Source organism: Convolutriloba macropyga, chromosome 6 (genome assembly GCF_964194025.1).
Source record: "Convolutriloba macropyga chromosome 6, txConMacr16.3, whole genome shotgun sequence".
Taxonomy (NCBI): Eukaryota; Metazoa; Xenacoelomorpha; order Acoela; family Convolutidae; genus Convolutriloba; species Convolutriloba macropyga.
In genome coordinates, this window is record NC_134473.1 from 70,158,754 (window position 1) to 70,213,160 (window position 54,407).

A 54,407-nucleotide genomic window follows, 5' to 3' on the forward strand; every position below is an offset into this window, starting at 1 on the left:
TTCAGTGCTTTGATTGGACACGGCTGTTAAGATTTTATATATAATTGTTCAAAATTTTTTTTTGATCATTAACAGATCATAAACTTATTTTTGTAAACTGTAAGTCATCCTCAGTACTGAAAGGATCCCCTTCCTTTCAACTGCAACCAAAACTAATCTGTTTAGCGGTTTTATCTTCTAACTATTGGTTTTATGACTTCGATGCCACAGGATTACAAAAACAGTTTTAAAACTTTTGGATACTTTAGCGTTTTTGAAACCTTTTGAAATTTTATTACATTATTCTAATTTGGATTGCTTCCGTTGGTTTAGGGAAGATGTTTAATGGATCTTATATAAAGTTTTCAGAGAAAATCTTATGCTTTAAATGGCTTAGACACTTTCTTCTCGCACTTTTCTACTGGTTTTTGCCTGTATTTGGTGTTGTTGTTTTCATAGTCATAAGACATTTTGTGATATCTTATTGATTACCCATGCATGACAAACATCATTGTCCTTCTATCGAGTCATGACTGAGCGTATTTATTGACTTCTGTTGAAAGCTATTGAACTTATTGTCTGTTAAGATTTAAAAAAAAATTCAAAACAATTTTTTGAACATTAACCAATTTTAAACTTATTTTCATTATTTGTAAGAAATCCTCAGTGATGATCCAAACCCCTTCTTTTCTTTCTACAGCAATCTTAATTAATTTGGTTACCGTTTTTATCTAACTCCTGGTTTTATGGCTTCGATGCCACAAGGTTCAAAAAAAAGTTTTAATTTTTGGATTTTTGGTTCCTGTTGTAATCTTAGCACATTATCCTAATATTGATAGCTCCCATTGGTTTTGAGAAGATGTTAAATGGAGCATAGATAAAATTTTCAGATGAAAGGATATGGTTTAAAAGGCTCCAATACTTTCTTCTTGCACTTTTCTAATGATTTATTGGTTTCTGTCTTTGTTTTTGTTCTCATAGTCATAAGACCTATTGTGATATCTTATTGATTAAACATGCATGGCAAACATCTTTGTACTTTTATCGAGTCATGATTGAGTGTATTTGTTGCCTTCTGTTGAAAGCTATGTAATTTATTGGCTGTTAAGTCTTCAAAAAAGAAATCCGAAAAAAGTTTTTGAACATTAACCAATTCAATGATTGATGTTACCCGAGGCAGTCATTTTATAGCAAATAGTCTCAAAGTTTATTTATTTTCAATGATTTTTTAAACATTTCAGTTTTTGTAGATTTTTTCGTCAACTTGTAGCTTAATTTCATCATTGAGAGGTCTCATTCAATTTCGTGTATTGAAAAAAGTTAAATGTCCATTGATATCATGTCTTAACTGATGTTTTGTTTGTGGACAGTATGCGTTTAAATAAAAGTTTTTGTGGTGTACTTGTGTTTCTTCTCTTCGTTTAGCACATTCGCGTAATCAGATCCCACTGATTTTCCATTGTGGCCCAAATGAACTGATTTAATCTTTCAGCATAATTTTAGTTGCATTAGTATGAATGAAAATGGAAGGAAGAATACAGTATTCAGATAATAGCTAATGATTTTAATTTCTTCAATAATTTGTGTTTTCGCGATGTTTAATTTTTTGAGTTTTTCTGCTTCTGTAGTCCGTTCCTATGGCTTAATCTAACCAACGTCAGGTCCTATTGGTTTCATAATGAACGTTTAGTAAATTTATTAAAAATTATTTTGTTAGTTATTCGGTTTAAAAGAAAGTTGATCGATTTTTCAATTTCGCCTTATTATTTCCATTTGTCGACTTTGTTACCTAGTCTCATTAAGGAAAAATGCCATCTGCTGTATAGTCTGGACAAAATAAATTTGTGCAGTCAAGGTTTTATACGATTGTTGTTTGGCGTTGTTACTAGGCTCAAATTTAGATATTGTTTTTGCAGTGAAATTTTTGTTTTGCTCTTTGTTTTTTTTTCTCGTAGTTTTTTCAATGACAGATCTCGTCAGCGCTGTAATGAGGCATGGCATTTTTTTGTAATTCAATAAGTAGTTAGGTTTTTAAACGTTTTTTAAACTCGGACATCTACTTTTATTATCTCTTCATTTGGTTGACAATTAGGTCAAAAATGTAGATGAGCTCGGGACGGAACATCATATGCGAACGCATATTAACGAGCATCCTTGTTAAAGTGTAAAACTATAATCAATTTTTGAACAGTGAGTGCATCAGATTCATTAGTTATCAAGACATAAAAAAATGCCTCACTTTTTATCTGTAAAAAATGCAGTTCGTAAATCTGTTTTTGATATTCAAGTATTCAAAGTTTCAGAAAATTTTAAATTTCAGTTGCGTTGATAAGCTGAGATAGCCTTGAGCAGCATTCTAGGCTAAAATTTAAGATAGTTAGCAAACAATGAACAATAATTTCTTTGCATGTCAAAATTGCATTCTTCGCCAAAATTTTCACATTAATTTACTATTTAATGGCGCGTTCGCTGTAACTGCGAGATCAACTACGTAATTGGGGTGAGGGGGATTAACGGGAAAGATACGATAACTGGTTAAACTTTGCAAGAGGGCAGTTTATTGCAGAAGTACAGGGTTCTTTTTCTTCTCATTCAGCGAGAGAATGCTTACTCTCAACCAAAAAAAGTACAAGTTAAACTCAATTCTATTCCGTAGGTCCCCGATCAATAAAGTCAAAAGTTACAATCTTTTCAACTTCAAATGAAAACCTTAATCAATTTAATTGAACACCTCATAAAACGAACCAAAAGGACTGTATAATAATATGGCTGGCACCGCAGTTACACATAGTACCATGTTAGACAGTGTTACAAAAATAGGAATCTTAAATTGCAAAATTTAGTTCAATTTATAACTAAAGCGGAATGGTTCTAGCTAAAATGCATAATATCTGTCACAAAAATAGCACTGTTAAGAGGGGGGATAGTAAACTAAAATAGCACTTCTACGAATGATAGAACTCTGTTTTTGCTAATGATAATTGTGAGGTTGAGATATGCAAAGAAAAAAAGGAAGTTCTGTTAAAACTAGCACAAAATGACAGAATTAGAGAAATTACAAATTCTATTTTAACTAAAAATTTAAGGGCTGAAAGTTCTATTAATATTCAAGAAATTCTAAATGTTCTCTAAGCCGAAAATATTCAGCGCTCTGTTTTTCATGATACTGATCATTATTTATTATTTACAAAGTGATCAATTTTTTGAATCGCGTGTTAGAGAAACATTTATTCGAATAGTTTAAGTTAATAACAGCAACTCAGGTAAAATTTGACATGATATGCCTCAGATATTGAGCTACTAAGAATGGTTCATGTATGATGAACAGTTTACTTGATAGTCACCAATACGTCTAGTCATAGTTCAATATGCTTTCTAAAAGGCATCCAAATATACACGAGTTACGCAATATCCTCTTCATAATCATTGGACTGATTCAGTATAAACAGCGACGCCTCCTCAAATTCAGAACGTTTAACTCAAAACCTTAAATCAATGATACGGCAACCGACATTCTTGACCGGGATTTATTTTACTACAACACCAAATATCCACATTTTCAAAAATTTCAAGCAGCAAGTCATGAAAATTTCCCCCTGAACTTAAAAAATACATAAATAAAATGTGGTTAATTCATCAGTGTTTATTAGTCGTAGATGTCTGGATTCAGCTCTGTTTAATCCAGACATTGTCCAATGACAACACGAAAAATTTAAAAGCCCAAGGGATGTCAACACGAGGTGGTTCCGGATCTTTAATGTTTGTCATCTTAATAGTCTGGTCTTTAACGGACCCAGCTGGGCTGTCGTGGTTGGTTCACAGTCCCGTTCTGGTACGGCTTCCTTGGACTGCCTGGAATTTTATCACCGTTTCCTGGATCGTCCAAGGGGGAGGGTGCCTCGAATCGTTTGACCATGTTGCGCACTGAAGGGCTCATATCATCCCGTGCAATAGCTGGCAAACTAAAAACAAACTAATTTTGTTTTATACAAAACTAAAATCTCGAGAGGTAGATAAAGGAAAAACTTGAAAAACGTTTAAATATGGAACGATCCCCTCGTTTAAATTTAGAAATTACGCGTTGACGTCTTCAAAGCCATAAAGTACGGAACCGGCTTTCATAATAAAAAATTCATTGCTCCATTTAATATTTTTCCAATAGCTACGAGAACTTACTGGATCTTGTCAGGAGGTAAAAGCATCTCATTCGAGTATTGATCACATATTTCTTCTTACAAAACTTTCTCCACTGATATATAAACCGTGGAAAGATGTGGCATCTCATACACTGCTCTCAATTAATGATCTCAGCGCCTCTCAGGGCACACTAAACAACAAAAAACACCAAGAACAAACAAAAGCAAAAACTAGTTAAAAAACACTTAAATACTTCATTAATTGAAATAAACAGAGTGGCCAATCAAATATTGTTCTGCTTTTGGTCTACAAAGTTTCTATTTTTAGTAACAAATTGCAAAAAAATGTGTCTAAATAAACAACAAACTTTACACAAAAACATTTCCGAAATGCACAACAACCAGTAAAAAACCGAAAAAAACTTCAAAAACGGACAAAGAAATTAGATTTAATTGAATAATTTTCCTGAAACAAAAGCAACATCAGAACAGATTCCGACAAATAAAAAGGTCAAGTAAATTTCTGGAGAACCTAACTGCTATCACGAAACTCTCCATAACCAAGAAGAAAACAATTAAAAAAAACAGTAAACCACAGGAAAAAACATCAAAAACGGACAAAAACTGTTCAAAATTAGACTCAACTTAATCCTTTTCATGAAACAAAAACAACTTACTGACTGCAGTCAAACGAAGGTCAATTAAACTTCCAGAGAGACTAACTGCTACCACGAAACTCTATAGACAGTAGGAATTTGATACAACAAAACTCCTAAATAGCGTCCAAAATCTAATTGAATAAACGCTTCAAATGATCAGAAATGGTAGTCCAGAGCGTACAACTACTTGCTGTTCTTATTAAGAAAACACATTTGAGATTAAAAGCAAGAGCTTCAAAAAATGCTTTGAAAATGCAGCACGCGATCAAAAAAAATCCCTCGCTTAGCAAAAACTTTTTCACACCTATTTTTCTTGCTTTTTCCAAAAACATTTTACGAACAATACCACTATTAAATTTCTCTCGGCTTTTGATTTTTGTGCAGCAGATTGACTTGAAAACTTTTTTTTTCACGCAGGGCATTTGAATTCCCCTCCAGTGCTTGGAGAAATTAACGATTAAAAAAGATATAATAGACTATCGTCGGGCGAATTGTTCTCAAACGACTGGCGAGCAGCTGGCTTCGACAAGAGCTAGCTACAGTTTAGAGCGGCTAGATTTCGACATGAAAGCGCGCGGGATGAATTGCTCTAAGCAAGTCGAGCGGTTGGCTTTTGTATTAGCAAGTTAGAGCTTTAGGGGGTCCAAATCACCTTTTTTCAGGACGAAAAGTTTAAGGCGTCTGACGAAGAATCGGTCAAGCAAAAAATTGCATTGGAAAGACCACAGGACTGAAATAATTGCAAAACATTTCATTTGAGAGCAATTAAAAAATACGTCACCATTACTCCTCTACAAGTCGTAAAAACAGCGCACCAATACAATTCAAATTCTTTGAATTGTTTAAAAAACCAAGAGAAGGCCAATAATAGGACTATTCAGCTATCGCAATCGTAGATATTAAACATAAACGGACTACTAAAGTCAGATGAATTGCTCTGGAACAACAGCAGGGGGAACTTTAAACTAGGGGCGTATCTTGGAATTTTTTAATGGGTCCAAAAACTCCGCCCTCATAGGGGTTCGAATCCGCGATTCAGGATAGCAGTCTGACATCTTAACCACTCAGCTGCAACGGCTTTGCTCATCGACCGCTCACAATCGCTTTTATATTAGCAACGAACAATGAGAGCTCAAAAAATGAAGTGAAGCGTAAGATAAGTCAAAGAATGCTAAAGAACAAAAGCGCAAAAACGGTCAGGCAAAAATCTTTAATCAAATGTATAAGAGATAAAGATTTTTCAAACAAAAAGTGGTCGATAAATATGCGGAAATAGCAAAGGTCAGAAAATTCCATCGCTTGACAATAAAACAAATTGCACTACAGGTTCTCCATATATCGATCGGCCAAATTGCCTGAAAAAACTCTGTAAAATCCCCCCCCCCTCACAAAATGTCTATGTATAATGGAGTGTCAAAAACACCATTGAAAAATGCGTCGTACGAAAGAGATTAGAATATGACCCAACTGAAAATAACTAACTTCGTTGTGCCATCTTTCTCATCGAAGCCATTCATCCGGCTCTCCACGTAAGATGGAGTATCCAAAACCATTGACATCACACGAGGATTACCACTGGGACCAGTTTTCTCTATAATTGTTACGTCATCGTAGTCTCTTTTGGGAATGCTTGGCTGATTCCTCGGTGGCTCTTTAATGTTGGGTTTAACATACGCTATCTGCTTGGCTAGTTTCGGCTGATAAGTTTCAGCTGCAGGTAGAATAAAGGTAGTCGGGGAATCGAACGATTGTTCCGAAGACTTCGCAACATTCTCTTCCACTGTAGGCCTGACCGAATTAACGTAACGCCCACTCAACAGCGGTGGGGCTTCGTTGTAATCGGGCTGCGGAATTGAAACTTTACCAGGTTTGGACAAGTCGAGTTTGTTGTGTTGTGGTTGCTTTTCTGTTGTATGTACCACTGCAGCTTGCTTATAACTTCCAACTAAATTCGTATTTGCGGTCGCAATTGATGAATTCCCATGATCAGAAGGGCGTGACTTCGCTGGTTTGACAGGCGTTTCATGATCTTGTGATTCGTTATCAGACATATCATAATCTGGATTTGAAAATATCTGGGGTGGATCAACTGGTATTGATTGTTGTGACACTCCGTGATTTGAGTAGTTAACTATTGCTTTGTCTTTTTCCTGAGTCGACAACGCTTGATTCGTATCGTCAAATATTTCGAGTTCTTCTATTAACACTTGATCTAAGTAGTCCAATGTTGCTTTCTCAGAACCCGTTAATGATTTCTTTGTACCTCGTAGGCTTGATTCGGTGTCAGTTTCAGAGTCCGAGTTCAGAGATGTCTAAATAAAAACCCTAATTAATAGTCAATAATTATTACAAGCAAGACCCCGTAAAAATAGTAACTTGTTCAAACATTTAACCAACTGCACCTTAAGTGAATTTTAGATCTTGGCAAAAAGAATTCTTAATTACAACACAATATTAAGCTACCGCTTTTTTGAAAGGAACCAGCTAATCACGGAACAACTAATTCAAATTGATCGTGCCAAAAATCTTTTCAAATTCTTTGGTCAACTTTTGAAACAACCTAATTTTTTGCAAAAACGAGGAGCCAGCAGGGTAAAAAATTTCGTCGAGCTACAAACGAATCGGATAGAAACAAAAGACAAAGTTGTACAACTACCCCCCCCCCCCCCCTCACATTTACAATGTGCCGCCAAATCATTAACCGTTTTACACTTTTACAGCAAAAATAGGGGACCGCAGCACCTGCATAGAAGAGGGTTAGAACAAATTTTAATATTCGCTATTATTTTACAGAAACCTAATAAAAACAAGCAGTTTTCCTATCTCCATAACTATAGGATCTGACATTCTCTGTTAAAAATGGAGGATTACCATTTCCCATATTTAAATAGCCGATTACCGTCAGAAGAACTGCTCTCGAATAGCTTTGTTTGTAGCTAGCTTACACACAGGGCAACTAGCCTCAGATCGCGAAGAAAAAATCGGGCTGGGATAAAAAGGGGGAGGGGGCGATCGAAGAAAAAGGAGGGAGGGGGTCCAGCTTTCAAAAATGTTCCGATTACGATTTTCTCAATTACCAATTGCTTCAATAATTTCTACGTAATTAAGGATATGCTCAATGTTCAACTATGGGCTTCCGCCGTTCTAGAGGGGTTCCTTTGATAGTTGCTAACCGAAGCTTAAGAAGGCAAGCGTAGATTCGTACCCGAAATTCAATCTCACATCGAAGTTTCGGTGATTCGCACGCTCAAAGACAATAGTAAAGCTACAAGATACCTGCTCTATAACTTAATGCCCCGAAAAAGACCACCGGTACACTATAATAATTCTTACAAAATACTTCCTTTAACAGCTATGGTAACTCTTTACAGAGCGATTCTAATAGGAGCTTTCCTACTGATATTTAGGTTCCGCGTACAGTTTTTATGTTTCCTTTTAGAATATATTTTCAAGTGTTTAGGTTCGCAAGCGTCCGGCATTCTGCTAAGATGAGAAAATTTCACAAATTCTGAGGATGGCAAATAGCACCAAGTTTCACAAGAATCAATTGAAGAATGAATGAATAATTCGTGTTATGCATTTCTTATTTATACTTTTTATTCACATTTTTGTCCAATCAGAATTGAGTTCATTCTATTAATAGATAGTGAATATTTTACAAGTTTTATTTGAGTCTGAGTCTTCATGCTCGATACTGCGGCTATCTAGAAAAGCGTTTAGCATGGGTTGGAAAACCCATTAACATGTGAGTTTCAGCTCTGGTTTTAGGTTCTGTCAAGTTTTTCAGTGGTGAAATGCTGAAGTTCGTTGCTTTGCTGTGCGTGCTCGTATCTGCAAGTTTTGCTTGTGAAAGAGTTCATAAGAACGAGTCTGTTGTCATTTGTTGCCAACGAAATACAACTTTTATCGTGGACGGCCGCAACGTCAGTTTAATGGCTCATCGTCACTCTCTTTGTGGTGTGTGGTTTGAGGCATCAGGTGCCCCAGGGATTAGATTCTCAATTATCCCCCTCGTATTTGCGTTGTAGTTGGAGTTCTATAGTGCAGGAAGAGAATACCCCGGCATAAGCGATAGCAGTAGTAGAAGTGAAGACTAAAAGCTGAGTTAATGGAACATTTCTTTGAGCCTTTTGAAATGTGATTCCGAAGTGTCTTTTTTGATTAGATTCTGTGGGATCAGGAGGAAATAGATTGACCAAAATTGGGAAAATTTTAATGGGAACGGTGATTGTGAATCAATGATTTGAATATTTAATAATTCGATTGACTGCTAGCGGTCACGAGTTTTGGTACAAATTTGTTGGGGGAAGGGGGGGGGTAGATTCTTTTAAATTGTGTTTGCTGGGTTTTAATTGCAAATGTCTTTTCTTGATTTTTTTATTTGTCGAGTTTAGATTTATTATTTCAGTGAAGTGTTATGGCTCGACAGTTAACTGGGTTAAAGGTGTCAAATAATCTATCGACACACCCAGAAAGGTTAGTTTTTTATAGTTTTAAGTTTTTGTTTTCATTTTATACAATCTTTTAACATGGCCTTAATTAGGCGTACCCGGCAAAGAAGTGATCTATTGGGGGATATAAGTAAGTTTAAAGAGGAGTATCTAAGGAGGGGTAAGTTAATAGAACTTGGGTGGAAGGAAGTTCTATGGGTTGACGAATCTGGGTTGAAGAGTTGGCATTAATTAAGGGCTAAGTTAGTTGAAGAGGGGAGGGGGGTCAATAGTAGGTGAAAACGGTTGGCCGAAGTTGCCGTAGATATTCGAAAAGAAGAAATAGTCGAGATAAAGGATGATTTTTGTAGAGAAGTGTAATCGCTTGCAGATTTAAATCAAGTTGAAGGTTTTATTGATAATATGCGGGCTTATCATGATGAATCACGCATATATGCTAAGGTATCAGCTTATGAAGGTTTGTATGGCTCAGTCAACTGGACATCTAATATTGAAGGAATTCTAAACGGAGAAGTTCCCTCCGACCTGGATTGTAATAGGAGAGATGCAATGATACAGTTTTGTCCTTGGTGGACACGATCACATATAGAAATATGTGGAAGTGATAGTATAACAAAAAAAATTGTAACAGAAAAACCGTTTCTCATTTGTGGGAGCTACACGACGTACATTGCATTTGATAATGTTGTAGGAACACCCCAGTATTTCATGGAATTAATTAGACGTGCTCCTAATGCCAGTGAGCTACCGAGTGATATTTGGTTCTATATTTCAAATAAGTCTATTGTTTTATGTCAACCAACACTCTGTGCTCATGCTGTTTTAACAATGTCATTGGGAGTCTCCCTAGTTACTGGCTGTGAAGCACATGACTTACGAAATTCAAGAGTTGCCCAAACGACATTTACTTCATTTGGGATAGGGGCTCGAAAAGGAGTTGAGAAAATTTTGAAAGACAAGGCAAGGAAGCCCTTTTAGAATGGGCATTAAAGAAAGATAAGGCGTCGGTGGCTCCTCAGATGTTACGGAGTATATACAATCTTTAGTAAAGAATGAATTCACTATGACTAAGAGACCAAATAAGAAAAGGGTTAAGTGATGGGGGGTGTGCGTAGGACTAAAAAAGTAAAACGAGAGACATGGGAGAGCAGACCCAATTGTGTACACTTTCCTGCCTCCAAAGGATCCTTCCAAGCTTTAACGTAAGTTTTAGTTTTAATAATTTGGGTTACGGCAGGTGTGAATATTGATGCAACGTAATTGCCCGACCTTTCAAAGATTGTAATTCCGAGTTAAGATTGTGATATATGTGTACAAATATGGATGGACATTAATAGTTTGATACAAATTCAGGTGCATAATAATTGTGTTTGAGAAGAAATCGATCTTTTTGTCGATTCGACCTACCCGGTTTGATGTAGGATATTCGTAAAAATAATTGCCCCGTGTTGGGAAGTACTGCTTCAGAGTTAAAAGTAAGTTTTTTGGAAGAAATAAGTGAAATTAATTAGAGTTTGATGTTAATTTACCCGCGTAACACTTTTTTCGGAGAAACGTACACTTTTTTAAGAGGTTTTCTCTCACCTAATATGTTGAGCTGAGTGTTTTGTAGTAGTTGCCCGCTCTCTCTCATGCGGTCTTCGATAATGAAAGAGGTCTAAATAACCAGTTAAGAATGAGTAGAAAGGGGTTTGAACCGTGAAAAGGGTTGAATGTGAGTAATCTATTTTTTTGTGATTTTCTAAATTTTTGTGAGAAACTTGTAAAAGGATTATAATGAAATCTTTCTCAATATATATATACACAAAGTTTACATCAAAATGCATTGTAGTGGGCGATGAGATTATAGTGAAGGGGTCTGATGAGGGGCGGGTCGAAGTGTCAGGAAATCATTAATTGTGTTGTTGGTATGTGGCTTCGAGGGTTTCATTGATGGGGTTTTCAAGACTGTTAAGAACTTAATGGCAGTCAAAACAGCTGGGGCTAAAAGTAACTGTCTTAAGGGTGTAGCCCGGGTCAACAAATTCTACGAAAAGGGAAATGTTACCGTCATTGCGGACAATGTAGTTGTCAAATGTCACTAGTATTGCTCGGCGACCTTGACGTAAGAAAAGGTACATAGGGAAAGGGAGAATTGTAGGGAGGTAGCCTTTGTCGTGGTCTTGTCGATAAATATCCCAATTCATAAAGGGCGAATTTACATTAAGGTTAAAATTACTCATTTTACTTTATATTGAGTAATTCAAATTACCCGTTCAAAAATTCCTCTGTGCTAAGTTCTAAAAATGAAATAACGTCAATGTAGCAGGGAAAATTTTTTCCAAAAATTACCTTGTGGGTGGTGTTTTCGCAAGTGGTTACCCAGAATACAATGGACTCGACAGGAAATTTAAGGTATTGATCAAAAAAACATAAGGAAATATTCAAATCTACATAAAAATACATAAATAGAGTAAACCGTGTGGATGTAAAGTGAAAATATGAGAGTCTCCTCAAAATGTTCGAGTGAAAGAAATTCAGGGGTGGAGGACCTGGACATTGCTGTGTTTGGGGATATTTAGTTTGGATTGTCTATGGTGCGGAAGGGGGTGAGCAAGGGGAACTTCCGATTGGGGAAGGGGTTAAAGGCTCATCTGAGATACTGTCGTAATCGGGGGATTCTGGGGTGTCGGGGATGGGGTCGGAATGCTGTGGGTGTTGAGGGAGACTGCTAATAATTAATGGATGATGAAAAATTAAATCAATGTTGGCGTTTTGGTTATTGTTATGTATGCAATTTTAGATTTCTGACCAAACGGGGGATGTGTAATCAATTGTTACAGGGTGTGTGCTCTGTTACTGTTTCATTTATAATGAATTCCTGGCGAATATGGAGTTGGACGAGTGGTTCCTGGTGTCAAAAAAGGAAACTCTAACTGTCGAGTGTGGCGTTGTAATGATTAAGGGATGTAAAAATTGGGTTCTGTATTTCTATGAGGAATTCAAAAATTGGTTGAGCCATTCAAAGTTTCTCTTTTTCATACAATTTGGTAAATGCTACCACTGGGTGTTTTCTGCAGTTAAGTAATTAACATTTAATTACTGCAGTTCCCCAAATATTTCCGCTTTTCTGAAATTAATTCCCTGTCTTGTGATTGGTTGGTAATTCAAGTTTTGCTTTTCGCTTTAGCTTTTTGTTAATTCGTCTATATTCTTCATTTTGGGTCTGAATTGTGTTGAATTTTACAAATTCGCTTTCCCGTTTTGTGTTAAGTTACTTTTATTTGATTCTGTTACGTGGCAGGTAAGTTGATTTATCATTTCTTCCGTTTGTTTCGCAGTGAGTCTTTGGTTGTTGTTTCGGTACTCGAGGCTGATGGTCCCCGCTTTCCTCTTTTTGAAATTTGAATTCGAAAATTGAAGAAACTGATAGATCCCCATTTCCTTGAACATTGAGAATGCTGTTGCTAATTTGTTTCGCTTGTTTTTCCATTGGTTTTTATATTAAAGCTGGACTGCGATTAGTTATGCGCAAACTTCTTTAGCACTTGAGCTGATAACTAAGCTGCGCTTTAGAGGCTAATAAGGTTGTCATTGAAATGTAAGGTCTTCTTTTTTGTTTTTTTTCTTGAGTTTTGTGTTTTTCAGAGTTTTTTTTCCAAATTTCGAAATAGTACCTTTGAGGAAAGACTTATAAAAAATTGAAGCCGGGTTCCACGAGGAGCCCTGGGAAACGTTATTCTTTTTTTTGAGTCCAAAATGTGGGCTGAAAGTTTGAGGGTCGTAGCTCTTCTAGTTTTCGAGATATCGATCGCACTTTAAAGTTGAAATTTTTTTCCGACACTTTTTTTTCAAAATTAGTCTTCCCAAGGGAAAATTTCTGGACTTAGGCGTTTTTTCTTCGATTTTTTTTGCGAAAATCTTTTTTTTTTTCATTTTTTATAAAGATAATTTTAATTTTTCTTTAAACACTTCCAGTGTTCATGGTTCTGAGTGGGTACGCGCCGTAATGGGTTGGTAGTTTTGGTTGTGCATGTTCTGGTATATGAGTGTAAATTGGCTGAGAAGTGACTGGTGGAGGTCTGTTAAAATGTTCAATCGTTAGTGTGGGCTCTTCCGATCTTCTCAGTCGTTTGATGTAGTCCCTCAAAAAGGTGTACGGTGTACGTACCCGTGTGCCATGGTTGTCCTGCTGGGTGTCAAATTCTTTTTTAATCTCCAAAGGCAGAACAAGTGAACATTTATGTAGTGGATGTTCAGGATGCTCTTGTAGATATTCATAGTCGTTGATTGCAACTACATGCACCGGCTTCGTTTTGATCTTTCTCCCTTCGCGTGTTATTCGGAAAGGAAACCTGCGGTGTAGTTTTGCCCATTTATGTAAAAAATGTGAGTAAGTGAGATGCAGAAAAACACTTATCAGGAATGAAAGGAATCCAAATAAGAGTGACATCTGCGTGGAATACATTCCTTCAGTCTGTTTTCAAGCTTGGGCTTCAGTGCTTGTATTTTCTCCAGAATTGGTCGCGCGATCTTTTCAATCGTTTGTGTGCTTGTTCTTCTTGAATCAATTTGTTGGAATTGTGGCTGTATATGATGTAGAATTTGAATTTGTGCTTCTGATCTAGATAAGACTTTGGCAATTCTTCAAGTGGCCGTAAGAGGTTAAAGATTGTGCTGATTGGGTCAGGTAATTGGAAGTCAAGTCGTATTGCCGGTACAGAATCACAAGCAGTAAGATCTGATCGTAAATGAATGTAGGTCCACGTAATTGCTTTCCACAACCTAATATGATGATGCAAACTCGGCATCCAGGATGCTCAATCCTCGCTAAAGGATTGCTGCCATTCCCTGCGCTCTCGATGAGTGTATAGTCGTCGCTTGCTGACGTAATTAACCAACAACCGAAGCCGAGATTGCGAGCTTTTTCAGTCAATGGCAATTCAATTACATCCAATTGACATCGTTGCAATGCAAGTAGCTCGTCGTCGTGGTATAAAAGTGTAACAATGCAGGACTGATAAGTCTGCTCGGTAGGTACAAATTGCGTATTTCTGGGACCCAATACAATTTTCGAGCTCTTTGTCATCGATGAACGCGAGTTCCTCTCCGTCGTCTGAGACGGCCCTGTATTTGGCTTCTAGGCGCTCAAACTAATGCTTTTGCCTGTATCCCCGTCCGGCATGGGGATGGGAATAGCAAGTAGCACGTTCATATCTGTGCTTTTTGATGCCATCGGTATGGCCAGTGTCAGTATGAGACCTGATTCAATTGCCTCTACTTGTGTGACAAATTATGTCTTGTAGTACGAAAGAATGTCTTGGACCGGTACGGCGATTGACAATCGGTCCTGTAGCCCATTTTGTTGTAAGTGTACCATTGTAAGAATTTCATGGAGTTGTTGACGGGGTACCAGTGATATCCGTAAAAGTTGGTTCATCAGTGGCGTGAGTGAGTTAAGGATGTTAATTCTCAAGGTGTACAAGGCTGCTCGGTAAGTTTTAATATTTGCCAAGATTGTTTGAAAGATGTTGCTTAAGACAAGACTGTGTTGGTTAATCTGCTCCCTAACATAAAGATACTCTACACAGTTTCTCATATGGTGTACATTTTGGCGAAACGCGGTAAACTGTCCCTCCGCTAGCTCCCAGTTTCTGTTCTGTGTTTTAATGATTTCATCCTGCGCCTCTTTTATGGCTTTGAGTTCTCCAGAGACTACAAAGAATTTTTCGTTTGGTTTAGTGGTGATTTGTTCGACAAGTTCGGTTAAGTATTGGAGATAAGCCATAGCTTGTCTGATGTTTTCTTGGTTTCGTTATTTCTTTTGTCACATCCACCAAGACTGATTTGATGAAGCAGAGTAATTTGTCTCCAGCTCCAATGCCTATTCCCAACACTGCAGCGGCTGCTGCATCAGCAGCTCCCGGTTGACGAGAAAAAGTTGTATCCGTCCCTGCGTGTGAGCGAAGGAGTTGTGACAGTTCTATTTTTAACGATTCGATATCTTTTTGTGCGAGTTCGTTTTCCATAAAAGCTTGTTTTGCAATCCATTGTAAGCCGGCTGTTGATGCAGTCGTGTTAGTATACTTGAGTGGGCAACCATAATTCTTTGAGGTTCACATGTTTTCCGGTTTTCGAGTGAGATTTGTAAGTTTTGACTCAACGGTTTTATTGTAGACTGGATAAGGGACTAGGATTTCTGTTTTTACAAATTTTTCTGTTAAGAGAACTTTTTGATGTAGGTTAAAACGTACACCATCCTTAGTTGCCACAGCCGGCTGGTTACTTGAGGTGGTTTGAATATTTGTCAGTAAGTGAAGTAGCAAGCAGGCTATGGCTTGTTCCGGAAGATACTTGAACATTGTTGATGAATGGAGTGATTTTTTTTCGAGTTTAGATTGCTGCTGGTTTCGAAGTGAGTGATATTGAAGAATGACTTCTCTAGTTATTTTGGTGGTATATATAGTGAATACAAACGATTGTCATTGGGCAAGATAATAGCCAATAAGAATGGAGCAGTAAAGTAATGACGTCATAGTAAAGAATCGTCTGTGTTCGTTGCGTAGTCCAGAGTTTGATGAAGATTGCCGTCGATTTGCTGCCTATGGAGAGTTAGCGGAATGACCCGCCTTCTGTTTGGTTGAATTGGAGCTAGGTCTAATAATTCTCTCGGAGGTACCCGATGCCTTAATGGCGATGAGTGCCTAGCACCTTGGAAGATAAAGTCTGAATCAGTTTCTGTTGTTTGGAATGCTGGATCGTCGTACGATACTCCCTCTATATATTCTTGGCAGTTGGTTACTACTGATTCGTTTGCTTGATTTCGTAGAGAAGCTGTCTCAGGCGAGTTATTTCCATTTTCAGTTTCTGATGTTTGTTCAGTTGCATCATTGTTTTGGGGCATCGAAATGCTGGTTTCCGCAGAATTGAAGGTATCATCGACGTTTCCCGAGGCTATTGAGAAATAAAACTCAAGCGAGGACTCGGGGTCACTGGTGCTAGTTTCTATATCGCTATTATCCGCATAACTGAAAGGAATGGAGAGGTCAGGGTCAGGGTATTGACTGAGTGGGAAGTAAGTGATCACTTTCACTTGTGGATCTTCTTCGGAGACTTGTAAGCTGTTATATACTGAGTGTTCTCTTGCCAGTGCAAGGTGATCGCCGCGTCTCGGGTTATAGGGCCCTTGTGAGCTAAATGGGGCATCTGTTTGAGGGAATTTACTGTTTGCAGAAAAGACGTAGTCTCCCGCATCTATTGTTTCTGGTGTTTCTCTTGCTTCAGACGGGACTGAGCCTTCCACAAAGAATGTATTTTCATCGTATATAGTTGTATTTGTTGATGGTTTGTTGGCAGTTCTTATGCTGAGAAGCTCGCAGTTTGTACATTTTGATTGAAACTGATTGATCTGGTTTCTGGAACTGTTCTGGGCAGAGTCACTGCTTCTTGGTTGATGTGGTCCTCGATCTGGTTATCAAAGAACTGAGGTTCTCGTTCCTCCACAGGGATTGCTGGATCGGCCTCAAAATTTTGAGGGTCGATTGATTCTAAGTCATTGAATTCATATTGTGTTTTTATTGGTCGCAATCCCATTCTGTGTACACATTGTGTATAGTTTGTATTCACTTTCCGCAAAATGTAGTTGGCATTTGTGAGTCCATTTTCCACTCGGGACATAGGAATCTATCTGCTCTGTTGTTTGTTCATAGTAGCGATCTGTGCTGTACATTTTGGGTCCAAAATGAGGCAATAAGTTTGTTCTTTCAGAGGAGATGCATTGGCTTTCCTGTCGTAATATTTCTTGTATTTGAGTTATGAATGGATAAAGTTTTCTTTCATGGAAGCGAATAGCTCGGTTGTTTTATCCTGGATTTCCTTTATGCGTTCCGCTTTTGGCCTATGTTGCTAAAGTTGTGTGTTTTGAAAGCGTAGGTCGAAGGGGTTGACTGGTGTGCGTCCGTGAAATACGTCTGATGGCGTACACCCTAGTGCTGGAGCGCAGGTAGTGTTGTGTATGAATACTGCGATATCAACATATCTATGCCAGTCTGAAGACGTTTGGTTTTCATTGATTCGCAAAATTTGTTTTGAGTGGGGCGTGTTTTCTTTCGAGTAATCCAATGGTTTGTGCGTTTTTCAATGTGCAGTGTTTTAGTTTGATTTCAAGAATTGTGGCGAGTTCGCTCATTAAATGTGACGTAAAGCGGTCCCTAGATCGCAGATTATCTGTGATGAAAAGTAGGAACGTTTCAGGAAGATAAAAGAGCTCGGGAGCAAATAAGCGCTCGGGCTACAATGTCACTACAGCGTCACCTTACAGGTATTGCGAATAGGTATTTCGAGAAGACATCCCGGATATTATGAAGGTGTACGGTGAAGGGTGCATTTTTCCAACAAGGTCGATGAGGAGTACATCTGCTGGAAAATTTTGTAAGGAAGACATTGGTTGGAGAGGTGGTCTCAAAGCTGCTGTAGGACTAGGTTTCGTTTGTAAACAGGTCACGCAGTTTCTGATGTAGTCAGTTAGTGCTTCCGTGAAATTGGGGAAATAAAACCGTTTTCGAAATTCGGCTATGGTACGCGACACTCCTTTATGTCCGCTCCAGACACTGTTGAGGATGCGGAAGAATACTTCTTTCCGCATGTGAATTGGAACACAGTATTGTTTGATGAAGCTGTTGCCTGTATGGTTGTAGAACGTTCTGTGTAGCACTCCGTCAAACATAGCGAGTCTAGGGTATTGCTTCAGGTACTTTTTCAAGTCTGTTGAGAGATACTGGCCAGTTGTCGGTGGGCCTCTTTCGAACGAAAGGATAACTATTTTTATGTCTGAGTCTTTTTGTTGTTCGGCTCTTAGATTCAATGGCGGGTGTCCGGTTGTGTCAAAGTCGTCCATTGGATTGTGTTCGTGTATTGCCTGGAGTTTGCGCCGGTTTTATTTGTTGAATATGAACCTCTTCAATGATTTCTGTTAGATCTGTTTCGTTGACGGTCTGAAAGAGATAGTGTTTCCTAGTATTTTCCTTGGATGTTTCGTGCAGGAGTGTATTAACTGAGTTGTCCGGGACTTCGGCGGTAGTGTCAATTTGGACTTCACTGATTGGTGTCTTCGAGTTGATGCGAAGTGTGAGCTTTTCTTTCGGGTTTATGCGTATCCTTGACAGGTAATCTGCCGCGAGGTTGGCTTTTCCAGGTACATGACTTAGTATTATGTCAAAACTCAAGACGCAATCTAATGCGTTCGACAGTGTTGGTGGAATGATCTTTGTCTGAAAAAATCTGGTGACAGCTGTTGTCTGTTAGGACTAGTACTGGTTTCTGACGTCCCCAAAGGATGTTTGCAAACATATCACGGGCAAAATGAACGGCAAGAAATTCTTTCGCGTGGATTAATATGTTGAGTTGATTCGGTTTGGAAATACGTGAAACGAAACTTACAGGTGCAAAAAATCTGTGTCCAGACGTTCCGTTTGGGTGTAATCCTCGGTCATTAAAACAAATCCGGCAGCATAGAATGATGCATCGGCCATAATGACATATTGTCTATTAGTCATCGGTAGCCTCAGTGATATTTCGCAGGCTGATTTCAGATCTTGTGTCAGTTTCTTTAACATTATGTTGTGTTCCTCGCTTGTTTCAAAGTCTGTTTCTTTCTTAGTAGTAATCTATAAAAGGAGAGCAGCTTTTCTCCGAGCTCTGATATAAAAGCTTTGTAAAAATTGTTGAAGAAACCGATCATTCTCTTTGTTTGCTTTACATTTTTCGGCATCTTGAATGTTCTGAGAAACGTCGCAATTTTCTGTTTGATGGGGTCAAACCTTCTGAAGTTATTGTGTTCTCCAAGAACTGAATTTCCTTCAAACCAAAGCCGCATTTATCAGAAGCTAGCTTTATTCCTTATTCTCTTATGCACGTAAAGACTGCTGATAATCTTTCCAGCATATCTGGGAGATCGTGAGCACCTACTCCAATGTCGTCTACGGATTGGAAACATTTGTACGCTGTTATAACGCGGTCAAGATTCTGTCGCATTAATGAGCTGAATGCGCTGACACCTCTGCTCAATCAATGTGCTAATCTCTTAAATGCGTATGTTTGTGATGCAAAATTGAAGGCGAGCAGTTGAATAGATTGCTCATCGGCCATTGCGGAAAAATACTTCTTCCGCAATGGCAGGATGCGGAAGAATACTTCTTTCCGCATGTGAATTGGAACACAGTATTGTTTGATGAAGCTGTTGCCTGTATGGTTGTAGAACGTTCTGTGTAGCACTCCGTCAAACATAGCGAGTCTAGGGTATTGCTTCAGGTACTTTTTCAAGTCTGTTGAGAGATACTGGCCAGTTGTCGGTGGGCCTCTTTCGAACGAAAGGATAACTATTTTTATGTCTGAGTCTTTTTGTTGTTCGGCTCTTAGATTCAATGGCGGGTGTCCGGTTGTGTCAAAGTCGTCCATTGGATTGTGTTCGTGTATTGCCTGGAGTTTGCGCCGGTTTTATTTGTTGAATATGAACCTCTTCAATGATTTCTGTTAGATCTGTTTCGTTGACGGTCTGAAAGAGATAGTGTTTCCTAGTATTTTCCTTGGATGTTTCGTGCAGGAGTGTATTAACTGAGTTGTCCGGGACTTCGGCGGTAGTGTCAATTTGGACTTCACTGATTGGTGTCTTCGAGTTGATGCGAAGTGTGAGCTTTTCTTTCGGGTTTATGCGTATCCTTGACAGGTAATCTGCCGCGAGGTTGGCTTTTCCAGGTACATGACTTAGTATTATGTCAAAACTCAAGACGCAATCTAATGCGTTCGACAGTGTTGGTGGAATGATCTTTGTCTGAAAAAATCTGGTGACAGCTGTTGTCTGTTAGGACTAGTACTGGTTTCTGACGTCCCCAAAGGATGTTTGCAAACATATCACGGGCAAAATGAACGGCAAGAAATTCTTTCGCGTGGATTAATATCTTGAGTTGATTCGGTTCGGAAATACGTGAAACGAAACTTACAGGTGCAAAAAATCTGTGTCCAGACGTTCCGTTTGGGTGTAATCCTCGGTCATTAAAACAAATCCGGCAGCATAGAATGATGCATCGGCCATAATGACATATTGTCTATTAGTCATCGGTAGCCTCAGTGATATTTCGCAGGCTGATTTCAGATCTTGTGTCAGTTTCTTTAACATTATGTTGTGTTCCTCGCTTGTTTCAAAGTCTGTTTCTTTCTTAAGAAATCTATAAAAGGAGAGCAGCTTTTCTCCGAGCTCTGATATAAAAGCTTTGTAAAAATTGTTGAAGAAACCGATCATTCTCTTTGTTTGCTTTACATTTTTCGGCATCTTGAATGTTCTGAGAAACGTCGCAATTTTCTGTTTGATGGGGTCAAACCTTCTGAAGTTATTGTGTTCTCCAAGAACTGAATTTCCTTCAAACCAAAGCCGCATTTATCAGAAGCTAGCTTTATTCCTTATTCTCTTATGCACGTAAAGACTGCTGATAATCTTTCCAGCATATCTGGGAGATCGTGAGCACCTACTCCAATGTCGTCTACGTATTGGAAACATTTGTAGGCTGTTATAACGCGGTCAAGATTCTGTCGCATTAATGAGCTGAATGCGCTGACACCTCTGCTCAATCAATGTGCTAATCTCTTAAATGCGTATGTTCGTGATGCAAAATTGAAGGCGAGCAGTTGAATAGATTGCTCATCGGCCATTGGCACGGTGAAGTATCCACGGCTTCTATCCATTTTGCACAAGAACTTCTTGCCTGCAAGATGGCTTCCTGCGTCAGCCAGGGTTGCTATTGTGAAACTGTTGTTATAGTCATTTCGAATCAGATGGTTGATTTTACGCAGATCTATTAGTATTCGTAGTTTTCCATTCGGCTTTCTTTTTGCGAAGATTGATGAATATCTACTGAATGGCAACTTTGTGATCACGCCGTAGTAATAAGGCAAGTTCTACTAGGAGATCGTCTTTGAGGTGGATGGAAACTCTTTGATTTTTTGAATATACTGAACTATCAGTATCAGGCGTGAGTTTTACTGAGAATTTTGAGGTGTAGCCAATGTCAAGGCGATGCCTTGTAAGTATGTCGTTGAATTCCAATAAGAAATTCTCTGTCTTTTTCTTTTCGTCGTCTGTTAGTACACTTCCATTCCAATTAAAGCAGTCCAAGAATGTTTTTCCATCCTCTACGTTATCCAGTGGTCGAATGGACTCTCTTCTTGAAGCGAATAAGTTCTTCATAAATTCGTTTTTCAAGTCCTGTCAGTTTGGATGGATCTTGAGTTGTATCTGGGGTTGGAAACCAGTATTTTGCGTTGTGGTTAATTGTGATGTGAATTAGCTGGCCCTTCGCTACTTTTTCAATCCTTTTCGATATGGTTTTTGTTGTCTTTGAGAAATTATGTTTCCAGCAACTTGGGCTCTAATGGGATAAGATAGCGATCTTGTGCTGGTGTGATTATCGTGTAGGTTGCAGGTAATGTGTCTCTTTCGATTGTGATCGGTACTTCCGTTGTGTTGATAAACATTAGTGTAATTTGTTTGTACTTTAGCATTTTTGTCCATCGCTCGTAAGGCAGACTCACATGTTTTCGAGTTTTGCTGTATGCTCTACTATTCCAATTTGGTGATCTGCTTCTGATGGTTTATAGGGCACGTGTTCAGTCATTTTCTGTTCGCCGGGGTTAATTATAACTCGAGTGGTGGTTTTTTGATAAATATTACGCTTATTATTGAATCGTTTTGATCTTTTTGAGCCTGCCGTTTGCATCAAATTCCGCTGAAATGTGAAATCAGGGAGATATAGATAGCGGTTGTGGGCGTCGATTGTTATTTAGTTTTTGTCGCAAAAAGGGAATCCAAAAGAAATTCTGGAGAGTTTCTCAAAAACCATAAAGTCCTCTGTGAGCTCTAAATGGCCATTTTTGAAGGTTCAATTTGTCGTAAATAAAATTTGAGACTGATGCATAAACGCTGTTGAGACAGACGGTAATTTCCGGTGGTGCCTTTTTTGTGGGTTTTTGCGTTAGATGATAGTGGATTTTATCAAAATGATTTTGTGACATAGCGCTACTATGTGGTCCAGTGTCAGCTATGGCTTTCATTGTAATTGAGCCTAATTGAATGGGAATCAGGAAAACGTTTTCTTTATAACTAGTAGTACAAAAGGAAGAATTCTGTAGAAAAGCATGCAGACTATTCAGTTTTTTGGCTGTTGGTTGAATGGCATTGTGGCGTCGGGATAAGGTGGTTGCCTCTGAGTGCAATCACGTGCGGTTTCACGGGATACAATTTTCTGCTCTGTAAGTCTAACTCAAAATTACGCCGTTGGTCTGGACCTGAGTAGCGGTTGCGTAACTGTTCTAATGCGTCATCAAGGGCGTTTCGTGTGTTTTCTGATAAGCGTAGATAATAGTTTAATGCGTTTCCGTCTACGTGTAAATGTAAGTATCGGGCTTGTTGGTTATGATCCGCTGGAATTCTGGCAACTGCTATGCTTGCTCTCAAAAGACTTCAAATTGGTCCCAGTTTTCGTTGGGTAGCCCGGCAAAACGTTTGAGCGATACACGTGGTGGGTGTTGCGCGGCCATATCTGTTGTAGAATTTTATGAGTGAAAAGAACAATTCTCCTGTGGATCTTCTCCGGTTTCTTTCAATCGACACAGTTGACAGGTCTGGAGTATTGATTTATGTGAGGTGATTAAGCTGTTTTTTTATTAGCTTCTATATAGCTTCTAAGTTCGTGCATTTCACTTTCGGGGAGTTTAAGTTTTTGTGAGTTTGAGTAAATTTTAATGATGGATATTCCGTACCTCTTGGAGATCGGTGGAACAATTTTGACGTCGGGGAGTTGTAACACGGCATCCAGAATTTGCTTGTTTTTGTGTAATAATTTTCCCAAAAGAATAAACAATAGTTTGAGATAAACATGAATTTTGAGACAATTGATTTTTTTTGAAGCTTAGCTGTGGTGATATTTCTCGGATTATGTTTCTTTAGTGTTGCAGAATAGTGCTCTTGATCTCTGTCGCCATATGGTAACTCTTTGCAGAGCGATTCCAATAGGAGCTTTCCTACTTATATTTAGGTTCCACGTACAGTTTTTGTTTCCTTTTAAAATATTTGTTCAAGTGTTTAGGTTCGCAAGCCTCCGGTATTCTGCTAAGATGAGAAAATTTCTGAAGATGGCAAATAGCACTAAGTTTCACAAGAATCAATTGAAGAATGAATGAATAATTCGTGTTATGCATTTCTTATTTATAGTTTTTATTTACATTTTTGTCCAATCAGATTGAGTTCATTCTATTAATAGATAGTAAATATTTTATAATTTTTATTTGAGTCTGTGTCTTCATGCTCGATAAGAGCTGTTATTCAAGGCACATGTGAACAGACCAATCAGACAGTTTACGAAGAGGTACGTACGATTATAAATAAAATGGAAGTTTACGAGAAAAACTCAACAACGGAAAAATAACTCATTTAACGTCAAATAGGGGAGGGGGATGGTTCATACAAACAATTCAGTAATGCTCAAAAGATTTTAATACCAAATTCGTCTTACTTACGGTCAGCGAAAATAGATTTTTCAAACAAGAATATGAGAATAGACCGAAGCTCCATTCCCTTTCGGCCAGCTGAAGCAAAAAAGTGAAAAAATACAGAGCCCAACTTTAAAAGCCCACTGACGGGTTTGTTATAACCACTGGAAAAGTACACGGGATAATATATAATGAATCCATTAAACAATCATAAACTACAAAAATTTTCTCACCTGTAACCTGGACTCGAAACACATGAAGCAAAAAATTTTTAGTAGAATATTAATTTGTCCCAATTTTAATCTCAGATTTCAAAACAGAGCATACTGCCATTCAAAGCCTTCCACATAAGCAGGTAGTTATCGTTATTAGTTATTAATAGTTCACAACAAGCCTATGTTTCTCGGCGCTTAACAACTAAACCTTTGCAAGACAAACTTTTTGGGAAAAGCCATCTAAAAAATCATCACAAAATTTGGGACGAAAATTACCTTAGTAACTTTGGTATGCAAATCCGTCTGCTTGGCAGAATCCACATTTCCATTTGTCAGTATTGTTTCCGCTTTTGGATGATTTGAATTTAAATTCTTGTTGTTCACAACAACGTAGTTATAACTAAAGCTTTGCTTCGTCGCCACCACTTCCGTCGACTCTAGTGATTTTTCGACAACTTTCTTTGATTCCGTGATTTTTGTTGTTGATTTAACCTCTGTCTTCACAGGCTGGGGTTTCTCAGATACGCTTGGTTTGTTGACCGAAGAACGCTTACTGCCGTTTTTCGTCGGACTGTTTTTGAGCGACGTCGTCAAATCAGTCAACCGCTGTGTAATAGCTTTCGGCCTTCTGATGGTCTCGAAACTTACTGAAACATGAAAAATTAATTGATGATGAAAATATCACGAAATCAAAAATTAGACAAGGAGGCTCTGCAATGTGCGTTCGCACATATTACAATCCTGTACACTGCAAACTTTGCCCAATTTTCCAAGCAATACAGTAAATCAAAATTTTCAAAATCTTTTGACAGTTTGGCACTTTCTAATATTTTTTGTTTCCCAAAGAACAAAATCAATTAAATTTACTGCGATTTTAATACAAAAGTAGACTTAAAACGAGATACATAACCGACTAACGTCGGGCGAATTGCTCTCAAACAACCGGCGAGCGGTTGACTTCGTCAGTAGCCAGCTACGGTATAGTGAGGCTAGCTTTAGCTTAATTGAAGGGACTTGAGGTGAGCGCAGCGCGGGGGGGGGGAGGGGGTGCACCGGGGGTGGGAGCAACAGTGGGGGGAGGGGGGGGGGGACGGTGGGAGGGCGGTTTTTGGCTGCGCGTGGCCCTTATGGCCTGAAGGATGTGCAGGGGTGGGAATGGGGGTGAAAAGAGAGGGGGGCTCATGTGTGTGTGGGGGGATGGGGTCAACCTCTAAGAATAGCCATTCACACCATAAGTATAAGTCTCCAAACAGTTTCCGTGAATCGCATACTTGGGAGACTAGTGAGCTGAAAGGCTCTAAGAGCAATTAATGCCCGCTGGGCGCTACCTGTTTATCCCGTTTTTGAGGACAAAAAGTGAACTGGGCCAGACGTAAAATCGCAATAAAAAAATTGGATCTATTCTATCCCCCAGTGTTTTTTAAGCTCCCCCCCCCCCCCCGTTACAAATTGTGTTGTTATATAGCACGTTACATATCAAATTAGCAGGTGCGCTTTGGGGCGTAAAAAAGATCAGCCCATTAAGCTAGGGGGGGGGGGGGGGGGGGGCAAAACAGAATAGATCCAAAACACCGACAGATCTAATATAATTGCTACAAATTTCGTTTGAGAGCAAGTAAACATAACCGACTAACATCGGGCGAATTGACCTCGACTGGTGAGATGTTGGCTTCTTCAGTAGCTAGCTATTGCTTAGAGAGGCTAGCTGCAGCTCAATTGATAGGAGAGGGGGTGAAAATGTGGCGGATTAAATGAATGTAGCCATAAAATTATCATTCTAGAACAATGCGAAACATACTGATTCATGTTGTAGCTACAAAAGTGTTAAAACATTGGCCATACCTAATTTTTTCAACTAAAATTAATTAACCTGCAGAATTCACTTTCATTCAATCCAAATAATTTCAATTCAAAAAACCAACAGGCTACATTTTTCAATGATAAAACCTCTCTATTTAAAAAATTTACGCCTCAAAGGCGTTCTAAACATACCCCTTAAAATCATATATCATGAAAATATTGATAGGCAAAAACTCACTGAACAAAAAAATTAGTTGAACATATAGCTCCTCCCTCCACAAGTGGAATCAAAATCAGTATAGAGAATCATTCCCATTCTTCTGTCTCCATAAACGTGGGCCCACACTAATTTTACTGAGAAAAATGGTGAAAACCATTGGCTTTGATGATTTTAAACAAATGAAGTTGACTTAAGGGCAAGATAGAAGCAGATAAATAGCTCAAAGGATGATGTTATCAATAAAATATATACAAATAACCTAACTTTTAAAAATTAGCTTTTAAAATTGAATCTTAATATCTCCATCGAATAAAATCCAGATAGTTTTGAGATTAAAATATTTTAGGGTTGACATGCTTTCTAATAAAGACCCAACTTTCCACGATAAAGATTGATTGGCAAAAATCGACCAAACGAAAAAAAACAAACATAGAGTTCCAACTTCCACAATTGAACAAAATTCATTCTCATGGAGTAGAAACTAAGAAATTATTCGATGGATATTTTTGTCCGTATGTAGTCTCAAATTATTGTCGCACAATGCGAAACACTGATTCAGTTTGTAGCTACGTCAGTGTTCAAAAAATAGTGACCTGTATTGTGTTGTTCAATTGAAACAGGAAAAGCTGGACAGTACTTGAATTCGAAAGAGTTCAACTAAAATCTATCAGAATACTTATAGAAATCAGGCAGTAAAAAATGGGAGCAAACAAACAATAAATTCATCGCGAGCTATCAATATCAACGTTCAGTAAAACAATAATTAAGATGAATCGTTCAGCGAAATAGATCACACAGCTGTGTTAACAGTATCCTAATTGTATAATTTCCCATTTTTAAGAATGAAAGCAGTCTCTAATTTCGTCGAAACTTCTTTGTGGCCAGTAGGCATGAGATGGCATTTTGATTACGAAAAAATTAAACACTTCAAATTTGGATTCAAAAATCTTTGATTATCGCAGTAGCGTATAATCATACGTTATTCTCTTGTCTGCATAAATGTGTGACCAGGTTATATTTCCCTTGAGAAAAATTGGTCACAGCTTTTGGTATTCATATATGTCAAGAAAAGAGTGTCGATTCACACGCAAATCAAAAAGTAGAGACATTTCCGAAACTGATACTGTAGTGGTATGAAGACTTGTGTCGTTGAATATATATATATATATATATATATATATATATATATATATATATATATATATATATAGAAACAGATAACGAGCTCAATTGGATGTAATTGCCGATGAAATCTGCATAAACTAATTAAAAATTTATTTTTAGGTTTAATTATTTTTGACATGACGTTAAAAAAGCTCAATTCTTACGGAAAGAAGGTTTGTCCCCGATAAACTTTGTTTGCGGCCTTGACCCGGGTAGACCGACTGCTTCTGGGTTGAAGGAATCTCTGACAACCACCAGACTCCACTCACTGGCAGAGGGGGCCCTGTTGAGAGAATAAGTTGAGAGGTATTTGTCATGCAGTGCCCCGGGGCCGCCAATAGTTAGCGAAGAGACGCCCTTGGACAACTTGGTTGAGCGGGCACCCATCACATTTCAATCTGAAATCAATTTCAAGACATCTTCAGCTGTTTTTCTTTTCATCTTTAAAAAATCTTTTACTTAAAAAACAAGAAATCGCGAGCTTGTTTTTCTTGGAGAGGCGGCAGATTTCCAGGGAAGAGCCACGATTGACCCTCCTAATTTCTGTTGCAATCGAAACATACAAAAGAAATATACAAATTGACAGCCTTTTTTCGAAGTGCCAAAAAAGTGTTAGTTTAGAAATTCAGTTAGACTACTCTTTTTTTTTTTTACCGAAATCAAGATCTAAAATGACGAGCATTCAGCTGAATTGTTCAGACCCACCTTAATCCGGTAAGATTATATACTCAACTGGGTTTTTGCTGTTCAGCCAATTTTGGCCAATCGATATATTCATCGAAGTGTTTTGAGTGGTATCATGGAAAGTCCGTTCAGCGTAGATTACATAAACTCAAAATTTTTTTGAATTGTTTTTTTTTCAATGGAAATACCGAGGATTCAATTTTGGTGGACGTTTGACTAATTTCCCTTGGTTTTGATCACAATTTAAGGTATTTTGGCTCAAGTTTTTGTGAATAATACAAGTTAAACTTTTAAACGATAATTTTATTGGTTTTAACTTAAAGACCAAGAACTGTTGAACTACTTGATACAATTTTTTAATTCAAAATTTGAGCTAATTTCAAAATTCTGCCTGTTATCAAAAATACTTCTTTGGCTCATTTCGTTTTAATGTGCCCGATTTACAAACCTACAAACTGCAAACAGAACCTTTGTTATATGAAACAACGCGTGCATAACCGTATCAATCGTTTAACGGTTTTCTCAAAAAGTGGTTTTAGCTTTTATGTTTTCTCTATGTTAATTTTCAGACCATAGCGATTTAAAATCGAGACTAAATTATTGAAATATCCCATTTAAATACAGATGAGGCCCACTGAACATATATTCTTTAGTCAAAACCTCATGGTATTTATGGCTTCAACACAGGGTTTGCGTAAAATTGATAGTGATAATTCGAGTTTTGCCAGAATTTTTTTATTTTGTAGTCTTACTCTCAGTAATGACAGTTCCCCTCGGCTTCCTGAAGAGGTACGAGTAATTCTATATAAAACTTTAGTTGAAGGTGTTTGGTTCTCATGATTTTAAAATATTTGTCTCCCTGTCTCAACAAAAAGAGACCGCAATCTCTTTTTAGTGAGTTAAATCTTCACTGCGGTTTTATTTTTTGAGCAATGGTTTTTCGGCTTTTACAAAAAATGTTTTCATGTTTTTTCATTTTGTGACATTTGTCCATTTTTGAAGTTGTTTTTGTTTTTTTTAAATCAAATTCTCACATTCGATTAATGTCACATATCACATTAATGGCTTTAAAAAAAGCGCAATTGAATATATCTAATATTTTTAGAAAAAGATAAATTTTTAATAGCTTTAACAGCCGACAAAGGACTTCAATTGAATTTTTGATGATTGTGTCTGTATTTGTCGTTCCTTTTGTGGCCGTATGATTTATTCTTTATAATGACAGGTCTCAGTTGCCTCGTAGGCCAATTGGCTTCCTAAGGAGTTAGAGTTACAAGTTAATCTACATAGTACTTTTTAGTTGAATGTTTATGGTTGTGCTGACTTTTAAAAGTATTCGTTTTTTTAATAAACTGATTTTTTTGAGCTCTGCCAATTTTTTTTATCCTTTTTCTGTTAACCTGTTGTTTAATCTGATCAAAAAAGGCTGTATTAAAAATAGTTAATGGTTATGAATTAAAAATAGTAATGCTTTTTTGGATGTCGTAAGAGTTTACAGAGAATTTTCTTCCGATTTTCGGAAACTTGCTCATTTTGAGGTAAAGTTTTGCTGTCTTGTCACATTATGGCGCTAACGGCTTCACAAAAATTAGAGCTTTTAATTATACCCGCATTTTTCGTTCAATTTATTGCCGTATGATATATTCTGGATATTGTCAGGTCTCATTGTCTTCCTATGGAGTTAAGATTGAACCAATCTGAAGGTTTCATCTGATAGCTAATGGTTTTCATGATTTTGAAATTAATTATTTTGAAAAAAAAAAACATTTTTTCACATTGCCCTTTTTGTTATCGTCTTGTTGATGTTTAATGTTACTTGGTTTTGTTGCTTGTGTTGCCTCTTAGTCTCGTTAACAGCAGGTCTTATCGGCCTTAAAATGCTGCATTTTTAAATTCGTTTAGTGTTTTGAGTCTAAAGTTTATTAGACTCTTTTTAGACGCTTTTAATTCATATACCAATTATTTGAAGTGGGAAAAACGCACATTACCAAGCCTCCTTTTACTAATACCAATCACCATTCGCTTTGATGTACTAAAACTTTCATGAGAACGATTTAACCTCATCTCATTTTACTTCACTCTTTTGACCTAGTATGTAATCAGTACAATACGTAACTTTGATCAAATTCTAAACTCCAGTTCAGTTGAAAAATGAGTAAGACACAATCGGGAAAACAAATCGTGTTAAAACGTCGTTTTTTCATTACTTTAAAATAAGAGTTAAAACTTTTCTATTCAGTTTTTCTCTACGCTTGCTATTTTGGCGTGACACAAGTAACCACTAGATATACCTTCGAAAATGCGTAGTGAACACATCTTAAAAAGACAACCGCAATGCAATTCAAATTCTTTGAATTGTGAAGAAATAGCAAAACAATTAATATCGAAGAATTCTCATTGGAAAAAAAAACAAAATTCGACGTTGAATTGTCCTAACTTTGGAGACCATTTGAAATTCCAGCCTTGACTGGAAAATGACCTTTGAAAACCTTTCTAATAGAAACCATTTATAAAAAAAGCGGTCCATAAATTCGAAAACATACATCCAATTCGTCGCGCTGAACAAAAATGATCTGAAAAATTGTTCATACATCGGGTTCGCACACCAAATTAAAAGCAGTTTGAAAAATTTTACCACTAAAAGCAATATTTTTCACTCACTCCTTTTAGGACGTCGGCGTGACTGCAATATTTACTCCAATCTGACTTCCCATTGACATTAAAGCACGAACAAGGCGGCTCGGTAATGTGCGTTTGCACATTAAGTTCCGACCCCGCTCATCTACATTTTTCACTTAATTGTCTACCAAATGAGGAAGAGATAAAAAAAATTAACATATCAACATATCATTCAACAAACTACTAAAAGAATGAAACAATCTACTCTAGAGGGCCTATGAGACCTGTAGCTACCATAATATGACTACCAGAAAAGCCGGTAATAAAAATCAAATAGTGACAATATTAATTACGACCAAAACTCCTTGTCCATTTTTTGAAAACCACTAATAACCAAATCAAAATGGCATCAGATCAAATTTATACTACGAGGATTAACCGGTACTTTTTTGGAACATAATATGGGACTTTTCCTCAATGCGACTTGGTAACAAGTCGACTAGAAATGAGCAAAAGGGGCAAAGTTTATTAAAACATCGATTTTTTTTAAAAAAAAGAATTAAATTCGAACTGATTAGAAACATTACGCATCAAATGAAATCAATGAGAGAGTATTTTATACGTCAATAGAGATCGACTGAGGCCTTTCATTATCCAGGATATGTCATACGACTACAAAAAGAACGACAAACACTGGCAAAAATTTGCACGAAAAATTATGCACGAAAACGATGTCCCCCTAGTCAATTAAAAGTTCAGCTGATCACTAAAAACAATCAAAATCTCCGTTTGCATTTTTTCAGGTGACAACGTTTGTAAATCAAATGACGCCCATTATTGTGATACTGTGAAAAGAAAACAAAAACCCACGAAAAATGGGCAAATATACAAAAATTACGAAAATGTGTTGTATGAAAACTGGTTGTTCCAAGAAAAAAGACCATTTTAGGAAAACAAAACCGTTAAGAAGAGCAAATTGTATTTCAATAGATAAATTATGTGAATTGTATATAGAGATGCTTAGCTACAATTTAACAGAAATAAAATTGGCAGATCTCAAAAATCTATCTCTTATTAAAAACAAATATTTTCAAAATTCAAAGCCAACAAAAGATTTCGACCAAAAGAATAGACACTTTGTCTTGAAACTACTCGGAAAACCATTTGCGACTGTTATTAATGAGACTAAATCATACGACTATAAAATAACATTAAATACAAGCTGAACTAATAAGTTTCACAAACAACTTTACGAAATCACAGTTTTGAAGCCATTAAATTTATAGGATATTAACCACAAGAATATAACATCTTCATTTCCGTCTCCTTTGATCATCATAACTTCTTTTTTAAAAACGACTATTACAAAATGAAAACAAAAAAACCACAAAAACTGAAAAGTATCCAAACATCACAAAATTCTTCTGAAACAAATTGTCTAAGCCCTGAAGACATCATTTAAAACGTTTAAACAACAGAAAAATTACTGTTCGATTCAACAAAACATTAAAAGAGCTCTAAATAATGAGGCTAATTTACAAAAATGATACAACATAGTAAAATACGAAAAAAAACGCAATACAGAACAAAAAATGATAAGTTGAAGAATACAATTCTTTTTTAGAAATTTAATTCGAAAGTCAAAACAACCATTAGCTATTTTGCGATATCAGTTATTAAGTTCATTTGTTTATCTATAGTTGGCCACTGACAAAAATTAACAACAAAAAGAGGGCAAAAATAAAAAACTCTACCAATTTCTGCATGAGAACGGTGTCGCAGCCCTTCAAACCATATGTTATGAAAACAAAAAATTTTCTCAGTTTTAATTGTTGTAAATCTTTTTTCAGTTAGATTGTTAAATAGTGTGACAATTTACAAAAGAAACAAACAACTGCAAAAAAGGGGGCAATTATGCACAAAAATCAGAAAATTTCGTATGAAAACTCGTAGTACCAAAAGCAAGAAAACCTTGTGTTAAAACAATCGGCCACAAAAAAATATATTCTATAAAGAGGAAATGTGGACCTGTACTTTCTGAAAATAAGCAAAATGTTGACCAAAATAACAGAAAAAATTGACAAGTTCAAAAAATCACAGAAATTTCATCAAAACAAATACATTCATTAACATAAGAGACATCAAGTAACAACCGAATGGAAAAGAAGAAATCACTTGCAGCTCTTGAGGAAGAAATTTAGATCTTTGAGTGGTTAAACTTAAAAATCAGAATGCCAAAAGAATAACAATTGAAGGCAAAAGACAAGAATTCAGTTAAATTTTACTAAAACTCTTAAAGCCATAAAAACCCTCTGGTTCTCTGAAAACAAACTGTATCTACATTCGGCCTCAAATTTACGTAAATTGGAGCTTTGATTAACGGAGCCGTGAATAAAAAATATCAGTAATTAACATTAAAAAAACAAGAGCAAAATATTTTGAAAAAAGGCAGCACCCAAATAAAAACCAAAAAGTGTCTGATTCTAAGAATGCATGATATTTTCGAACTTCTCCCTGACTTTGTCGCGCGCCCATGCAGCCGACCAAATCTTCCAAGTGTTTGCGAATTAGACCAACTGTTGAGTTGAATTCTTCAAATATTAAAAAGTCTATGCATTCTGTATAATTATCGAGTTCAATCTGCAAAAAACAGCCAAGTTTTAATTCCAGAAGACTTTCATAAGGCGCCTAATTGCAAATAGCGGTCATTTTGAGATTAGGCAATCTGTGTTAAGGTTTCTAGGTCACTAAGTCTGGCAAACTTTAACAAAGAGGACCAAAAAAGCATATTTTGTGCCATTTTTTATTAAAAAAGTTTGAATTTTGAAAATTTTATCAAATATTTTAGCCTAAAAAACTTCAATCAAACAATTCAGCAACGCGAATTCCTCTTTCTCTAATGGTAACAACAACACTCTGCCGTTTAAAATTTTAACTTATTTTGCATTATATTAGCGAAATTGTGCCAGATTTTAGCAAAAATTACTGAAAATGTGAACAAAAACAGTCGAATGTTCACAAAACTTTAAACCTCGATAACTCCCTGTAAAAATCAAAAATCGAATCAATCTTTTTAATTCCGTATTCTACGCTGGACGGGTTTTTTAATGATACCACTCACAATTCTCTACGATGAATATATCGATCGGCCAAAATTGACAGAACAAAAAAAAACCCAGTTGAGTATGTAGTTCCTCCCTCCCCACTAAGGTGGGGGTCGGAACAAAAATATGTCAACAGATCTTCAAATATGTCAAATTTGTCAACAAAAATTATCAATCTAATATGATACCAATTCCTCAAAGGCTTAAATTCCGAATGACATTATTTTAGACCAAGCAAAAATCAAGAAGTAAAGCGTGACAAATTCACTCGATAAGTCACATCACTCAAGCGAGCGAAGTATTCTAGAACAAAAACATACTCGGCAGATTGCCGGAAAATAGCCGCCGTTGATTCCAATAAGCATGATTGGGATTGAAAGAATAGAAGATATTGAAAAAAAAAGATTTTTGTAAAAAAAAAAAAGATTTTTTTAAGTCCGATTTATTTTGATGGCATTTCGTAGTTGAACATACTTCTGTTTCTTAGAGATAGGCTACAGGGGCTACTATCAATACCAATAAGCATAAGGGATGGTAACTAAGACTTATAGGAACGGGCATCTAAATTAGCGGGCATCTAAAATTGCGCTTTATGGGTTTATCCCGTTTCTATTTCTGACTTCAATTTTTTATACTGACTCTGTTCATTTTAAATTGCTTTGCTGAGCAACTGATGTTCAAATTCACTTTTAGCAGAATGAGAGAAGAGAGAAACTAGCCCAGAGAAGTAAAAAAGATTTCACGCAAAATGTCGAAAAAGCGGCAAAATGGTAAAGCGAAAAAAAATTTGACGAAGTAAAAAAAAAATAGGAGCGCTATAATAGCCGGCTGAGAAGATGAGGGCGGCTATTAACTGGTAACATTTTCATGAAGAAACACTTTTTGTAATAAATAACCAGCCTGAGAATAGCCTTGTATAGCCTACGTTACCGGCCTTGACCACTATTTTGATCGATTCAAGCGAAATGAATTAACAAAATCGACAATTAACAAAAGGCTAAAAACCGTTAGCTGTATATACAATTCTGTCGAAAAAACTTTCAAAGTCAAAAAGCCGTTCATTCAGTGCTACGCATGAACAAAAAACTTTTCTGTCTCAGCAAAAATCAGTGCACACGGCTATTTTACTCGCTTTTAGGTCAAAACGGCGCCTGAACACCGTACTTCCAGTAAAAAAAAAAGCTTCAAGAAAACCAATACACCTTTTCGATTCTTACAACATAAAGCGACTAACGTCCGAAAAAAGGCTCTCGAACGACAGGCGGGGCGTACATTTTCCTTTATAGGTGCAAAAACATCAGACAAAGGCAGGGTTCGCACCCCAGCCTCCTGACTCCGATTCCTTCACCTCAACAGAGGCATTAGCCACTCGGCTATCAGGGTCTTGTCATCCTATCTCTAGCAGTCGGTTTTGTTTGAACAACAAAATTTATTTCGGAGTGATAGCAATTGAAATCAATCAAAAATCAAGAAGAAAGGCGGGAAAAAGTCACTTGATAAGTCAAAGATTATTTTAGAAAGGCGCAAAAACGGTCAAGCAAAAAATCTGCATAAAGACACACGTTTACAATAATTCTTTCTCATTCAAAAAACCACGAACACCGCAATATAGCTGCAATGAGCTTACAACTTCGCAGCTATATTTATAGTAATCTGAGTTAAATAAAAATTACCGCTGCAGCTAAAATTTAATAAGCAATGCATCTATGTGCAAATGAGAACCTATCTCTTCTTTTAACTCCCAAAAAAGACACCTTTCAAATACTATCTCTAACTATACAACGTTGCGTTGATGTAATAATTGCTCTGTACAAACTTAGGATGAAATGGTTATTCGAATTAAGAAATGTTATCATTCCAATTTACTATTTGGCATCTAATAACTACTGCTAGTTTCAGCCTGAAATTCGGCCAGAATTTCCAGTAACCTCACACAGTGCACAAACAGTTCTGAACCCTGCTTTGCTTGGGCAAACACCCGTTGCAGAATTTTCAAGCCATTTTCAGCCAGAAGCATTGGTACGTATTTGTCCGGGTACACCGTACACAGGTTGAATAAAGCCCAAACAGCCCAAAATTGCGACTCGGGTTCCAAAGCCACAGACTTGCTAGGTTCCAAGAGTCGCAAAATAGGGAGAAAAGAGCGATAGTTAATGTTGCGTTCTCCTCTGAAATTCCATTTCAAAATGGCTTCCTCCATTTTGTTTTTGATTTCCTTTCTGGTGGGAGAAAACACACTCCAAACTTTTTCACCATCTGAGAGAATGTGAGCCAAGATCCCGCATGCATTGTAACTGATTTCTAGTCCTCCGTGACTTAACAGTTCAGACGATTCTTCCATTGCAGCTAAAATATTTCAGTGTTCAAAATGAACGATCTTTTTAATCTTCAAAATTGTAAATTTAAAGTTATAATCACAACAAAAACGTTTGGTTAAATATTTCCCTTTTCAAAATCGCCTCGTAAATATATGAATAGTTTGGTATTTATACTTCAGTAGAAGAAATTCCTAAAGCCTCTTACTTGTCTATCTATTGAAACACGTTCATGCAGTTTTACAAAATAAATTATAAGAACTGCAAGACTAAGCACGGCACCAAATTTTACAATAAATATCGTTCAATGATGTTGAAAATTCCAGCTTGCTATTTTGGAAAACAATATTTGGTACAGAACAAGATTTTGATATTCTATGAGCAATGAAAGTACAGTAGGCTAAGGAAACGAAAAACACCGTAAAGATTGCAAAGTCCTAAGGGGGCGTAAAATATCAATTATCGATGACCAAATTTCACCGGAGGGAGGCGGAGGTGGTTGGATTGGGCAGTATTGGGGGGGGGGGGGTGTCTATTTAGACAACCAACTACAATTCAAAGAACATATCAACAAAGTTAAGATCAAGTTGTCAAGCTTCAGCTGCTATGTATCAATTCGAAAAATATTTGACGACCAACTCTCGTTAAGTTATATAAATCCTACTACGGGCCTATTGTTCAATTCCGCATACTAAACAAAGAATTCAAAAATGCTTTTGGTAAAATTAGGCTTCAGAGACATTTCTAACTAATATTTGTACATAGAATACACAGTCAGTCTTTACACTTACTAGTTCATATTTTGATTCGGAGGCAGCATTTGACAGGCCAACGGCTTTTTGCTACTCATAATTTGTTAATTATTTGTTTGATACAGTGTCCGTAATTGCTCCAAAAAAATTTATTATAATTATTTGAAACTCATATTTTTAATATTCAAGTCTGACAAAATTGCACCGAAAATGACAAAGAGTGCAATTTGTCTCTTTTCACGATCAAACTTTCAGCATTATGCAACTGGGGTACAAGCACTTCCTTGCCAAAGTTGAGTTCTTGTGAAACCCTACCTGGTCGAAGGAGCTGAGAGAACACATTCAAGCATTCGGTGGTCAACAACTTCTGTCTCAATGCCTTCACTTCAGCTACATTTCCCAAACATCCTAACATATTGCGAATCATGTCCTGGTGGTCCCCGAACAGCTGATGACATTTGAGGAACATGTCCACTCCCCCAAGTTCAATAAAGCGTTCACAGTTTACCTCTGTCTCGTCTGTCAAGTTCCATAAGCTGCTCCAAGCATGATCAATCAGTTCATCGTGACGCTCTTGCTGAACACGTTTAGATATCGCTTGGACGAGCACTTGAATTACATTTAATCTCGGGGCGCGACATTTGTACTGCCTAAAACCAAGAAAATATGATTCCTTGCATTTAACTTCTAGCACATGATAATCAAGAACTCATACTACTCGCAAAACTACACAATTTATTATGTTTTTGAGCGCAAAGAGCAGAAAAAAAATAAAACAGGTGTAAACATAGCCGGCATATTGCCGAAAAATAGCCGCGATAAACGCTTGTGGCCTTTCATGAATTGAAACAACTAAAGAAATAAGATAGACAGATTGACCACCAGTCCTTTAATAGACCACTAGAGTTTTTGGGTTAGATTCGGACTGTCATTTGGATGCGGCACATACGCTCTATAAAAAAAAACCTAATAGACGTTTTTCAAAATTAACATTTGAAATCAAAAACTCAAGACTCTAAAACTCAAGAATTAGGACTTATTCGTTTGGCACTACTTAGATGAGCACTATTGATTTTTAACTACTAAATGTTCTTAAAATTTAAAGTTCATTAAGCGAGTTCAGAAGTTGAGCTAAGTCACGCAATTGACCTAAAAGCAGAACAAATGACGTCACAATTTTAACTGCAAAGCAGTAGAAATCACTGAAATTGAAAAAGACAATTCCAAGAAGCCAGGTCACAAGAATCATCGATGGAGACGACAAATGAAAACATAGCAGGACGAGTCCTGGCGTGCAATTCAAAAAAACTTGCATTCACTAAACAAAAAGCAGACCTAGAACGAACTATGAGTGAATTGGGAAAACCATTTCCAAAAAAATCAGATAAAAAATTTAAAAAAACAAGATCAATGTCAAAATGCCGCATGTGAACAAGAAACCACTAGCGAGAAGGAGAAATTTGGTTCAAACAAAAAAAAAACTAGGCCCAGAATAAACTATGAATGGATTGGGGAAACCATTTAGAAAAAACATCCGATCAAAATAAAAAAACAGTAAAAATCAAAGTGAAATTGCCGCATGTAAACAAAAAAACACGAACGAGAAAGCGAATTTATATTCAAACACCGTTTTCTCACTCTACTGTAAAATTAGAGCGAAAAATGTCACACCGCAAAACCACTCGTTTTTTCGCTCCACCTCATGTTTCGGCGTGACCAAAATCTTAACAGACAGCGCCCCAATCTTTGAATTGTAAAAAACCACGATGTCCCCAACAATAGCCGCTATCGCTTAGCGGCAATTAATAAAATCAATTTTAACATTCAGAAAATTGCAAACCCTACCAACCTTTCTGCGTGACCCATCATCGCATTGAGAAGGTGAATCGCAATCCTTGATACTTGCGTGCCCATGTGTTCTATTGTATGCAGTGTTTGCAGCACCAATTCGTCATACACAAACTCAAAGTTGTCAGGGATCTCGAAATTGAACATGACAAGACATCCGTTGCGCTGCATTCCATCGTGATTTTTATGTTTCTGCATTGATCTAAGACATTGTTGAATAATTGCCCGTTTGTGAATTAGATTTAGTTGATTTTTGTAAGAGTCGTCTGAGCTGATGTGAAATAACGAGGCACTCCCGGACACCTGGATCTCTATTGCGTCCAGATAAAGATCCATACAATCAATTACGTGCTGCAGAAACTCGATGGGCTTTTTTATTACCCGATCTCTCAGTAGCTGATAAACTGAATGAAATGTCTCTAAAATGAATGGTTTCCGCCTTCTATACCGACCAAAGTTCTCCAGTAATTGCTTTTCATTGCCGTTTCCAGTTATAAGTTTGGCGGGTAGCGGACTCCGCACAGCCATTGTTGAGTTCAGAAGGCCTAAAAACTCCAATGGTGCTTGCAAAATTTGAAGGGCTGGTATTACACTGTCAACAGTTTGTGGTCTTAACTGCCGATACACTTGCAAAACGTCACGATTGGTAGACTCCTCAGCTAACGTAGTACCCGAAATATCCAAACTTGTTAACTCGGGTAAACTTCCAACAATTTGAAGAAGTAAGTTCTCGATACCATAACTCACAGCCATTCCGTCAGAATTACTGTACGAGATATCCAGTACTTGCAATTTTTTCAGAAGATAAATGGTCGCAAATCTTTGTTCCACGAGCGGCCCGTTGCTTGGCTCCAAATTATAAAGGTGAAGTGACTTTAAGCTATTCTTCAATGTCCTCAGAACCGTTAAACCATCAGTTGCTACAAGCCCACTAATGTCAAGATGGGTTAAATTATTAAGATAGTTTATAACCTCTCGAGATAAATAGTCGTATGACAAATTTGTATTTGCAACAATTAGAGTTTCGAGTTTAGTAAAGCGGCCGAGCCAACAGTCTATGTCAAAATATGGGTGATTATCTGTTTCCATCGAATGGGGTATGTCTTCTTCGCCCTTCAAATAAGGATTATCCACCATAAGACTGTCTAAATTCAGATACACAAGAGTACTTCGAGATGAGCGAAAAGTCTCCAAAACATGATCAATTTTCAAGTTTGACGAATATTCGCAGTTTATAAATCGCGCTGGCTGTGACCAGAGAGAATCTATTTTACTGACTTCGGAGCACGACAAATCAATATAACCATTCAAAGGCGTCTGTTGACTGTTTGAGAAAAAGTAAAGCATTTCATCAACATGTTGGTTTTTCATGCATTTGAGGAAGATTTTCTGTGACAACAGTGGAGAGAGAGATATTGATGATAAAGGTCGTTCCTGCTCAGGGACCATCAAGCAGCGGAAGTTATCGTTCTTGAATAGAAAATCTACAGATAAGTCCACCAACGACAGAACCACCTCCTTAGAGTTCGTCATTTCCAACACACAAGCCCTTACATACTCCCTGAAAAATATAACATCACTGACTAGTTTGTCTCTTGCGCAACCCTAATTCATTGTAATTCATTGTTTATTATTTTTGCCATGCCAGAACACAAGATAAGTTCAGTTCGGGAATACTGGCTGGTTATACCCTTTTCCTGACATTTTAGGCAAAAGATTGCCTGAGATCCTACCTGAAGGTTCAAAGTCATGCTCTAATGCTGATTCAACAAAGAATCTGTTTGTAATTAACAGTCAATGATTTGTCCCCCGTTTTCTTAACTTTCGTTTCCATATTCTAATTCTGTGCTGTTGTTGGGGATTTACAGCTGTGCTTAAGGGTCTAAAGTCCCCGTCGTCAAATTAAAATAATGTCCAATAGTTTCTAGTTTTGACAATCGCAGAACAATTGCCAAGTGCAAATATTTCGCTCAGAAAAATTCTTCTCGAAAAAATTCCACATTGTACGTAATATTCGGTTTTTCAGTCCAGATGGTTCCCTTAAGTTTAAATTTTCTAGGCGGTTTGCAATTCGACAGGTTTTAGAGGTGAATTCGCTGCGCGCTTTCTCTGTTCGAGTTTTCGTCATTGAAAATTTCGTTGTTCCTTGTTTCTTTCGTATGTACTTCTGGTAGCTCGATGCCGCTATTCTCTTCATTCAAAGCTTTTGAAACCAGCAATAGATCGCTAAGCTGGATAAACCTTGATAATGGCAATATGTTTAATAGTCGAAGCTGGCTTTTGTATTCTGTATCTTTAATTCCCGTTATCCGTTTGACTACCTTTTTTTTTGAAATTTTTCCAGAATTTGAATTTCAGTATTTCCTGCAGTCAAGCACGTGAAACCATTGAGCAATATCGGCAAAATTCAGGACTTATATAATCCCAATTTCACAAACGTGTTTACTTTATTTGCAACATTCCGCTTAAGCATGTACAGAACTTTATTTGCTTTCTTCATTCTTTCTTCAATATGTTGTTTCCACGATACATCAGCCTCCATGTGAATACCAAGATCATTGACAGTCGTGGATTTTGCCAAATCTTTTCCCATCAATTTGTACTGTTGGTCTCTATCTCTCAAGTTCAGATACGCACACTTGTCTATTGCGAACTCCATTTTATTTTGGATTATCCAGTTCTCAATCCCATGTAGATCATCTTGGACTTCCCAGTAGCTACTTTGTACAGCCAAAATTTTGAGGTCATTAGCGAAGATAAAGGGCTCAGAAAACAGCAGGACATCTGGAAGATCGTTAATAAATATACAGAACAGTTTAGGGCCTATCTCCGAACTGGTATTGTCCACACGCACAAATTGTCGTCGATCACTCAAGTAGTCGATTAAAATTTCAAGCAAACATCCTTCCACTCCAATGTCAATCAATTTTTGAATTAATTCATAATGTGATTTTTTATCGAAAGCTTTTGACAAGTCAGTGTAGAAAGCAATTATATCTGATTGAGCGTCGTAATTAAGAGCTTCATATACTCTTTTGAGAAACAGCAGCATATTTGTTTGCATAGATCTTCTCCTTACAGAACCATGTTGACTTTTAGTTAGGAACTTTATAAAAATGATTTTACAAGGCAATGTATATGCATCTTTCCAGAATTTTGCTATCAATGTTCAATATTGAGACAGGCCGGTAGTTTTCAACTCTTCTTCGGTCTCCTTTTTTAAAAATTGGCGTTATGGCAGCAACTTTCCAGTTGTCGGGTATTTTCCGAAGCCTCTTTATATTCCGAAAGACAGAATGCACGATGTTGCAGAGATTCATTCTCGTCTTTACGTGAAAAACAGGCGGTATACCGTTCCACCCTCTGGATTTTGTGGCATCCATATCATCCGTTATATTTCTGATTGTATTCTTCGAGATGTCAAAATTTGTAAGATAAGGTTTCTGTACTTTGAAATCTTTCAAACTGAAATTATTTTTTGGGGAAAACACGGATTGAAAAAATTGATTTAACATATTTACTTGTTCGCATCGAAGCAAAGTTAGCTTCGTATCATTCATCAAAAATTTAGGCAGGCACGCAGATTTGTTTAGGCTTTTCAGATGTTTAAAAAGTCTGTCCTTATTTCTCGATCCCAGTAAATTTTTTGGTACACAACTGTCTTCTTCAGCTGAATCAGTGACTTGGTTTTCCAGTTTTAGAACCAACTTTTCTGTAAGATGTTGGTTTATTCTCCAATAAACGTTTCTGTGTCTTCAGCTTATTAATCAATTTTGAAGTACCACAGAAAATCAAATGTGGCAGTGATTGCCTATGCCTTGTTCTTTTTGAGTCATACAAATCAAAATTTCCGTCAAGATACTTTGTGAATTCTTTGCTCATTTTGTTGATGTTGGTGTAACAAATTGACTTGAACGGTTTTTCAAGAAGATGCTCGTTTATAGAGACATAGTCAGCCTTCCCAAAACTTTTAAAGTTCTGTATTAATGGTTTGGTTTCAGTAACTGGGTTTTCTAAGGATAGACGAATGGCTTCATGTCCAGTTAGATTATAGATAGATGGAAAAGATTTGTCTAATTCAGCGGATAGATGACAATTTTGAAAGAAGGCAGTATCTAAGATGTTGTTTCCACATGTCGGCAAGTCGATAATTTGCCGAAACAATTTTTCTTCAAACATTTTGATGACTTTTTCTTGAGTCTTGTTGGGACTATACAGTGTCTTCCAGTTTGCTTCTGGAAAATTAAGGTCTCCACAGATGACAATTGGTTTGTTTTTAGGAATGTTTTTCAGGAGCAATTGGAAGTCCTCTATCGTGTATCAACATGAGATTGATATGGGTGTATTGTAGAACGCATATAGAAATACTTGAGTGTCATTCAGAGTAATTTTACAAGCTACACATGAGTTGGGTAGAGTGGAAATTATTTTTTCCAATATCAGAGTATTTTTCACAGCAATGAGAGTTCCTCCATGCGCATTTGTATATCCAATCGTGGCCCGATCACTTCTATAAATATTGTAATCGTTAAGAAAAAGTTCGGAGTCATTCATGTTATCGTTCAACCAGGTTTCGCAAAGACATAGAACATTATAATCTGAGTTAATTACTGCATTTATCAATTTTGATCTTCTTTCGATATTTACTAAGCTTCTTGAGTTAGTTAGAGGATATGGAGAAATCCTCCTAGTCAGTGGGCATTCTGTACATCCAACTGCACTTTGAGCCCATCATTGTAAATTTCAAGATTTCGAATTTTCAATTTCTCCCTAGGTACACCACCGTCAAGCAGCTCCCTTCGCTTTTTTAACATTTTATTGTCTTTCAGTGCGTCATCCCTCGTCAACGCTGGCAGCATGTAAAGGTTTCTTTTGACCAAATTATTTCTGAATTCTCGACTTTTTGCAAGAGTGATTTTTGTTTCGTGTTCATTTGACAAGGTTACTAATGCCGCCCTTGGCTTTTTTCTATCATTTCGAAATTTTCCAAGTATTTGTATTTCCGTGACATCTGAATTCGCACCTATCGAATTGAGCAGGTCGTTAGCTTCATCGTTTGTTGAGACAAGATTTTCCCCTTTCTTTTTATTAGGATCCTCAGGTATCCCTTGTATTCTTATAAATTTTTTGATATTGTGACTTCTTGAGTTTTCATCAGTTATAAATCCTTTAGGTTTTCCTGAAGTAGTTTCAACAGCAGCAACAGCAGCGTAGTTTCAACTTGGTCACACGTTATATTTGTAGCATTCCAAATTTTCTCATCCACTAAGTCCGTTAATCGCCATTCCATATTCTTCAGTTCTTCCCCAACAACCAAGCTATCGATTTTTTCAGCAACTTTTGCCAGGGTTCGACAACGAATAAAGTTATCCCTTTTATTTTGTTGAACACAATTATTGCAGAGTAGTATGGCATTCATATCAAGCTGTTTAATGCCAGTAACTGCAACTGGAGAAAGAGCTGTACTTTCAGGAGTCAGATGCATGTTAGAATTACATGCCACACAAGAAAAACTCTTTTCGTTTGCGTTAGCGGCCTTCTTGCAAGTTTTAAAATTTTTCCCCATTTCATGTTATATTTTTTTCTGAGCAAAACGAAGGAACTTAATCGCTAGGAACTTCTCAATAAATAATTTTAACAACTGGGACTTTAGGTTAAAAGTTCTGATCCGGACCAAGGAACTTAATCGCTAAGAATTTCACAGAACTTAAACTAACCTCAAAGTTGACTATTTGTTGGAGGAGTTTTTCTTTTGTTGCTTTTGGGGTTTGCTATTCTTCTTTTTGCAAATTCGCTTCAAATCACCGTTGTTTCCTACGATTGAGAAGAGCGTTTTCAATTCGAGAAATGGCTCCAAGTGAAGCGTGCTGTACTTTTTCATCACTTTCTTATTCTTGTTCTTACGCTTTCTTATTCTTACGCTTTCGGCGAGTTAAAAGATTCTCGACAATATGCAACACTGGTATCTCAGTTTCTTTCAATTTGTTGTAGACGTCAGGAGCGCTTTCTCTGACACAATAAACAATTCCAACTATATCAACCTTTCGTTGTAGACGTTCGATTTCAACTTTTATTTGATCACCGTTGAGGGCTGTTCTATTATTGCTTTTAGGGCTTGTTACCGTTTTGTTGATAATATCGTGCCACAATATAATTTTGGTGTTATTTTCAACGTATCGCGATCGATTTCGAACTATCTTGTACTTATCTTTAACGTTTGGATGTATTTTTTACCCTGGTTTCGAGATGACTTTCCCTTTGATTCGTGTTCGAATGTTATCCCACTTCACCAGAGAATGATGTAATGAGTTAGCTCCGACAATCAACATTACAAAAGGGCAACCACGGCTACACTGATAATCAATTATATCTGAAACTTTTTAAAAACTATTTTTTTCTTGGCTTTTGCTAAACTATTTTTTAGGCTTTTGCTGATAACAGGAGCCGAATTTTTTCCGTTTGTGCCCCCAGCTTAGTGAGTGCATACTATTTGCAAACAGTTTTTCTTAACGTTAAAGACACGGTTGTTAAAATTGGAGAAAACTGGAGGCGGCAGATTATTAAAAACTGGAATGACTTGGGCAACAGGAGACACAGTTAAGAAAATGTTTTTTTTTAATTAAAAGTTTTTTTATTTGATGTTGTTTCATTCATATAGTAGAAATTCAATTTTTTGCAAATATTTCTTTCAGTTTCTTGTTTTCAGGAAAAATGCGACTGAAGTCAGTGTTTATTATTTCCTAATATGCAAACAGTTTTTTCTCAATTTTAAAGACAAGGTTGTTTAACTGGAGACAACAGACTAGTTTGCCTCTCGCGCAACCCTAATTCATTGTAATTCATTGCTTGTTATTTTTGCCACGTCAGAACACAAGATAAATTCAATTTAGCAAAACTGGCTGGTTATACCCTTTTTCTAACATTTTAGGCAAGAAGATTGCCTGAGATCCTACCTGAAGGTTCAAAGTCTTGCTCTAATGCTAATTCAGCAAAGAATCTCTTAGTACTTAACTGTCAAGGATCTGTCCCCCGTTTTCTTAATTTTCGTTTTTTTATTCTCATTTTGTTCTCATTAGTGAAACTTGTAGGCTTTTTGCAGATAACAGGAGTAGGATCCTTTCCGTCTGTGCCCCCAGTTTAATTGTAATATTCTGTCATTGGAGATGTGCAGATGAATAGATTGTAGTTCTTGTTCAAAGCTTTCATGGCTGAAACGAAAACGGGATCTTTTCCGTTTGTGCCCCCCCCCCCCAGCATAGTGGGCGCAAATTATTTGCATTCCCCAGCCGCACGTGTCATATTTTCACAGAATGATTTATTATGTAATGACAAGTGCTCTGTGGCCTGGGGGAGCATAACGTACTGGGGAGGGGCGCAAACGGAAAAGATCCCAGGAGCCTACAATCAGTTTAGAAAAAAATTGTATTACTATATTATACGTATTTACCAGGTATTCAAACACTAATGTATTAGAAGGCAGATTATAAACATTTTTGAACCCTTTAAAATTGTGCATTGCAAGAACATTTAATACTATTTATTGAAAGTAAATTGCACAGTGTTGCACTATTTTCCAATTGTTTAAATGGCTGTCAACAGAAAATTAATTTGCGTATAACTTTTAATAGTGATTGCATTTTTTGTACATCTTGAGATAAAATCAGAAAAATAGAATACAAAACAGCAATTGAGGAAACCCACGAGGATGAAGGAAGAAACTTTTGAATTATTGCTGTCTTCAAGTTAATCTAACCTGTATTTTAATAGAACGTTCCAAAACTGGTTTTTTCATTTTTAGGTGAAATAACAGCCTGTGCTGAAGGGCTTCCTCGTAAAGCCACCGCCCGTTCACAAAATATATTATATTTTAGTTAAGTGAGCCCAAAACTAGCGAAAATACAATCAAGAAATTGAATAAATAATTAGGTTAAGAAGAAATTGTTTAATTATGTAAGGTTCTGCAGAGTGATTAGCTCGTCTAGAGGAACTGATTTTTACTATCTGAATAAAATTTTTGTTTTGGTTAGCGCAAAATATCTGTTCTATCACTGTAGTAAGTTAGCCAAGTCAACAACTATATGCCAGTTTTGTTGATACTGATCGAAGCCCAAGCGTTGTCTAATCAAATGCCTATTTTGTTTTCTTAACACCTATCAGCCATGTTTCGGTCAAAAATCCGATAATATTTTGATTTTAATCTAATTCTATGACTTTGAAGCCCAAGATTTTTGGTACTTCTTTTTTTAGGTGTGAGCCTCACACCACCTACTCTTAGTGAGCATAAGGTGCACCAGTCAATCGAAAAATCAGACAATATTTTTATGAACATATTTTGTTACATTAAAGTCTTATTATTTAAAAAGATTACTTCTCATACAATAATTTCATGTCAGTTTTTGTTGTTCAGAAACTTTTTCCGACTTATCAAACCCAAAAATATTGTACGCTTCTCAAGCTGCATCATTAGAAAGTATTTGGAGTGTCCGATTAATGATATTGATGAACTCTTTATCCCCGCCAGCATCATGTTGCGTCAATACGCTCATCTTTTGATAATATTTCTTGATTTGTTCTTTAGAAGCAGATCTTTTCACTTTTTCACCAACAAGATCTCATACAACGTAGCAGGCCGATTCATTATATTTTTTATTCGAGTCTCGACAAGACATATCTCAGTTGCCTTTGTTTTTGGATTTTGTCAATGAGTTTTTTTGTCAATCAATGCCAGTATCTTTCTTCGACATTCGGCGGCCAAGTACTGGTTGTAATAATCAAGGTGCAAAAGTTCGGATTGAAACTGATCATTCTCTTCTCCAGTCTCTCGGCGACTTCGTTTTCCCTAGCAGCATTGAATTTAAAATCGGCCCAATCCTGATTCAATGAAATGATATATTTCTCTTACTTGGCATTTTTGACTGTCTCTGCCTCTAGATTATCCTTCAGTTCAGCACAATTGGCGCATATTTTGTCCATTGCTTCTATATTTTCACCAAAACTGTCTAACATTTGTCGAAGATTCTTGACGTCGGGATCTTTTCGACGTAAAGAAGTAGTACTCTACAACTTCTCTAATTGCAGGCACTGGAGTAAGATCCCGACTAAAAATTGGCATGTGCCAGAAAATCTAAAGTAGACACCTTCCAAGTCAGAGCTAGACAAGATTCCAATAATCATGCTCCAAGGGAACTGTTAGATATAGTTTTTACTCAAGTCGGACATATAGGATACGTGTTTACTGATATAAGATGTCTCGATGCCTGCGTATTGTGATGATTCTTTGACATCATCACAACGGTTGTCTAATTTTTAGTAGAAGATTTTTGACAACAATTTTTCAAAGATTTTTGACAACAAGGTCATTTTGACGTAGAGATTTAGTACTTTCCAACTTCTGTAGTTGCATGCACTGGTTTTGTAGCTCCGTTTCAGTTACGAAGGTCCGGACTAAATTTTGGCGTGTGCCAGAAAATCTAACGTAGGCACCTTCCAAGTCCGATCTAGACAAGATTCCAATAATTATACTCCCGGGGTACTTTTATAATTTTCCTCAAATCAGGCATAAAGGACACGAACCCGTTATAAAAGGGGTCTCGATGCCTGCGTATTTTGCTGGTTTTTTGGGCTTATCACAACGGTTGTGTAGTTTTTGTCGAAGCGTTCTGACGACAAGTTTTTTTGAAATAGGGATTTAATATTCTCCATCTTCTCTATTTCCACACAGTGGTTTTGCCCTTCCACATCATTCTCTGAAGCTCGGAATCAATTTTGACGGGTCACAGAAGCTCTAACGTAGACACCTTTTGAGTCCAAGATAGATAGGGTTCCAATCTGTATACTCTTGGGGAAATCTTGGATATATTTTTCCTCAAATCAGACATATAAAATACCTATACACTGATTTAAGGGATCCTGCTTCCTAATGAATGATCACCCTTATTGCTTATGTTTTTATCTATGTTTTTGGTCTTGACCTCAAGATTTTTATCTCCTTCTTTGGTTTTGGAAACAAAGACATTCATTCTTTTTTGTCTTGAACTCAAGATTTTTTTTGGTCTTGAACTCAAAACAATTCTTTCTTTCTCTCTCTCTCTCTCTCTTTCTTCCTCTCTCTCTGTTTTTTGTTTGGTCTTGAACTCAAGACGTATTCATATTCAGTCTTGACATCAGCATTTTTTCTTTTTTTCCCGTGGAACTAGTTGAAACATAAGTAGGTTATGAAGAAAAAGAAATTAATAATCTAAAGTAAGGTTTTGTAGAGTGGTTAGTCCAAGCTTTGTCTCATCAAATGTATATTTTGTTTTCTTGGCAGCTATCAAATTGTGTCAAACGTAAACTAGGTAATAATTTAATATTTAAACATAATTTTGACCTTAAATACCAAGGCTTTTTAGTACTCTTTTTATATACGTTTGACACTCAAACTTAGTTCCAGTCGTTATTTTTAAGATGACCCGCTACTTCTACATTTTTGCAATTACACAATAATTGACTCCTAGAGGACCATTCTGTTGAATAGATTTTTTTCAAATTGAGTCAAAGAACAAAAGTGACAATTCTAGATTTCATTCTAAACGTATCTCTGATTTTGTTAAAGAATTCCAGACGGTTTACTGTTCGACATATTTAAAACGTCATTAAGTTCCTCACTTTTCCTTTGTTTTCGCCAAATTCAAGATTTCATACATTCTCTTTTTTGTTGTAGGTTTGGCAGCTGCATACAAGTACCAACTTATTGCGGTTTAGGGAGAATTTTTTTGCAATTTTTAGCAAAGCATCAAGTTTTTCAAACGTAGGCAAAGGGGATGATTCAGTCAGAAGTCAATGTTGCGTTCGATTTTGAACAGAATCATCATCATTCTCTCATTTGCTGTATTGCATTTGAAAACTTCCATCGCCATCATTCTAGCCGTTGCGGCTCTTTCCATACATAAACTGAGTCAGAAAAAATGACTTATAAGTGCTGATTTGGTCAGTCTTGACTTCATGCGGCACAATATATTTCAGCAAATATAGAATACTGTTTTTAATTTCCTCGTGCGCTCCTCAATGTGAAAATTCTATGAAAAAACTCATCCATGATATGTGTTGCCGGATCCCTTGACAACATATGCATGCGAAAATTACACTCTTTTCTGCACTCTTTTTACACTCTTTGCAAAGAGTTTAATTTAGGGTGGACTGATAAAAAATACAGTCTTACACAATTCCCGGGCCGAGGTGTCAACGCTAAAAAACGCAAAATTATGTAAGATTGGCGTTGAATGCGTTGAATTTATGTAAGATCTACGCCTGAGCGTAGATCTTACATAAATTCAACGCATTCAACGCTAATCTTACATAATTTTGCGTTGAATTTTGGCGTAGATCTTACATATTTAGCGTTGAATTTTAGCGTAGATATTACATATTTAGCCTTGAATTTAGCGTTGATCTTACATAAATTCAACGCATTCAACGCTAATCTTACATAATTTTGCGTTGAATTTTGGCGTAGATCTTACATATTTAGCGTTAAATTTTAGCGTAGATCTTACATATTTAGCGTTGAATTTAGCGTTGATCTTACATAAATTCAACGCATTCAACGCTAATCTTACATAATTTGGCGTTGAATTTTGGCGTAGATCTTACATATTTAGCGTTGAATTTTAGCGTAGATCTTACATATTAGCGTTGAATTTAGCGTTGATCTTACATAAATTCAACGCATTCAACGCTAATCTTACATAATTTTGCGTTGAATTTTGGCGTACATCTTACATATTTAGCGTTCAATTTTAGCGTAGATCTTACATATTTAGCGTTGAATTTAGCGTTGATCTTACATAAATTCAACGCATTCACCGCTAATCTTACATAACTTTGCGTTGAATTTTGGCGTAGATCTTACATATTTAGCGTTGAATTTTAGCGTAGATCTTACATATTTAGCGTTGAATTTAGCGTTGATCGTACATAAATTCAACGCATTCAACGCTAATCTTACATAGTTTTGCGTTGAATTTTGGCGTAGATCTTACATATTTAGCGTTAAATTTTAGCGTAGATCTTACATATTTAGCGTTGAATTTAGCGTTGATCTTACATAAATTCAACGCATTCAACGCTAATCTTACATAATTTTGCGTTGAATTTTGGCGTAGATCTTACATATTTAGCGTTGAATTTTAGCGTAGATCTTAAATATTTAGCGTTGAATTTAGCGCTGATCTTACATAAATTCAACGCATTCAACGCTAATCTTACATAATTTTGCGTTGAATTTTGGCGTAGACCTTACATATTTAGCGTTGAATTTTAGCGTAGATCTTACATATTTAGCGTTGAATTTAGCGTTGATCTTACATAAATTCAACGCATTCAACGCTAATCTTACATAATTTGGCGTTGAATTTTGGCGTAGATCTTACATATTTAGCGTTGAATTTTAGCGTAGATCTTACATATTTAGCGTTGAATTTAGCGTTGATCTTACATAAATTCAACGCATTCAGCGCTAATCTTACATAATTTTGCGTTGAATTTTGGCGTACATCTTACATATTTAGCGTTCAATTTTAGCGTAGATCTTACATATTTAGCGTTGAATTTAGCGTTGATCTTACATAAATTCAACGCATTCACCGCTAATCTTACATAATTTTGCGTTGAATTTTGGCGTAGATCTTACGTATTTAGCGTTGAATTTTAGCGTAGATCTTACATATTTAGCGTTGAATTTAGCGTTGATCGTACATAAATTCAACGCATTCAACGCTAATCTTACATAGTTTTGCGTTGAATTTTGGCTTAGATCTTACATATTTAGCGTTAAATTTTAGCGTAGATCTTACATATTTAGCGTTGAATTTAGCGTTGATCTTACATAAATTCAACGCATTCAACGCTAATCTTACATAATTTTGCGTTGAATTTTGGCGTAGATCTTACATATTTAGCGTTGAATTTTAGCGTAGATCTTAAATATTTAGCGTTGAATTTAGCGCTGATCTTACATAAATTCAACGCATTCAACGCTAATCTTACATAATTTTGCGTTGAATTTTGGCGTAGACCTTACATATTTAGCGTTGAATTTTAGCGTAGATCTTACATATTTAGCGTTGAACTTAGCGTTGATCTGATATAAATTCAACGCATTCAACGCTAATCTTACATAGTTTTGCGTTGAATTTTGGCGTAGATCTTACATATTTAGCGTTGAATTTTAGCGTAGATATTACATATTTAGCGTTGAATTTAGCGTTGATCTTACATAAATTCAACGCATTCAACGCTAATCTTACATAATTTTGCGTTGAATTTTGGCGTAGATCTTACATATTTAGCGTTAAATTTTAGCGTAGATCTTACATATTTAGCGTTGAATTTAGCGTTGATCTTACATAAATTCAACGCATTCAACGCTAATCTTACATAATTTGGCGTTGAATTTTGGCGTAGATCTTACATATTTAGCGTTGAATTTTAGCGTAGATCTTACATATTTAGCGTTGAATTTAGCGTTGATCTTACATAAATTCAACGCATTCAACGCTAATCTTACATAATTTTGCGTTGAATTTTGGCGTAGATCTTACATATTTAGCGTTGAATTTTAGCGTAGATCTTACATATTTAGCGTTGAATTTAGCGTTGATCGTACATATATTCAACGCATTCAACGCTAATCTTACATAGTTTTGCGTTGAATTTTGGCTTAGATCTTACATATTTAGCGTTAAATTTTAGCGTAGATCTTACATATTTAGCGTTGAATTTAGCGTTGATCTTACATAAATTCAACGCATTCAACGCTAATCTTACATAATTTTGCGTTGAATTTTGGCGTAGATCTTACATATTTATCGTTGAATTTTAGCGTAGATCTTAAATATTTAGCGTTGAATTTAGCGCTGATCTTACATAAATTCAACGCATTCAACGCTAATCTTACATAATTTTGCGTTGAATTTTGGCGTAGACCTTAAATATTTAGCGTTGAATTTTAGCGTAGATCTTACATATTTAGCGTTGAACTTAGCGTTGATCTGACATAAATTCAACGCATTCAACGCTAATCTTACATAGTTTTGCGTTGAATTTTGGCGTAGATCTTCCATATTTAGCCTTGAATTTTAGCGTTGATCTTACATAAATTCAACGCATTCAACGCCAATCTTTCCATTCAATTTCAGACCACTTTACGATTTCAAAAGTTTTTCAAGTTTTTTTTTCAAAAAGTTAATTTTTTCACTATTTCGACCCCTATACTTCACAGGTGAAAAACTTGAGGTCAGAAAAAAATCATTTTTTAGTGCTCTTTTCCAGTGCAAAATCCATTTCAGACCACTTTACGTTTTCAAAAGTTTTTCAAGTTTTTTTTTTCAAAAAGTCAATTTTTTCACTATTTCGACCCCTATACTTCACAGGTGAGAAACATGAGGTCAGAAAAAAATCATTTTTTAGTGCTCTTTTCTAGTGCAAAATACAATTCGGACCATTTTACGATTTCAAATTTTTCATGTTTTTTTATTTAAAAAATTAATTTTTTTGACTGTTTCGACCCCTATACTGCACAAGTGAGAAAAGTGAAGTCAGCAAAAAATCACTTTTTAGTGCTATTTTATCGTGCAAAATCCAATTCAGACCATTTTAGGGATTCAAATTTTTTTCAAAACTTTTTTAAAAAATTAAATTTTTCCCAGTACGCCTCACATGGTAAATGAGTTGAATATGCTAAGTTAAATACTACGCAAAATCAACGTAAAATATGTAAGATCTACGCTAAATTCAACGCAAAATATGTAAGTTCTACGCTTTATAAGAATTGCGGCTCTTAAGGAAACCAAGGTACTGTGGCACAATGGTAGAAGAGGCGACAAGCAAACAGGAGGGCAGCAGTTCGAGTCCCATACGCAACTGCAGGTTAATAGGGCAAGTGGACGCTTTGATTTTTTCAACGCAAAAATATGCAAGATCTACGCTAAATTCAACGCTAATTATGTAAGATCTACGCTAAATTCAACGCTAAATATGTAAGATCTACGCTAAATTCAACGCTAAATATGTAAGATCAGCGGCAACTAGCGTTGACAAGTCGGAAAATTCACCACATTTTTCTTACATAATTTTGCGTTGAATGCGTTGAATTTTTCTCTTCAAATTCAACGCATTCAACGCAAAATTATGTAAGAAAATTGCGGTGAATTTTCCGACTTGTCAACGCTAGTTGCCGCTGATCTTACATAATTTTGGTCAAATTCCTCGGCCCGGGTTACTATATAACCAATTTGACACATCTGATACTAGTGTCAGTTGGCGCAAATGTTAATGCAGACAATGAAAGTAACATGTTCGACAGGGCGAAGATGGAGGATCAATCCTCATTACCTCCTTCCGCCTTTGATTTTAAAAATTACACTCTTATAATTACACTCTTCCACCGTCAATTAAGCGGAGAAATAGGGGTGTAATTTTTTAATTTATACAATCTTTACACTCTTCTCCCCGTTATTTTTGGAAAATTCCTCGGCCCGGGAGGTTATTTATTGATTCTGAAGATGCAGTAAGACAAACGTCTTAGTGAGGATTTAATAAAACTGAGCAAGTAAAGGCCGCTCTGTCAGGGCGCACAGACTTCTCTCGTCTTCATTGATTGCCAAATGATTTTTTAAACAAAATCAGCAGGGTCTTGATGCCTCCATAATTTGAAAACTATTTGGCCTTATCACAACGGTTGTCGAGTTTTGGTCGAAGATCTTTGACGACAAGGTCTTTTTGAGGTACAGATTTAGTACTCTCCAAATTCTCTAATTGCACGCACTGGCATTGCAGCTCCACTTTTGTCTGTATAACTCGGGACCAAATATTGGTGTGTGCTAGAAAATTTAACGAAGACACTTTCCGAGTTGGAGCTAGACAAGATTCCAATCGGTATACTCCCGTAGAAGTCTTGGGTATAA

The 54,407-nt window shown here is 36.6% G+C and overlaps 2 protein-coding genes across 2 annotated transcripts; both read right to left on the reverse strand.

The window, feature by feature from the left end:
• Positions 1-2,606: 2,606 nt before the first annotated feature.
• LOC142340574 (uncharacterized) lies at positions 2,607-35,244 on the reverse strand. Its single transcript, XM_075391242.1, has 5 exons — positions 35,235-35,244; positions 27,306-27,541; positions 24,234-24,604; positions 6,257-7,086; positions 2,607-3,941 (listed from the first exon to the last, which is right to left on the reverse strand). Exons 2-5 carry the CDS (start codon positions 27,526-27,528, stop codon positions 3,764-3,766), a joined length of 1,602 nt encoding a protein of 533 aa, XP_075247357.1. The 5' UTR covers positions 27,529-27,541; positions 35,235-35,244; the 3' UTR covers positions 2,607-3,763.
• Positions 35,245-35,299: 55 nt separating this feature from the next.
• LOC142340571 (protein zer-1 homolog) lies at positions 35,300-40,020 on the reverse strand. The gene is made up of 3 exons (XM_075391239.1): positions 38,465-40,020; positions 36,931-37,265; positions 35,300-35,894 (listed from the first exon to the last, which is right to left on the reverse strand). Exons 1-3 carry the CDS (start codon positions 39,994-39,996, stop codon positions 35,425-35,427), a joined length of 2,337 nt encoding a protein of 778 aa, XP_075247354.1. The 5' UTR covers positions 39,997-40,020; the 3' UTR covers positions 35,300-35,424.
• Between the last annotated feature and the right edge of the window lie 14,387 nt (positions 40,021-54,407).

What these genes read in the sequence shown, in the direction of transcription:
- LOC142340574 (XM_075391242.1), bottom strand. Translation starts at nt 27,528, where the DNA reads ATGGGTGCCCGCTCAACCAAGTTGTCCAAGGGCGTCTCTTCGCTAACT. An exon ending in CGGGGACAAACCTTCTTTCC is followed by an intron (nt 24,605 to 27,305) that starts GTAAGAATTGAG and finishes TTCATGTTTCAG; the next exon opens with TAAGTTTCGAGACCATCAGA. An exon ending in TGCATACCAAAGTTACTAAG is followed by an intron (nt 7,087 to 24,233) that starts GTAATTTTCGTC and finishes GTTTTTATTTAG; the next exon opens with ACATCTCTGAACTCGGACTC.
- LOC142340571 (XM_075391239.1), bottom strand. Translation starts at nt 39,996, where the DNA reads ATGACGAACTCTAAGGAGGTGGTTCTGTCGTTGGTGGACTTATCTGTA. An exon ending in ATGATGGGTCACGCAGAAAG is followed by an intron (nt 37,266 to 38,464) that starts GTTGGTAGGGTT and finishes TCTTGGTTTTAG; the next exon opens with GCAGTACAAATGTCGCGCCC. An exon ending in CTCTCAGCTCCTTCGACCAG is followed by an intron (nt 35,895 to 36,930) that starts GTAGGGTTTCAC and finishes GAAATATTTTAG; the next exon opens with CTGCAATGGAAGAATCGTCT.